This window comes from Arachis hypogaea, chromosome 8 (genome assembly GCF_003086295.3).
Source record: "Arachis hypogaea cultivar Tifrunner chromosome 8, arahy.Tifrunner.gnm2.J5K5, whole genome shotgun sequence".
Lineage (NCBI taxonomy): Eukaryota > Viridiplantae > Streptophyta > Magnoliopsida > Fabales > Fabaceae > Arachis > Arachis hypogaea.
In genome coordinates this window covers 4,141,276-4,213,364 of record NC_092043.1, presented here as the reverse complement: position 1 = coordinate 4,213,364, position 72,089 = coordinate 4,141,276, and the positions used below count along the sequence as shown (strand labels likewise).

General features: G+C 35.5%; 3 protein-coding genes and 1 long non-coding RNA gene across 6 annotated transcripts; 2 read left to right on the top strand and 2 right to left on the bottom strand.

Moving 5' to 3' along the window:
* Positions 1-39,069: 39,069 nt before the first annotated feature.
* LOC112705739 (monosaccharide-sensing protein 2) lies at positions 39,070-43,824 on the top strand. Of its 3 annotated transcripts, none has more exons than XM_025756667.3 (6): positions 39,070-39,937; positions 40,183-40,305; positions 40,416-40,976; positions 41,538-42,460; positions 42,900-43,087; positions 43,191-43,824. In XM_025756667.3, exons 2-6 carry the CDS (start codon positions 40,227-40,229, stop codon positions 43,633-43,635), a joined length of 2,196 nt encoding a protein of 731 aa, XP_025612452.1. In that variant the 5' UTR covers positions 39,070-39,937; positions 40,183-40,226; the 3' UTR covers positions 43,636-43,824. The 3 variants fall into 3 exon arrangements, with proteins under 3 accessions (XP_025612452.1, XP_025612451.1, XP_072056510.1); XM_025756666.3 differs by having other exon boundaries at positions 39,229-39,937; positions 40,186-40,305; XM_072200409.1 differs by having other exon boundaries at positions 39,660-39,757; positions 40,186-40,305.
* Positions 43,825-44,396: 572 nt separating this feature from the next.
* Positions 44,397-47,405, bottom strand: LOC112705738 (protein MULTIPLE CHLOROPLAST DIVISION SITE 1). The gene is made up of 5 exons (XM_025756665.3): positions 47,050-47,405; positions 46,735-46,950; positions 46,476-46,648; positions 45,692-46,079; positions 44,397-45,057 (listed from the first exon to the last, which is right to left on the bottom strand). The coding sequence occupies exons 1-5, from the start codon at positions 47,092-47,094 to the stop codon at positions 44,881-44,883; spliced, it is 999 nt and encodes a 332-aa protein (XP_025612450.1). The 5' UTR covers positions 47,095-47,405; the 3' UTR covers positions 44,397-44,880.
* Positions 47,406-47,580: 175 nt separating this feature from the next.
* Positions 47,581-55,417, top strand: LOC140174782 (uncharacterized). Its single transcript, XR_011864454.1, has 2 exons — positions 47,581-48,160; positions 55,043-55,417. It is a non-coding gene; the product is annotated as an uncharacterized lncRNA (long non-coding RNA).
* Positions 55,418-58,766: 3,349 nt separating this feature from the next.
* On the bottom strand, positions 58,767-59,942 carry LOC112705736 (RING-H2 finger protein ATL80). The gene has a single exon (XM_025756664.3). The coding sequence runs from the start codon at positions 59,641-59,643 to the stop codon at positions 59,068-59,070; it is 576 nt and encodes a 191-aa protein (XP_025612449.1). The 5' UTR covers positions 59,644-59,942; the 3' UTR covers positions 58,767-59,067.
* Between the last annotated feature and the right edge of the window lie 12,147 nt (positions 59,943-72,089).

The following is a 72,089-nucleotide window of genomic DNA, read 5'->3' as shown; positions in this document are numbered from 1 at the left end:
TTGGAATGAGGATAGAAGGGAATTGAATAGAAAGTAATAGTAATTGTATTGAAACTTGAGGTACAGCAGAGCTCCACACCCTTAATCTATGGTGTGTAGAAACTCCACTGTTGAAAACACATAAGTAAAAGGTTCAGGCATGGCCGAATGGCCAGCCCTCTCCATGATCAAAAGACCGAATAGTCAAAAGATTAAACTGTCAAAAGATGTCTAATACAATAGTAACTTATCCTATTTATACTAGACTAGCTACTAGGGTTTACATGAGTAAGTATTTGATGCATAAATTCACTTCCGGGACCCACTTGGTGTATGTTTGGGCTGAGCTTGATCTATCCATGAGCTGAGGCTTTTCTTGGAGTTGAACTCCAAGTTATAACGTGTTTTGGGCGTTCAACTCCGGATCATGACGTTTTTCTGGCGTTTAACTCCAGACAGCAGCATGTACTTGGCGTTCAACGCCAAGTTACGTGGTCAATTTTCGAATAAAGTATGGACTATTATATATTGCTGGAAAGCTCTAGATGTCTACTTTCTAACGCCGTTGAGAGCGCGCCAGTTGGAATTCTGTAGCTCTAGAAAATCCATTTCGAGTGCAGGGAGGTCAGATTCCAACAGCATTAGCAGTCCTTTTGTCAGCCTTTTTCAGAGTTTTGCTCAAGTCCCTCAATTTCAGCTAGAAATTACCTGAAATCACAGAAAAACATACAAACTCATAGTAAAGTCCAGAAATGTGAATTTAACATAAAAACTAATGAAAACATCCCTAAAAGTAGCTTGAACTTACTAAAAACTACCTAAAAACAATGCCAAAAAGCGTATAAATTATCCGCTCATCACAACACCAAACTTAAATTGTTGCTTGTCCCCAAGCAACTGAAAATCAATTAGGATAAAAAGAAGAGAATATACTATAAATTCCAGAATATCAATGAATATTAATTCTAATTAGATGAGCGGGACTTGTAGCTTTTTGCTTCTGAACAGTTTTGGCATCTCACTTTTTCCTTTGAAGTTTAGAATGATTGGCTTCTCTAGGAACTTAGAATTTCAGATAGTGTTATTGATTCTCCTAGTTAAGTATGTTGATTCTTGAACACAGCTACTTATGAGTCTTGGCCGTGGCCCTAAGCATTTTGTTTTCCAGTATTACCACCGGATACATAAATGTCACAGACACATGACTGGGTGAACCTTTTCAGATTGTGACTCAGCTTCGCTAGAGTCCCCAGTTAGAGGTGTCCAGAGCTCTTAAGCACACTCTTTTTGCTTTGGATCACGACTTTAACCACTCAGTCTCAAGCTTTTCACTTGGACCTTCATGACACAAGCACATGGTTAGGGACAGCTTGATTTAGCCGCTTAGGCCTGGATTTTATTTCCTTGGGCCCTCCTATCCATTGATGCTCAAAGCCTTGGATCCCTTTTTTTTTTTTTACCCTTGCCTTTTGGTTTTAAGGCCTTTTGGCTTTTTCTGCTTGCTTTTTCTTTTTCTTTCTATTTTTTTTTCGCCAGCTTTTTACTTTTCACTGCTTTTTCTTGCTTCAAGAGTCAATTTCATGATTTTTCATATCATCAATAACATTTCTCTTTGTTCATCATTCTTTCAAGAGCCAACAGTTTTAACATTCATAAACAACAAGATAAAAAATATGCACTGTTCAAGTATTCATTCAGAAAACAAAACGTATTGTCACCACATCAATATAATTAAACTAAATTCAAGGATAAATTCGAAATTCATGTACTTCTTGTTCTTTTGAATTAAAACATTTTTCATTTAAGAGAGGTGAAGGATTAATGGATTTTATTCATAGCTTTAGGACATGGTTACTACATACTAATGATCATGAAATAAAGACACAAAACATAGATAAACACAACATAAAAACCGAAAAGCAGAAAGAAATAAGAATAAGGAATGAATCCACCTTAGTGGCGTCTTCTTCTTGAAGGACCAATAATGTCCTTAAGCTCTTCTATGTCCCTTCCTTGCCTTTGTTGCTCCTCCCTCATTGCTCTTTGATCTTCTCTTATTTCATGGAGAATGATGGAGTGTTCATGATGTTCCACCCTTAATTGTTCAACATTGTGGCTCAAATCTTCTAAGGAAGTGTTGAGTTGTTCCCAATAGTTGTTGGGAGGAAAGTGCATCCCTTGAGGCATCTTAGGGATTTCTTGATGATGAGCTTCCTCATGCATCTCTTGAGAACCGTGAAGGGTCTCTCTTGCTTGCTCCATCCTCTTCTTGGTGATGGGCTTATCCTCTTGAATGGAGGTGTCTCCTTCTATGATAACTCCAGCTGAGTAACATAGATGGCAAATAAGGTGAGGAAAAGCTAGCCGTGCCATTGTGGAGGACTTGTCGGCTATTTTGTAGATTTCATTGGAGATGACCTCATGAACTTCTACTTCCTCTCCAATCATGATGCTATGAATCATGATGGCCCGATCCACAGTAACTTCAGATCGGTTGCTAGTAGGAATGATGGAGCGTTGAATGAACTCCAACCATCCTTTAGCCACAGGCTTAAGGTCCAGTCTTCTTAGTTGAACTGGCTTGCCTTTGGAGTCTATTCTCCATTGAGCTCCTTCCACACATATGTCCATTAGGACTTGGTCCAACCTTTGATTAAAGTTGACCCTTCTAGTGTAGGGGAGTTCATCTTCTTGCATCATGGGCAAGTGAAACGCCAACCTCACATTTTCCGGACTAAAATCTAAGTATTTCCCCCAAACCATTGTGAGATAATTCTTTGGATTCGGGTTCATACTTTGATCATGGTTCCTAGTGATCCATGCATTGGCATAGAACTCTTGAACCATTAAGATTCCGACTTGTTGCATGGGGTTGGTTAGGACTTCCCAACCTCTTCTTCGGATCTCATGTCGGATCTCCGGATACTCATTCTTCTTGAGCTTGAAAGGGACCTCAGGGATCACCTTCTTCTTTGCCACAACATCATAGAAGTGGTCTTGATGGCTTTTGGAGATGAATCTTTCCATCTCCCATGACTCGGAGGTGGAAGCTTTTGTCTTACCTTTTCCAGCCTTAGGTGCCATTGATGGTAGTGGAAAACAAAAAAGATTGTGCTTTGACCACACCAAACATAAAGGATTGCTCGCCCTCGAGCAATAGAAGAAAGAAGAGAAGAAGAAGAAGAAGAGAATATGGTAGAGAGGGAGAGATGTAGGTTCGGCCAAGGTGAAGAAGAGGGGGTTGTGTTGTGTGAAAATGAAGTAGAGTGGAAGGGTATATATAGGAAGAGGGGGTAGTGTGTATTCGGCCATTTAGGGTGGGAATGGGTGGGAAAATGGTTTTGAATTTTGGAAGGTAGGTGGGGTTTATGGGGAAGAGTGGATGGATTTGAGTGGTGAAGGGTGTGATTGGGAAGAGGAATTGAGGTGATTGGTGAAGAATGTTGGGAAGTGTGACATGGGGAATACAAATCACAAAAATAGGATTAGGAGGTAAGGTGGGAATATAGTAGGTGGGGATCCTGTGGGGACCACAGATCCTGAGGTGATCCTGTGGGGTCCACAGATCCTGAGGTGTCAAGGAATTCCATCCCTGCACCAAATAGGCATGTAAAATGCCTTTGCACACCATTCTGGTGTTTAAACGCCCATTGGTGCACGTTCTGGGCGTTCAACGCCCATGTAAAGCATGTTTCTGGCGTTGAACGCCAGTTTCATGCTTGTTACTAGCGTTCAGCACCAGCTTTTCTTCTCTAGGCACATTCCTGGTGTTCAGCGCCAGAACGTTGCTTGTTTCTGGCGTTCAGCGCCAGAATGATGCTCTGTTCTGGCGTTGAACGCCGGCCAGATACATCTTACTGGCGTTGAACGCCAGCCTGTGCGTCCTCCAGGGTTTGAATTTTTTCTTCTGCTGTTTTTGATTCTGTTTTTAATTTTTATGATTTTTTCGTGACTCCTCATGATCATGTACCTAATAAAACATAAAATAACAATAAAATAAAAATTAGATAAATAAAATTGGGTTGCCTCCCAACAAGCGCTTCTTTAATGTCAATAGCTTGACAGTGGCTCTCATGGAGCCACAAAGGTGATCAGGTCAATGTTGTATAGTCCCAACACCAAACTTAGAGTTTGGATATGGGATCTTAACACCAAACTTAGAGTTTGGTTGTGGCCTCACAACACCAAACTTAGAGTTTGACTGTGGGGGCTCTCCTTGACTCTGAACTGAGAGAGGCTCTTCATGCTTACTCTCTTTTGTCACAGAGGGATGGCATTGTGCCTTAAGCACAAAGTAGTCCCCATTCAATTGAAGGACTAATTCACCTCTATTGACATCTATCACAGCTCCTGCTGTGGCTAGGAAAGGTCTTCCAAGGATGATGCATTCATCCTCTTCCTTCCTAGTGTCTAAGATTATGAAATCAGCAGGGATGTAAAGGCCTTCAACCTTTACTAGCACGTCCTCCACTATTCCATAAGCTTGTCTCAATGACTTGTCTGCCAATTGTACTGAGAACAAGGCAGGCTGTACCTCAATGATCCCCAGCTTCTCCATTACAGAGAGTGGCATAAGATTTATCCCTGACTCTAGATCACATAGAGCCTTTTCAAAGGTCATAGTGCCTATGGTACAAGGTATTAAGAACTTGCCAGGATCTTGTTTCTTTTGAGGTAGAGTTTTCTGAATCCAGGTATCTAGTTCACTAATGAGCAAGGGATGTTCACTTTCCCAAGTCTCATTACCAAACAACTTGGCATTCAGCTTCATGATAGCTCCTAAATATTGAGCAACTTGCTCTCTAGTCACATCTTCATCCTCTTCAGAAGAAGAATAGTCTTTAGAGCTCATGAATGGCAGAAGGAGATTTAATGGAATCTCTATGGTCTCTGTATGAGCCTTAGATTCCTTTGGATCCTTAATAGGAAACTCCTTCTTGCTTGAAGGACATCCCAAGAGGTCTTCCTCACTAGGATTTTCGTCCTCCTCCTCCCTTGTGCATTCGGCCACATTGATCACATCAATGGCCTTGCACTCTCCTTTTGGATTCTCTTCTGTATTGCTTGGGAGAATACTGGGAGGAGTTTCAGTAACTTTCTTACTCAGCTGGCCCACTTGTGCCTCCAGATTTCTGATGGAGGATCTTGTTTCATTCATGAAACTAAAAGTGGCCTTCGACAGATCAGAGACTAGATTAGCTAAATTAGAAGTGTTTTGTTCAGAATTCTCTGTCTATTGCTGAGAAGATAATGGATATGGCTTGCTATTGCTCAGCCTATTGCGTCCACCATTGTTAAAGCCTTGTTGAGGCTTTTGTTGATCCTTCCATGAGAAATTTGGATGATTTCTCCATGATGAGTTATAGGTGTTTCCATAAGGTTCACCCATGTAATTAACCTCTGCCATGGCAGGGTTCTCAGGATCATAAGCTTCTTCAGAAGCTGCCTCTTTAGTACTGTTGGATGCATTTTGCCATCCATTCAGACTTTGAGAGATCATGTTGACTTGCTGGGTCAACACTTTGTTCTGAGCCAATATGGCATTCAGAGCATCAATTTCAAGAACTCCTTTCTTCTGAGGTGTCCCATTATTCACGGAATTCCTCTTAGAAGTGTACATGAATTGGTTGTTTGCAACCATGTCAATGAGTTCTTGAGCCTCTTCAGGCGTTTTCTTTAGGTGAATAGATCCACCTGCAGAATGGTCCAATGACATTTTCGAAAATTCAGATAGACCATAATAGAATATATCTAATATGGTCCATTCTGAAAACATGTCAGATGGACATCTTTTGGTCAGCTGCTTGTATCTTTCCCAAGCTTCATAGAGGGATTCACCATCTTTTTGTTTGAAGGTTTGAACATCCACTCTTAGCTTGCTCAGCTTTTGAGGAGGAAAGAATTTATCCAAGAAGGCAGTGACCAGCTTATCCCAGGAGTCCAGGCTATCCTTGGGTTGTGAATCCAACCATATTCTAGCTTTGTCTCTTACAGCAAAAGGAAAAAGCATGAGTCTGTAGACTTCAGGATCAACTCCATTCGTCTTTACAGTCTCACAGATCTGCAAGAACTCAGTTAGAAACTGATAAGGATCTTCAGATGGAAGTCCATAAAACTTGCAGTTTTGTTGCATTAAGGCAACTAGCTGAGGTTTCAGCTCAAAGTTATTGGCTCCAATGGCAGGAATGGAGATGCTTCTTCCATCAAACTTGGACGTTGGCTTTGTGAAGTCACCAAGCATTCTCCTTGCATTATTATTATTTTCGGCTGCCATCTCCTTCTCTTGTTCTAATATTTCTGAAAGGTTACCTTTAGATTGTTGTAACTTAGCTTCTCTTAATTTTCTCTTCAGAGTCCTTTCAGGTTCTGGATCAATTTCAACAAGAGTGCCTTTATCCTTGTTCCTGCTCATATGAAAGAGAAAAAAACAAGAAAAGAAAGAGGAATCCTCTATGTCACAGTATAGAGATTCCTTTATGTTAGTAGAAAAAGAAAGGGGAGAAGAAAGTAGAAGAAGGGATTCGGATATTAGGTGGAGAGGGGTGAAGAGAAGTGTTAGTAATTAAATAAATAAATAGAATAAGAAAAGAGAGGGAGAATTTCGAAAATAATTTTGAAAAAGGGGTTAGTAATTTTCGAAAATTAAAGATAAGATAAGATTAAAATTAAAATTTAAAACAAAAAGAATTTTTGAAAAAGAGATGAGATATTTTCGAAAATTAGAGAGGAAAAAATAGTTAGGTGGTTTTGAAAAAGATAAGAAACAAACAAAAAGTCAAAGAGTTAGTTGAAAAAGATATTAAAATCAAATTTGAAAAGATAAGAAGATAAGAGGTTAGATAAGATATTTTGAAATCAAATTTTGAAAAAGATAAAATTTTTGAAAAAGATAAGATAAAAGATAAAAAGATTTAATTCAAAAATTTGAAATTACTTACTTCACTAACAAGAAACTACAAGATATAAGATTCTAGAACTTAAAGATTGAACCTTTCTTAATAAGAAAGTAACAAACTTCAAATTTTTGAATCAATCACATTAATTGTTAGCTAATTTTCGAAAATTAGATGTAAAGATAAGAAAAAGATTTTGAAAATATTTTGAAAAAGATTTTTAAAATTTTCGAAAAATAGAAAAAAATGAAAAAGATATAATTTTGAAAAAGATTTTGAAAAGATAAGATTTTTAAAATTGGAATTTTGACTTGACTTGTAAGAAACCACTAATTTTAAAAATTTTTGACCAAGTCAACCCAAAATTTCGAAAATTTGGAGGGAAATAAGGAAAAGATATTTTTTATTTTTGAAATTTTTAAGATGAGAGAGAAAAACACAATCATGATCCAAAACATGAAAATTTTGGATCAAAACACTTAATGCATGCAAGAACACTATGAATGTCAAGATGAACACCAAAAACACTTTGAAGATCATGATGAACATCAAGAACATATTTTGAAAATTTTTGATGCAAAGAAAACATGCAAGACACCAAACTTAGAAATTTTTAATGCATGAACTCTAACAAACAAAAAATGCATATGAAAAACAATAAACAACACAAAACAAGAAATCATCAAGATCAAACAAGAAGACTTGTGAAGAACAACTTGAAGATCATGAAGAACACTATGAATGCATGAGATTTTCGAAAAATGCAAGAAAAATTTTTAAAACATGCAATTGACACCAAACTTAAAAGTTGACTCAATACTCAAACAAGAAACACAAAATATTTTTTATTTTTACGATTTTATGATTTTTTTGTATTTTTATTAAATTTTTTCGAAAATAAAGTTTGAAAAAAAACGAAAAAGAAAAGAAAAAATTTTGAAAAATATTTTTGAAAAGTTTTTGAAAAGAAAATTACCTAATCTGAGCAACAAGATGAACCGTCAGTTGTCCATACTCGAACAATCCCCGGCAACGGCGCCAAAAACTTGGTGGACGAAATTGTGATCAATAATAATTCCAGGCACTGTTAGAGAAGTTTTTTCTTTCCACAACTCCGTTCAACTTAACCAGCAAGTGTACTGGGTCATCCAAATAATACCTTACGTGAGTAAGGGTCGATCCCACAGAGATTGTTGGTATGAAGCAAGCTATGGTCACCTTGTAAATCTCAGTTAGGCAGATTAAATTGGTTTATGGTGAGTTCGAAAATTAATAGATAAATAGAAAATAAAAAGGGATAGAAATACTTATGTAAATCAATGGTAGGAATTTCAGATAAGTGTGTGAAGATGCTGTGCTCCTCTCGTATCTCTATTTTCTTATTACATTCACCCAATCCTTCCTACTCCCTTCCATGGCAAGCTGTATGTAGGGCATCACCGTTGTCAATGGCTACATCTCATCCTCTCAGTGAAAACGTTCCTATGCTCTGTCACAGCACGGCTAATCATCTGTCGGTTCTCAATCAGGTTGGAATAGAATCCCTTGATTCTTTTGCGCTTGTCATCATGCCCAGCCTTCAGGAGTTTGAAGCTCCTCACAGTCATTCAATCACAGAATCCTACTTGGAATACCATAGACAAGGTTTAGACTTTCCGGATCCTCATGAATGCCGCCATCTATCTAACTTATACCACAAAGATTCTATTGGGGAATCTAAGAGATATGCGCCCTGCCTAAAGTAGAACGGAAGTGGTTGTCAATCACGTGCGTTCATAGGTGAGAATGATGATGAGTGTCACGGATCATCACATTCATCAAAGTTAAGTATAACGTATATCTTGGAATGAGGATAGAAGAGAATTGAATAGAAAGTAATAGTAATTGTATTGAAACTTGAGGTACAGCAGAGCTCCACACCCTTAATCTATGGTGTGTAGAAACTCCACTGTTGAAAACACATAAGTAAAAGGTTCAGGCATGGCCGAATAGCCAGCCCTCTCCATGATCAAAAGACCGAATAGTCAAAAGATTAAACTGTCAAAAGATGTCTAATACAATAGTAACTTATCCTATTTATACTAGACTAGCTACTAGGGTTTACATGAGTAAGTATTTGATGCATAAATTCACTTTTGGGGCCCACTTGGTGTATGTTTGGGCTGAGCTTGATCTATCCACGAGCTGAGGCTTTTCTTGGAGTTGAACTCCAAGTTATAACGTGTTTTGGGCGTTCAACTCCGGATCATGACGTTTTTCTGGCGTTTAACTCCAGACAGCAGCATGTACTTGGCGTTCAACGCCAAGTTACGTCATCAATTTCCGAATAAAGTATGGACTATTATATATTGCTGGAAAGCTCTGGATGTCTACTTTTCAAATCCGTTGAGAGCGCGCCAATTGGAGTTCTGTAGCTCCAGAAAATCCATTTTGAGTGCAGGGAGGTCAGATTCCAACAGCATCAGTAGTCCTTTTGTCAGCCTTTTTCAGAGTTTTGCTCAAGTCCCTTAATTTCAGCCAGAAATTACCTGAAATCACAGAAAAACACACAAACTCATAGTAAAGTCCAGAAATGTGAATTTAACATAAAAACTAATGAAAACATCCCTAAAAGTAGCTTGAACTTACTAAAAACTACCTAAAAACAATGCCAAAAAGCGTATAAATTATCCGCTCATCATGCGCACGCACACTTTGCTGTGTGTGCTTTTCCTTGTTTTCTTCATGTTTTCTTCCTTGTACATGCTTTCTTCCAATTTTGCTTATCCATTCTTGCCTAAATGACTTTAAATCACTCAACAAACAAGTCATGACATTGAATGGCATGAAAGTGGAATTAAATTGCTCAATTTAAGCACAAAATTACATGTTTTCGCATATAGGATCAAATTAGGGACAAAACACAAAAGTATGCTATTTGGGGTTCTTAAGTGTAGGTTTATGTGCTAGAATTCATCCAAATTAAGTGAAAATATATCATCAAATATGGACTCATCACCGTTCGAAGAACGGAAGAAAAATGAGTTAAAACAGAAAAGTTATGCACGTCAGAAGTTGGGATTAAAAAGTTGGAATTCTGCAACTTTTCAAACTTATGCAAATTTTTGGAAAAACGTACACTCATGCGTACGCGTGACCCAGCATTTGCGTACGCGTTCAGCTGCTCGCAACGCGACCAACCCTTTTGGGTTGGGATTCTCGCGTACGCGAGCAGGGAGCTTGCGTACGTGAGTAATGACTTTTTCATGCCCACGCGTACGCGTGTCTTGGGATTTGCGTACGCGACCAGTCACTCGCGATGCGACCAACCCTTTCGGCTTAGGGCTCTCACGTATGCGAGCAAGGGGCTTGCACTTGCGAGCATGGATTTCCGTACGGCCACGCGTACGCGTGGCTCCTGTTTCAACAAAAATAGATTTTTGTGTTTTTAAGTCAAATTTCAAGCTTCTAAACCTCTATTTTCACTCTTTTAGCCCCAATTATAGTAGTAACTCTAGTAATAAGTCAAAGCTAAGAAATAGAGGTAACTTGGAGATGAAGTAAAGGTTAAAAGTGATGAGTTATATGAGGAGAATGTGTGTGTATGATGGCTATATGATGCCATGGCTTTGATGAATGATTATGTAATGAATACGAATGGTTATGAATATTATGCGGCTTATGAATTTAATATTATCCGAGATACGAATTTCCCTGGATACAGAACCGTGGCTTGCCACCACGTGTTTTAGGTTGAGATTCGATACTCTGTTGACCCTACGTCGTAAGGGTGATCGGACACGTATAAATTCCCGGGAATGGATATCCCCTATTGAGTAAGTTATATATGAAAGTTTGAATGTATGAATGAAATGAGAAAAGCTATGCATAGACTCATGGGGATGCACGACGAGGGACAATCCAAGGGTTTTGAACTTGTCGGGTTGGCTTGATAACCGACAGAGCCTCATCAGCCATAGGATAGGCATACATCATGCGCGACGAGGGACAATCTAAGGGTTTCAGACTTGTTTGCTATGCATACTTGGAAATGCCTAACTGAATATATATTATGCTAATTATTATATTTGCTACTTGTATTGCCTGCCTTCTACTTGTACTTGAGATTGTTTGTTTGACTGTCTCTGCTAAATCATTGGTGATGGAGGAGCAGAGGAAAGGTGGACAGGTTTGGTGTTAAAGTTAAGTTTAAGCTAAGTTTAGAATTTCCTAGACACCTACCTTTTTTATGGTTTCTATTTAATAACTTAAGCTTTATAAACTGAGTGTCGGCGTTCTAGGATTGCCTCTGGCATTCCTAGGACCTTATATCTTATATGCGTGGCACCTTTCCCATGCTGAAAACCTCCAGTTCTCACCCCACATTGTGTTGTTGTTTTCAGATGTAGGTCGAGAGACACCTCGTTAGGCGTCTGGACTTCTGAAGCGTCGTGGTTCCTGGGTTATTTTGTTATTTAGTTTATGTATATATATACTTAGCTTTCTCTCCAAGAAACTTGTTTATTTTGTCCATCTTATATGTTTAAGGAGAGTTAAGGTTTTATCTCTGTATTTTGGGTATTTTGGGATACGTATATATGTATGTAAATATTCTCCGGCCAGCCTTGGCTTCGCAGGCTGAGTTAGGTGCTAGTTATTATGTATCTTTGACTCTTTATTCTCTCTTTTTGTTTATTTACACCTATGCTCTTTAAGTTTCTTAGCACGCAAGTAATCTCGTTTTCTGAGTATTTCACTTTTTATTTTGCGATTTTGTTTTACCTGTTTTCCAAGGCTCCTCGTATATTACTCTCTTTAAGGTACTATTATGTATATATTTTGTTTTAGAGCCTGTAATACCACACCACCTCTATTTTTTGGCTTAAGCGTAAAGCTTTGTGTGGTAGGGTGTTACACCTCTGTTTTCCTTATATGGCTGTTGTTGATCCATAATGTTTTGGGTGGCAGGTGGTTAGGATATCATCCAACATTGAGCGAGAAGGGGCCTAAAGTCATGCATTGGAGGCTTAGGATAGAAATACTTAAAGATGGGATGTGAGTATTTTAGCTTTTAGGTTATTGTTGTTAAGTTATGTAACTTCTTAATGTTTCTTATGACCTTCATCAACCATTACTCTATAACAGTTCACGTGGACACCTTATAGCTCTCTAGAGGTTGTTCAGATAGTGCATCCTGAGATATTAGATCCCCGACATATGGCGTTATAGAGGGATGTTACGACGTATATCAAACCAGTAGTCAAACTCGACTTCAGTCTTGGCGTAAACAGCGTTCACTAAAGACCCCAAAAACCAACTCGCATAAGGCTTGTCTTCAATTCTATAACATTGCCTGCCATCGTCATTTGCATACCTAGTACCCATCGTGGTAACTTATTACATGACTCTTTCCAATCTCCATAAATTTGCACAATGACCTTCTACTTAGCCAACCAAATCCTCCGGTAAGTCAGTCTAAATCTGAAATATGTCTCTGTCGCATTTGGTAATATCTGATCGACATGGTCACATAAGCTCTTATCATAGGAAGTATGAAAGCATATATAACATGATAATCAAGCTTCTAGTGATCACTAAATATCAACATGGCCAAACATGTATGAGGTCCATTATACATTCTTACCTCCCAAATACCCTTCTGCTATCGAAGAGTGATCTGAATCAACCATGTGCAACCGTTTCCAAACTCCTTACACTTTCCATGATACTTGACATGATTAGATTCCAGCACTCTATACTCAACCCTACGACGGATGCTATAAGTCTTCACGTTTAAGATAGCTTCCTCTTTATCCTGAAACTACTAACCAACTTAGAACTCAGCTAGACCTTATGTATCTTATGTATCTTTGGCCCAAAATCCATATGTTACATCTAGTAACCTCTGTTGTGTCATGGATTCCAAGTCTAAAATCAAAAAGTGAGGAGGGTATTGTTGAGCTCCCGAATTCAATGCTCTACCACCCCCAACTGGAATACTCCTCCCAAGATAATCATTTCTATCCTCATCAATCATGATAGGCTCTACATTATCATCATCATCATCATCATCCTGTAGTACGTCTTCGACACCATCTAGTATTTCACCCTCCCCAAAAACTGGGATCATAATGTATAAGAACCGGAAGTTATTAACTGTTCAATTAAAGTAAAATATAAATTAATAGTCCGGAATAGGTTCAAAAATTTAGAAATGTTAATTAGAAAAATTAAAAGTAAAACTTGGATTCAGTACCGGCTTAAGTCTGCCCGATACTATGTAAAAATAATAAAAACTACAAAAAAGCTTAGAAAATATTTAGAATTTAAAAACCGGATGCTAATTCTAAAGGTTTTGCCCCAAATTTGGGCCATACGAACTAAAAACATTAAGCAGTTGGACGGCCCAAGTTAGGCCCAAGTCCAATATATAAATGCACCTTAATGAAGCCATTCAGGTTTATAACACACACATAAGAGGGAGAGTTGCTGAGATTGAAGAAGAAGATATCACTATGTGTTTGCTTGCTTTGCCTAACTGAACCGACAAGTGATATCATGGCCAATAGGAAAGACATTCATCATGTGTATCTTCTATGTGTTTGCTTGCTTTGCCTAATTGCATCTAGTGCCTAAATGTATAACATGCTTATTTGCTTCTTGAATTACTTGCTATAAATGTATATTGCGTGTGTTTTACTTGCATGCATCTACTTGTGTTTTTTGCTGGGATTGAGGAGGTTTGATAGGTGGTGGCGATGGGATCGCATAGAGGATAACTTGGCAAAGGTTGTGAGACAATGGTATTTCTGTTAGTTAGAAAATCCTTAAGACTAGATAACCCTTTTTATGGTTTTTATTTAAATGTTTCTAAGTTTGAATCTTATGCTTGTGGGAAGTTCTAAGATTGCCTTTAGCGTCCTGAAATCTTATATCTTATCTATTGGGCATTGTTACCATGTTGAGTACCCCCAGTTCTCTTACTTTTGTATATTGTACTTGTTACCGTAAATGTTTAACCTTGAGAGACGGGATGTATCCATTTTACTTTCAAAAACTCTGTTGTATCTATTTGGACTAGTTCTCCTTTTGTTATTGTGTGTGTGTGTGTGTGTGTGTGTGTGTGTGTGTGTGTGTGTGTGTGTGTGTGTGTGTGTGTGTGTGTGTGTGTGTGTGTGTATACCTTGTTTATCTTATATTTATGATCCTTTTTCATACCTTTATGCTTTTGGTTATCGTGTGAGAATGCTTTGTGTTTTTATATCTCTATTTTCTAAGTCTTTGAGCTTTAATTCCTTCATCGGGCTTTTAGTTTAATATATTCCTTGATTATATACTATTATATGAGCTTTAAACTATTGTAGAGCTTTGTCGCCCTTTGCTTTATGGCTCTAGAGGTAAGACTTAGGGTGATAGAGTGTTACATTTTGTGGTATTAGAGCAATTCGTCTTCGTGCGCTTGAGGGATGGATCGATTATGCTTCATTGCATATTTTGTGTCATTTTTCTTTCATGCTATTTAGGATATCTGTTTGATATGCATAACATGCTTGCTTGTGAGTGCCTTTTTGGGATAATTGAAACATTGAGCTTGAGGTATTAAGACTGATCACCTTGATATCGATTGTTTGGTGTGGACAGAATCCTGAACAGTGACTTGCAAATGAGGTCGACCAAGTACACAGATAGATAATGAGGATGACCAACCGGCCGATAACCATGCCGAATTCATGGCGGCGATAACTAACCTAGCTAACTCGATGCAAGCGAGTGCTGCTAGGACGACACAAGCCATGGAAAGGTTGGGGCAACCAGCCAGAAATGGAAACAGAAATAGAGAAGGGGTCGGAAACAACTTAAGAGGTGCTCTGATGACAATAGCTTCTTTCCTAAAGGTTAACCCATTGACTTTCATAAGAACGATAAATCCTACGGAAGTAGACAACTAGTTCCAAGCCATGTAGTGTACACTACAGACTCAGCATGTCTCAGATACTTAATTCGTGGAGTTTGCGGCCTATCAACTGATAGAAGAAGCTCAATACTGGTGACAAAGAGAGTTTCAACTGCTGCAACTTCAGAATACGGATATTCTTTGGGAGTTATTTCAGACAACCTTTTACAGGAAGTATTTTCTGGAATCAGGGTTCTATGTTTGTAACCGAATATACTAGTAAGTTTGTGGAACTTTGTAGGTTCTCAAGGATATGTCAGGGAACCCCTGAGTCCTATGAGGGTTGGAAGTGCATTAAGTACCAAGGAAGTCTTCGAGAGAACATTATGAGTACTGTGGCTCCGTTGGAGATTCAGAGATTTTCTGAATTAGTAAACAAGGCGAGGGTTGTTGAAGATTGTGCTAAGAAGGCGGCTTTGGCAAGGGATACTCGTGGAGGCAACAATAACCGAGGTTGTGGGAAGCATTTTCAGCCTAGAGCTTATAACTTCAAAAGGGGTGGACATGCCCCTCAGTATCCACAAGGTCAAGGAAACTTCAGGAGAACTAACTACCACCAGTTTCATCAGGCAAAAGGAAGAGGTAAACAAAGTAAAACTTCTCCAGATTTAACTTATGACTATTGCAGACATTTTCATCCTTATAATTCATGCAAGTTGGGTATAGGTGGATGCTTTATTTATGGATTACCTGGGCACCTGGCAAGGGATTGTACTTGTGAGAGAAACCAGAATGCGGGTCAGAACCAATAACAAGGCCGAGTATTTGCTGTGAATGCCAATGATGCTACTAAGTTGGATCCTCTTATGAGAGGTAAATATTTAATTGGTGACAAAATATTGATAGCATTGTATGACATGGGTGCTTCACATTCATTGTTGCATTTGATAAGGCTACCGAGCTGGGGTTGAAAATCTCATATACTTAACTTTCGATTCGCATATGCATACCCTATCTCAAATAGTTGTGACTAGGTTAGGTTGTAGGCAAGTCCCCTTCTGGATAGAGGATAAACCCTTTGTGCATGACTTAATATGTTTGCCGATGGTTGAGTTTGAGATGATTTTGGGATTTGATTGGTTGTCAAAGAACCAAGTGCTGTTGGATTACATTGAACGATCGATTCCCTTTATGTTGGAAGGAGAAAGAGAAGCAATTGTAGCTGAGGGTTATTATCTGAACTCTGTAATGGTGAAATGTAGTGAGAAAGAGTGTCAGAGTTATATACTCTTGCCTGCGAATGCGTCAGGTGATGAGCAAAAGTTAGACCAAATTCCGGTAGTTAGGGAGTTTCCCGAAGTGTTTCCTGAAGATATTCCCGAATTTTTACCTCAAAGGGAGATTGAATTTGCGCTAGACTTAGTGCAGGGAGCTGGTCTAATTTTAATTGCACCGTACAGAATGACTTCGATAGAGCTGGCTGAACTTAAACTCAGTTGGAAGAGCTTCTAAACAAGAAGTTCATTCGACCGAGTGTGTCTCCATGGGGAGCACCAGTTTTATTGGTGAAAAAAAAGATAGAGGGATGTAACTTTGTGTGGATTACCGACAGTTAAACAAAATGACGATGAAGAACAAGTACTCGCTGCCAAGGATCGATGATTTAATGGATTAATTGCAAGGAGCTGTGGTGTTCTTGAAGATCGATTTGAGGTCAGGTTACCATCAGATAGGGGTGAAGGAGGAAGATATTCCAAAAATTGCGTTCATAACACATTATGGCCACTATGAATACGTAGTGATATTCTTTAGGTTGACCAATGCACTTGTTATATTCATGGATTACATGAACAGAGTGTTTCATCCCTTTTTAGATAAGTTTATGGTGGTATTCATAGATGAAATCCTGGTTTACTCAAAGACGGTGAAAGAACATGATGAGCATCTAAAGATTGTATTGCAGATTTTGAAGGAGCAGAAGTTGTTTGCGAAGTTATCGAAATGTGAATTTCGGAAAGAGGGGGTAAAGTTTTTTGGACACATGGGGAGTAAGAAAGGAATAGTTATGGATCCTTCAAAGATAGAGGCAGTGATGGAATGGGAAAGACCGACGTCAGTGAAAGAAATTAGAAGCTTCTTGGGATTAGCCGGGTATTTCCGAAGATTCATCCATGGAATTTTACAAATTGCGTTGCCAATGGCAAAGAGAACTCGGAAGGATACGCCATTTGTGTGGACGTCAAAATGTGAAGAGAGCTTTCGTACATTGAAAAAAAAGTTAACTTCAGCACCAATCTTGATTTTACCCGAACCACACGAACCGTTTGAAGTTTGCTGTGACGCCTCGCTAAAAGGCTTGGGTTGTGTGTTAATGCAACACCGGAATGTGGTAGCTTATGCTTCGTATCAACTAAGACCACATGAGGTGAATTATCCAACTCATGACTTGGAATTGGCGGCGGTTGTGTTTGTGCTAAAGATCTGGAGGCATTATTTGTATGGAGTAAAGTTTTGAGTCTTTTCTAATCACAAGAGTTTCAAGTACATCTTTGATCAGAAGGAGCTCAATATATGCCAAAGGAGGTGGATGGAGTTACTGAAAGATTACGATTTTGAACTAAGTTATCACCCCGAAAAGGCTAATCTTGTAGTAGATGCCTTGAATAGAAAGTCATTGACGGTTGCATGGATGAGGATTAAGGAGGAGGAGTTGGAGAATAAGTTTGTTGAGCTTAAGTTAGACATTGGAGAAATTGATGGAAGGGCTTGTTTGAACCAATTCCACATCTCAAGTACGTTCAACACCGAAATATAGAAGGGACAGTAAAATGAGCAGGAGCTTCGGAGAACGTTCCAACCAATTGGAAAAGAGAAGCAAGGAGAATTCACTAAGGACGGTGAAGGTATATGGAGATATAAGAGGAGATCTGTGTGCTAGATGTTGGGAGTTTGAGGCAAGAATTGTTGGCAGAAGCACATAACAACGGATTCTCTATTCATCTAGGATGTACGAAGATGTATTATGATTTGAAGAAAATGTTTTGGGAGCCTGGGATGAAGGGTGATGTAGCCTCACCTGTGTCCAAGTGTCTGATGTGTCAAAAGGTGAAGATAGAGCACCAGAAACCATCAGAATGCTACAACCTCTTGAGATTCCTCAATGGAAGTGAGAATGAGTGACTATGGACTTTGTAATGGGTTTGTCGATGACTAGGTCAGGATTTGATGCGGTTTGGGTGATCGTGGATCGCTTAACCAAATCCGCTCACTTTCTGCCTATCCGAGTGAACTCTTCACTGAAGGAATTGGCGAGACTATACATTAAGGAGATAGTAAGGTTGCATGGCATGCCAACGACGACAGTGTCAGACCGAGATTCCCATTTTACATTAAGGTTTTAGGGAGCTTTTCAAAGAACTTTCGGTACGAGACTATGTCTCAGCACGGCGTCTCATCCACAAACTGACGGATAGTCAAAAAGGACTATATTCAAACATTGGAGGATATGCTAAGGGCATGTGTGTTGCATCAATCGAGAAATTGGGACCGTTACATGCCATTGTGAAGTTTGGGTACAACAACAGCTTTCATGCGAGCATTAGAATGGCTCTGTATGAGACTTTATATGGACGGAAGTGCCAGTCTCTACTGTGTTAGTATGAGACCGGTGAATCAATTGTTTTCATCTAGATTTGGTAGCAGGAACCACTGCGAATATCAAGCAAATTCGAGTTAAAATTCTAACTATGCAAAACTGACAGAAGAGTTATGCAGACCAGAAGAGAAAGCCGTTAGAATTGGAAGAGGGTGAGCACGTATTTCTGAAGGTGACTTTAACAACTGGATTGGTAGAGCAATTAAGATGAAGAAGTTAAACCTGAGATACATTGGACCATTTAAAAATTGAGGTGTGTCAGGCCAGTGGCTTGTCAAGTAGCTTTACCGCTACACTTACCTAACCTGCATGATGTATTCCATGTATCACAACTCCGTAAGTACACATCGGATGCAAGTCATGTGTTAGAGCCCGAGTTGGTTGAGTTGAAAGAGAACTTAACTTTTCAAGTCCCGCTAGTGAGGATTGATGATACTAGTGTGAAGAAACTGTGTGGAAAAGAAGTTTTTTGGTGAAGGTAGCCTAGAAGAGAGCTGGAATGGAAGAGCATACTTAGGAATTGCAGTCAGAGATTTGGAAGGATTATCCCGAGTTATTCTTAGGTAATTCCTAAATTTTGGGGACAAAATTTTTAATTTGGTGGGGAGAATGTAAGAGCCGAAAGTTATTAACCATTTATTTAAAATAAAATAATAAATTAATAGCCCATAATAGGTTCAGAAATTTAGAAATGTTAGAAAATTGAAGGTAAAATTTGGATTCAATAAATTTTTTAGAGTGAAAAAACGTATTTTCTACGAAGAATTGTGTAAAAATGCATACTGCTAATTTAACCGACAATACCGACTTAAGTCTACCCAATTCTGTGTAAGAATAATAAAAAATTGCAGAAAAACCTAGAAAACATTTAGAATTTAAAAATTGGGCGCTAATTCTAAAGGTTTTAGCCCAAAGTTGGGCCAAACGAACTAAAAATGTTAAGCGGTTGGCCTGGACCCAAGTTGGGTCCAAGCCCAACATATAAATGTACCTTAATGATGCCATTCAGCTTCATAACACACACACACACACAAGAGGGAGAGTTGCTCAGATTGAAGAAGAAGAGATTACTATTCATCTTCCCCTTCACGAGCTCATAACTTGGGCTAGGGAGCTTTGTTTTCCGTGCGGTTTGTGGTCACGTGAAACCCTCGGCGAGCTCTTAGATTTCATCTAAACAAAGTTGGTAATAACTCAAAATCTATGCCCCATTCCTCTGTCCTAACAATTTTGTGATTTTCAATTTTGTCATTAAGTAGATTTTTTTATTTTGGTTGTTTAGGGGTGATCTAGCATCGGATTATTGTTGGATTTTGCCGCTAATACTGTTGGATAAGGTAAGCCATGGAATCCTTGTGATTTGGTGTAATTGTGAGCCTTAGTTACTAATTAGGGTAAATTGAATGTGTATAGCTGAATTCTTGTGATTGGTGTGAAGTTGGTGGTATTAGAATTGAACTTTTGATGGTTGAGCTTCATTGAGCTTGTTGGAGGTCAATTTTGATGTTTTGAGTTATGCAGATATCGGCCAATATATAGTTTCGATTTTTTTTAGTTAATATGTAATGTTGCGTGAAACTTAGGCTAGTAGACTATAAGATAGGATTGAATTAAATAAATGGTTGATTAACTTGTGTATGTGGCATATGAATTGTGATAAAGATTGAATGAGTGTATGTGTTGGAATATGATTATGGTGATTTTAATATGATGATTGATGATTGATAATGATTGTAAGCATGGTACTTAAAATGAGATGATGTTGTTGAATTTGGATTGATGGATTGGTGAATTGAATAATATTTAGGTGTGAAAATGGTTTAGAAAGTGGTTGGGAAGTAATGGATCATATATATATATATATATATGAGTGTTGATATTGAATTGTAGGTTTTGCTATTGGTTAGAGTGTGTTTGAATTTGGTTTGGTTTGGAGTTTTGGAAAACTAGAGAACTTTGCAAGTTTTGATAAAACCTTGTTTTTAACCAACTTCAATGAGTCATAACTTGTGCTCCGGATCCTTAATTTTGATAAAACTCAATTTAAATGAAAGTTAGGTCCAAGAGGTTTAAGACGTTTGAAGAATGAATGAAAAATGTTTTAAAACGAAAAAGTTGTGCATGTTTGAAGTTTGGTACCAAAATCTGAATTCTGCAATAAACAACATTTTAAGGATTTTTGCGAGCATGCGTACGCAGACAGTGCACATGACGCGAGAAGTGGCCGCTGCCAAGTACTCTCGTGTATGTGATACTGGCGTGCGTACGCAAGAATGGCATTTTTACTGGCATGCCTACGGGACTTATAACATGCGACGCACGGAATTCTTTCTATTTTGGGACTCTCGTGTATGCTGGCAAGGTCTCGCATATGCAACCCTGCTTTTTATCAACCCATGCGTATGTATGACCCTATTTTGCTGAAAATTTATTTTTTCTGAAAGTTTTAATAGTTCCTCTAACTTTATAAACTTCTTTAATTACTATTTAAGACTTGTAACTAGTGATCAGGTCTTGAGGCTAGTGAGGATGGGTTAGGTAACTTAAATTATATATTTTCTGTTATGAGTTTAGAAGACGGAGACTTATGCTTGTGATGTAACATAGATGGATTAGTTCTGTGAATTGATGGAGCACTAGATTGATGATGAATTTGAGAAACTGAGAATTGATGATGGTTATGATGAGTTTGGAACTTGGAAAGGAATGATGAACTTGTTGGATAGTGAAAGTGATCACTGAGATTGATTATATGTGGTGCACGAAACTGCAATCACACTTTTGCAATCCCGCACAACTAACCAGCAAGTGCACTGGGTCGTCCAAGTAATACCTTACGTGAGTAAGGGTCGATCCCACGGAGATTGTCGGCTTGAAGCAAGCTATGGTTATCTTGTAAATCTTAGTCAGGATATCAAAGATTATCAGGATTGATTGTAAAAAGCAAAAGAAACAGGTACTTGAATTGCAGTGATGGGGAATAGGTTGAGGTTTTGGAGATGCTCTGTCTTCTGAATCTCTGCTTTCCTACTGTCTTCTTCTTCAAACACGCAAGGCTCCTTCCATGGCAAGCTGTATGCAAGGGTTTCACCGTTGTCAGTGGCTACCTCCCATCCTCTCAGTGGAAATGTTCAACGCACCCTGTCACGGCACGGCTATCCATCTGTCGGTTCTCAATCAGGCCGGAATAGAATCCAGTGATTCTTTTGCGTCTGTCACTAACGCCCCGCCTTCAGGAGTTTGAAGCTCGTCACAGTCATTCAATCATTGAATCCTACTCAGAATACCACAGACAAGGTTTAGACCTTCCGGATTCTCTTGAATGCCGCCATCAGTTCTAGCTTATACCACGAAGATTCTGATTAAAGAATCCAAGAGATATCTACTCAATCTAAGGTAGAACGGAGGTGGTTGTCAGGCACACGTTCATAGTTGAGAATGATGATGATTGTCACGGATCATCACATTCATCCGGTTTAAGAACAAGTAATATCTTGGAATGGAAGCAAGCATGATTGAATGAAAAACAGTAGTAATTGCATTAATCCATCAAGACACAGCAGAGCTCCTCACCCCCAACCATGGGGTTTAGAGACTCATGCTGTGGAATGTACACAAAGAAACGTGTAAAGTGTCATGAGGTACAGATACAATGTCAAAAGATCCTATTAATAGTAAACTAGTAACCTAAGGTATACAGAAATGAGTAAATGACGTAAAAATCCACTTCTGGGTCCACTTAGTGTGTGCTTGGGCTGGGCAATGAAGCATTTTCGTGTAGAGACCTTTTCTGGAGTTAAACGCCAGCTTTTATGCCAGTTTGGGCGTTTAACTCCAAGTTTTATGCTAGTTCCAGCGTTAAACGCTGGAAATTCTGAGGCTGATTTGCCACGCCGGTTTGGGCCATCAAATCTCGGGCAAAGTATGGACTATCATATATTGCTGGAAAGCCCAGGATGTCTACTTTCCAACGCCGTTGAGAGCGCGCCAATTGGGCTTCTGTAGCTCCAGAAAATCCACTTCGAGTGCAGGGAGGTCAGAATCCAACAGCATCTGCAGTCCTTTTCAGTCTCTGAATCAGATTTTTGCTCAGAACCCTCAATTTCAGCCAGAAAATACCTGAAATCACAGAAAAACACACAAACTCATAGTAAAGTCCAGAAAAGTGAATTTTAACTAAAAACGAATAAAAATATACTAAAAACTAACTAGATCATACTAAAAACATACTAAAAACAATGCCAAAAAGCGTATAAATTATCCGCTCATCAATATGCTATTAATATACTGAGATTGATGAGTCGTTATGCGTCTGGCAAGGACAATGGTTAATCTCGCTTGTTGAGACTGCAGCACCGGCGTAAGGACGGTAGTTAATCCCGCTTACGTTGAGATGTGAGGTCTGAAACAGAGTATCCCGCTCGCATCCTTTCGAGTCGCAAGAGTGGGCTGGGCACTATATCCCTAGATAGTGGGCCAGGCAGTATATCCTTAGGGTACCAATTATTTGTGACCGAAAGAAACATCCTAAGGGGATGTGTTGGGTTGGTAGTTGAACCAACAAGTGATATCACGGCCAATAGGACAGACATTCATCATATGCATCTTCTATATATTTGATTGCTTTGCCTAATTGCATCTAGTGCCTAAATGTATGACATACTTATTTACTTCTTGAATCACTTGACGTAAATGTATATTACCTAAGTTTTACTTGCTTGCATCTACTAGTGTTTTCTGATGGGATTGATGAGGTTTGGTAGGCAGTGGCGATGGAATCGCATGGAGGATAGGTTAGCGAAGGTTGTGGGACAGCGGTGTTTCTATTAGTTAAAAAATCCTTAAGACTAGATAACCCTTTTATGATTTATATTTAAATGTTTCTAAGTTTGAATCTTATGCTTGTGGGAAGTTCTAGGATTGCTTTTGGCATCCCGAAACCTTATATCTTATCTATTGGGCATTATTACCATGTTGAGAACATCCGGTTCTCATACCATATGTTGTTATTGTTTTTCAGATGCAAGACTCAACCCACCTCGATGAGTTTGCAGATGGTGATAGAGCGGAGGATGATTCTCTTTTATATTTTGTTTATTTTGATATAGTTATTCTCTTACTTATGTATAATGTACTTGTTGCTGTAGAGGCTTAACCTTGAGAGACAAGATGTATCCGTTTTACTTTCAAAATCTCTGTTGTATCTGTTTGGACTAGTCAGCCAAAACTCCACGGGCTATGACTGATTTTTCTTTTGTTATTGTACATACATATATATATATATATATATATATATATATATATATATATATATATATATATATATATATATATAAGGTCATTTTTCTTAACTTTATGCTTTTGGTTATCGTTTGAGAATGCTTCACGCTTTTGTATCTCTGTTTTTTGAGTCTTTGAACTTTAATTCCTTCATCAAGCTTCTAGTTTAATATATTCCTTGATTATATACTATTGTATGAGCTTTAGAACTTCCATGGTGCTTTGTCACCATTTGCTTTACGGCTAGAGGTAAGGCTTAGGGTGATAGGATGTTACATGACGAAAGTATCGGCCATCACAATAGCAAGCTGACTGAAAGTTCAATTATCACTTATTTGTCCATCACCATCGCGGTTTGGATCGGCTACGAAGGACAGAGATGCCACCAAAACTGCCTCACGTGCAATGACAAGCACAAATGAAGAGGCAGCAACAGACATTAAACTAGAAGGTCTTAGCATTGCTAAGGATTGAGGATTCTGGTTTGATCCTCCTGAACTACAGACCACATCTCCAAACTTAGTCAATGGTTCATAGGTCCTCATCTCGGAAAACTGACGCCGACAGTAAAACAAAACTTGCAAACTTTTGTCACTGTCTATCACAAAGGAGTCGTACTTCACACCATCTTGTACAACAGAAATCAGAATTTTATAAAATAACTTCTCCACTTGTTTCACACCATACAGTTCCAGTGTTTGGATTATAGTATTCTGAAATTCAACAAAACTCATAGAAGGTTTGATAAAGACACTCAAGGAATCTTTATTAGTAAATTTTATTCTCTCTCGCTTTTTTTAATTGTTCCTCTGTAGTGTACAAGAAAAAAAAACTATCTTCACTAGCCATTGCAAGTCCCACTCTAATGAACCCCTAACGTTCTGATTGTATTTATATAGCTTATATTTCTTAATAAATTGAACTAGATGAATTCTATTTATATATTTGTATCAGTATATCAGTAAATTGAATTACTAGAGTCGATTTACTTAGGTTCGTAAAATGCAGTAAATAAAAAAATTAGTGTCAATTTAGGTATTGAACATCCGTCCTTAGTAAATCGAATCAATATACTTCGATTTACACCTTCACTAGCTAAATCGAATCAATATATTTCGATTTATGTAAACATGTAGTAAATCAAATTAGGTAGCTTCGATTTACACTGATACATTGCCAAAACGACGAGTCATCCATGTAATGTGTTTGCATTTAGAACATTGGTGTAATATTAGCTTCATTTGTTTTGTTTATGTGTTTTACCCTAAAGAATATTAAAGTAAGGTTTATGCAAATAAAATATATAATATAAGATGCATTACAAAAATATACTGATAGATAATATATTTTAAAGTATAAAAAATATGTGTGTATTTTTTATTAGCGAAGTGGTATACATTAATTCTTTATATCATAAAATTCATCGATAATAAAATTTGTGTCAAATCTTTCGGCACTTTTCTTCTCAATGTTAATAAAAAATAACTAGCAAGAAGTTCATCTTTCGTTTTGTTTGAGTTTATTCTTCACAATATTCATAAGTGAAAAAGATCTCTTAATTATAACAATTGAAATAGGGAGAGTTAATACCAAACAAATCAAGCAATCAATCAAAAGATACATTAAAAACTTTTCTATTTTCGTTAACCCTTGACATGACTCAAAAATTGTGCACAAATTACATATGATTAGGAACATTAAGTTCATAATGTTGAGTTTGCATTTTAATATGAAATTTTTTTTGATCACTAAAATTATCTAAATAAAAGCATTCCATTAATTCACACACTTTTTGTCGACATTAAAAAATTTATAATTATTTCTAAGATCTAAAGTTGACCTTAAAACAAGTAATTCCACTGTATTATTGTTAAATTTTTTATAGACTCTTGTAATTGTGTGTCAATTATAGCAAAAAATAAATTAACATCGTATTATAGTCAATAATTTTGTAAGTTTGACCTATTAAAAAGTTTGATGTCTTCCAAGAATATGCAATATATTCATATAAAGAACTTCAACTTTATATTTCTTATCAAATAATGTAAACAAAATAATATAAAGTCTCCTTATCTAATTTTAAATAATGTAAACAAAATAATATAATTTTAAATAATGTAAACAAAATAATATAAAGGCTCTTAATCTAAATCTCATTCTTTGGATTAATTAAAATCTTAGTAAAAACTAGAGCTAAAACATTTAAATAAAACTAAATATTAAATATATTTTTCAAACAAAAAATAAATTATATAGTATATGATAATTTTATACACTTAGTAACTCAATATTTTTTAATTTTTATTCGAAAAAGTTACGTTCATTCCTGTTTTTTATCAACACTACTTATAGCTATCCTCTCTACAATTACGTGTAAAAAAGTATACAATTTTAGAATGAATTTCAAAGAATAACAATGATTTTATTTATAAGAACCAAAATCCCTCCCTTCAATAATGGTTCTCCCGGTGTGGGCTTTTATGGTACACTTATCACAAATATCCCCTTTCATATATGTTGATGTCTTTTGACAGAATATGTAAATAACAAATGGACAATCAAATTAATTACTTATATATTAAAAATAAATTAAATAAAAAATATATATATAAATATAATAATTAATTTAATAATTAATTTTTAGTGTATAAATAAAATATTTTATTTTTAAATATTGAGACAATATTCTTTTGGGTACATTTTTATGTTATCATTTATTAATAAATATTTTTTTATTTTTGTATTTTAAAATTTTAAAATTATCTCTAAAATTGGTGCCGTGCACCAAAATCGTTCTTAAAATTTTAATTGCACCAACTGTTATTGAAATTAATAAAAATACATCACGTTATTCCTTGACTCATTTTTCGTTAACAGCGTGATGACATGATTTGATGATATAGACTGTTAGTGGCATGAATCACTCCATAATTTTGGTACGTGTAATAGTACGATAATATATTGACCAGTGACATGTGACATACTGACATAGACGGTTGTACCATATGTCACAATGTTATTTGGCCATGTGTCAAAACAATATTTGTCTACGTATGTGTCATCTGCTATGTCATCATTGTAAATGCACCAAATTAGTTCCTCACTTTGCATTAAGTCACTCATTTTAGTTTTTAAAATTGAATGTCGTGGACCAAAGTAGTCCTTTCATTAGTTTTTTCTTTTTTTTTATAAATTCAAAAATCTTAATATCTTTAAATGCATTAATTTTAATTCTACTTTTTCACATGTTTAAATACAAGTATTTTTATAAAATATTTTTCTCTTGTAAGTACTCCTAACCGTCGTATTGGAACTGACGTAAAGACATTTCAAGCACCCTCACTACCATCTTCGATCTCTTTCGCCTAGGCTAGATGAAAAAGGTGAAAAATAGTTGTAAAGATACTACTTAAAGTGTCTCATGTTTTTGGATGAAAGAAATGTGTTCAATCAATCATATATTTTTTTATAATAACATATTCATATATTGCAAAATTTAACAATGTTAAATTATTATAGAAAAAATATATAATTAAAACTAAAATCTTAAAAGAATTTATAAAAATATTTGTATTAAATTATATGTAAAAGAATAAAATTAAAATTAATGCATAAAAAGATATTAAGATTTTTGAATTTTTTAAAAAATAAGAAAAAACTGGTAAAAGAATTAGTTTTGTGCACTATATTTATTAAGATTAAAATGAGTTATTTAATACAAAATGAAAGACTAATTTAGTAAATTTATAATGACATAATGAATAACACGTGAACGAATCTTGTTGCAACAAGTGACACAATTTGATATGTGATCAAATAATATTGTGACACATATCACAATCGCCTACATCAACATACCATGTTACACTATTAAAAGAAAATGAACGAAAAACTAAAATGATACATTTTTATCAATTTACATAATTAGTGTAATTATGACGCCAATTCCAGGAGATTTTAGGATTTAACTCCACTAACTCGATGCAGCCCAACATCTTGTACTATTTTACGCACGTGAACTAGGCAACAATCTTTGCAATGCAAAATAGCACCTATTTCTCTCTTAACATCAGATTCAGATTCAGATCCCGGGAAAAAGAAAGGAACAACCGGGGTCCCATGTGCCATGACAACGAAATAGGATTTGCGGATTATATTCAGCTCAAATTAGAGAATCCAAAACGTGATGTAGCAAATTAGGAAGCTCGCTAGCTCTGCACAGTGAATACTGAATAGTAGTTACCAAAACAATAAACGATTATTTCATCGTTTCAACTTTCATATATACACATATAAAAATAAAAAAATAATGTATGTACTATGTACTATTTTTTTATGTACATTTTCTTTTACACATTTTATGATATGAAAGATAATTTTTTATTTTTTTAATTTTTATCGATAATTATAATGCTAAAATAAAATTATAAAAAATATACAAAAATTATATACAGTATTTCTCTAAAACTAAGCTGCATATAAAGGCAGAATTAGATCCTATCTAACGTGTGTGTATTTCAAACATGTTCCACACATGAATATACAGAATTGTTTTCAGTTTTCCAATTTACTTGCTGGCATTTACGTGGGATTTCATGTAAGCTAGTCATGGTTTGCAACTTTGCATCTGGCTAAAGTAATCCACACCGAAATTTTTATAAAAGTAAATAACAAACGCAAATAGTAGATCCCAATTTAATGTTTTAATGGGCTTGTGTTGAGGTTTTTCCCTTTCAGCCCAAGTAAAGTTCCTAATTATTACTTAATAAGGTCAACTTTACAACCAAGTTGCTCACTAGTCCGCTTAAGCAAGTGCCGGGTTGAAGGATACCGTGGAAAACAAAAAAAAAAAGGTTAACTTTACTATGGAGGTTTAGGAAGTATTAGAGATATGACCATTAGTGTTACATTGTCCTATCAGGTTATGCTTTTGGGATGAGTGGGTTCATGACATGGTATTAAAGTTCTAGATCCGAAAGGTCAAGGGTTTGATTCTTTATGAACTCCAAAATTAACTTAAGGTTTTAGGATGAGTGATTTTATAACATGAGATGTTTATTATCCCTAGTATTCGGATCGTCCATTAGCTCCCTAGCACTACCCTCAGATGCTAACCTCTGTTATTTTTTTGTATTTTATATCTCTCACTTTCTTAATACCCTGCTCTTTCCTTCCCTTCCACAAAACAAAAGGAGCAATTTCTTGCTTTCTCTTAGAAACTCACAAACACACAATAAAATAATCCAATAATTAAAAACACTTTATTAAATTCGAAAGAATATATTCTCAATTGAATGAAAAATATAATTTTTATTTAATAGTAAAAAGTCACACTTGACTCCTAATCAAATGATCTACTACTTGAGAAAATTTGTTTTCAATTCATATAAGATAAATATTTTTTAGTAAAGTATATATATACAGAGTATGTTTTTAAAGAGTTTTACAACACCCATATTCCTTTTTAAAATACAATAAATTCAATTTATTCGTGGTGGGAAAGTACAATATTAACTAATAAGGATAAATTATCCTCAAAAACTAATTTTGTTTATTTATAGATAGATCTATGTATTCTGATTTTTTATAAGTACAAAATGGTAGTTTTTTTTGGGTGAAATTGCAGCTCTTGAAAGTGATAAAGTAAATAGGAGGTTTGTTTATGTTATGTGGAAAAAAAAGGGAAAGAAGAGTAAGAGGGAGAAGGGGGGAGAGGGGGGTTGTGAGCAAGATGAAGTAATAGCGGTAATGTTGCGGCAGAAAACACATGGCACATGTTGAAAGGACCTACCATGGTTGTCCATAAAAATAAGCTTTAGAAGGCAGAAGCACCCATATACCTTATTTGGCAACTATATATAGGATAGAAAATGAAATCATTGGAGGATCCGAAATCGAAGATACTCTATTTCCCATCTTCCAGCTTGCGTTCTATGAAGGGTAGATTTCACTTTCAGTCCTCTCCCTCTACAATATTCTACCGCCACTTTTCCTCATTATCCCGGACCCACATACATAAATATTTCATATTCATCATTCTTTTTCTTTTTCTTTTTTTCTTTTGTAAAATGAATTACCTGAAATCATGTAACACCTTAGCCTGCAATATGAGACATCACGAACGTCATTGTGCATCATACACCAATAGGATGAAAGAGATATATATTCAATATCATCAATAATTTTGGCCAAATCAAAAACATGTAAAGACTAAAGAGTGCACAACTGGATATTTTTGCGAACAGTAAATACCATAATAGTTTTGTCAAAAAGGATCTTGTATTTGTGGCCAGTTTAAGAAGAAAAAGAAAATCAATTAAATAAATTTAATCATGTTAATTATACATCAAAATTAGTTACTAATATAAATATATGTTAAAATATAAAATATATATTAAAAATGAGTTAAACAATATACAACAACAACAACAACAAAGCCTTGTCCCACTAAGTGGGGTCGGCTACATGAATCAAACGACGCCATTGTGCTCTGTCATGTATCATGTCTACAGTGAGACCGTTTACATGTAGATCTCGTCTGACCACCTCATGGATGGTCTTCTTAGGTCTTCCTCTGCCTTTCGCCCTTTGTCCATCTTCCATCTCATCCACCCTCCTGACTGGATGTTCTATCGGTCTTCTTCTCACATGTCCAAACCACCTGAGACGCGATTCAACCATCTTTTCCACAATGGGTGCTACTCCAACTCTCTCCCTTATATCTTCATTCCTTATTTTATCCAATCGCGTATGACCACTCATCCATCTCAACATCTTCATCTCTGCCACACTCAGCTTATGTTCGTGCTCCCCTTTAGCCGCCCAACACTCCGTACCATACAGCATCGCCGGTCTTATAGCGGTGCGATAGAATTTACCTTTAAGTTTTAAAGGCACTTTTTTGTCGCATATAAAACCAGATGCACTCCGCCATTTTGACCAACCTGCTTGGATCCTATGATTTACATCATGTTCAATCTCTCCATTATCCTGTATGATGCACCCGAGATACTTAAAACTTTTAACTTTTCGTAGGGTGTTCTCTCCAATTTTCACCTCTATATTGGAGTTTTCCCTTCTCAGACTGAACTTACATTCCATATATTCCGTCTTGCTACGGCTTATGCGCAGACCATACACTTCTAGAGCTTCTCTCCATAACTCCAACTTCTTATTTAGGTCTTCCCTTGACTCTCCCATAAGGACGATATCATCGGCAAAAAGCATGCACCATGGCACAGGCTCTTGGATGTGCTCTGTGAGTACTTCCAAGACTAATGTGAAAAGGTATGGACTTAAGGATAATCCCTGGTGTAATCCTATACCAATAGGAAATTCCTCTGTCACACCACCTTGAGTCTTCACACTAGTTGTGGCCCCATCATACATGTCTTTAATTGCCCGAATATATGCGATCCTTACTCTCCTCTTTTCTAAAACCTTCCATAAGACCTCCCTTGGTACCCTATCATACGCTTTTTCCAAATCAATAAACACCATGTGTAGATCCCTTTTATTACTACGATACCTCTCCATCATCCTTCTTAATAGGTATATCGCTTCAGTGGTAGATCTGCCTGGCATAAATCCAAATTGGTTCTCTGTTACTTGTGTCTCTTTTCTCAACCTCCGTTCTATCACCCTTTCCCATAACTTCATAGTATGACTCATAAGCTTAATCCCTCTATAATTTCCGCAACTTTGTATATCCCCCTTATTCTTGTAGATAGGTACCAAGGTGCTCTTTCTCCACTTATCAGGCATCTTCTTTGACCTTAAAATCTCATTAAAAAGCTTGGTTAACCAGTTGATGCCTTTTCCTTCAAGACCCTTCCAAACCTCAATCGGGATATTATCAGGTCCTATTGCCCTGCCATTTTTCATCTGCTTTAGAGCCTCTTTTACCTCGAAGTCTCGAATCCTTCGATAGTAGTCAAAGTTTTGATCTTCTTCGCTTGTGCATAATCGACCAAGTCTCGGAAGAGTCTTCTGTCCCTCATTAAATAACTCGTAGAAGTAGCTCTTCCACCTTTCATTAATTTTCTCCTCTTGAGCCAACACCTCACCATCCTTATCCTTTATGCACTTAACCTGATCTAAATCTCTCGTTCTTCTTTCCCGGCTCTTTGTAATTCTATATATACCTTTTTCTCCTTCTTTCGTGCCTAAAGACTGGTAGAGACCCTCATATGCTCTTGTTCTTGCTTCACTTACAGCCACTTTTGTCTCTTTCTTAGCCGCCTTATATTTTTCCCAGTTATCTGCATTGCGGCATAAAGACCACTCTTTAAAGCATTCTCTTTTTATCTTTATCTTTTCTTGTATACTCGCATTCCACCACCAGGACTCCTTGTCTCTTGGTCCTATTCCTTTAGATTCACCAAAACTTTCTTTTGCTGTTCTTCTAATAACTTCTGCCATCTCCCTCCACATTTCTTCCGCGCTTCCATTCCCATCCCACTTTGCCTCTTCTCCTACCCGTCTTAGGAAGCTTCTTTGTTCCTCACCTTTCATCCGCCACCACCTCGTTCTTGGGTTCTTCGTATGATGTCTTTTCCTCAACTTTTGCTCAACGCGAAAATCCATGACAAGCACCCTATGTTGTGTTGTCAAACTCTCTCCCGGGATAATTTTACAGTTAATGCAAAATTTCCGGTCGACTCTCCTCAACAAGAAGAAGTCGATTTGAGAGCTTGTCATGCCACTCTTATAGGTTATAAGATGTTCGTCTCTCTTTTTAAAACATGTATTTGCGATGAGAAGATCAAAAGTTGAGGAAAAGTCCAAAATAGTTTTACCCTCGGCATTGATCACCCCGAAACCATGGCCTCCGTGAATACTCCCATATCCAGTCACTTCTCTCCCAACATGGCCATTTAAATCTCCTCCTAAGAAAATCTTATCTCCCAAAGATATGCCTTGAACCAAACTCTCTAGATCCTCCCAAAACCTTATCTTGTGTTGTTCGTCCGAACCCACTTGCGGTGCATAGGCGCTAATCACATGGAAAGCACCTCCCTCCACCACAAGTTTGATAGAGATGATCCGATCTCCCACCCTCTTGACATCAACTACGTCCTTCTTCCACTGCTTATCCACAATTATTCCAACTCCATTCCTATTCTTCACCTTTCCTGTATACCAAAGTTTGAAACCAGAAGAATCCAACTCCCTAGCCTTTGCACCAACCCATTTCGTTTCTTGTAGGCACATAATGTTAATCTTCCTCCTTGTCATGGTGTCCACCACCTCCATGGACTTTCCTGTTAGAGTGCCTATGTTCCATGTCCCAAATCTCAACCTTTTGTCGCTTCGACCTTTACCTTTTCCTTTGTGAACTAGCTTATTTACCCTCGTCCGTTCACGAAAACGCGAGAACCCTTGCTCATTTAACACTACATCCGGGCACCGATGCAGCGGCTCTTGCTTTGACACCGTACTCGAGCCATACGGCGCGTTACTTCCGGGTAACGACCTAGCTTTAGCGCAATAATGTCTTTGATTCATGTCATGGGGGGTTCGGCTATATTTTTACGTTGGTTGCCGAAGATCTAACACAACCCTCCTCCTTTATCCGGGCTTGGGACCGGCTATGTACCGCAAGTGTAACATAGGCGGAGTTGATTTGATGAAAGTATGCCATGACACAAAATTTTAAACCTTGGGTTAATGGTTAAATGGTAATATTAGAAAGATAAAAAAAATACAAACTTACCAAATTGAGTATTTATTAATTACGAATAAGGTAAATTTGGGCTATTTTTTTTTCTAAATATTATTGATAGTTAAAATAATTTTTAAAAGATTACGAGTTGATCAATTTAGTACTTGAAAAGTTAGACATTTTAAATTTATTCTGAAAATAAGTTAAATTAATTTTTCTGTTAATTAGATGATGACATATTAATAAATGTTATGTGACATGCTAACAAAAATTACCATATCATGTATTACAAAATACTTGATTGACGTATTATTTTAATTAGTAGCACATAATATATCACGTATCGTTTGATATGTCATAAATTTATTTAGAGTTACATTAGTCTCTAAAAATTTACGCATAAGTTAATTTGATGCTTAAAATTTTAAAAAGTGAATTAAGTTAGTACTAAAAGCAACTCTAGTGTTAGTTTTTATTTTAATTTCAGTTTAAATCTCACAAAATGCTATTTCAACATTTGTAAGACCATATATCATAAATAGTAATTTAAAATTCAATATAAAATTTATCATTCTAATTTTTAGTCTTAATTCAATTTAAATTTTGTATTATTTTTAATTATTTCAGCAAACTAATTATATAATTAATAAAATTTTATTGATTTTTTCAAGAAAAACGTTGAGTATCATCATATTTATAGACAAAAAATAAAATAAAAATTCGACGATATAAATCTTGTTAGTAACGAATTACTGTCAAATTTTTTCGTCCGACGGTAAATCTGATCCTAAATTATGCTCCTATTTTTTTGTTTTTCCTTCAATTATTACTGGCGAATTTACCGTCAGAAACATAAATCCGTCAATAATAATTTAACCTGACGAATTTGACGCCTTTATCACCGGTACATCTACTACTACTTTACGACATTAAATCCGATTATAATCAATATTTTTCTTGTAGTGTCCATCAAAATAATACCGTTTTTCTAAAGTGATATTAATTTTATTTTATTTATTAATTTTAATGCAAATTTTAATTCTAAATAAGTTCACTTCTTATAAATATCAAAAATTTTAAAACTATTCTATTAGAGTTGTTCTTTAAACAAATCTTTTTCTTATTTTATTATAAATCTTAAATTTTTAATCACATTAATTTTAATCTTAATTATTTATTACAATCTATTCAAATAATAATTCTCACATAGAATAATAAATGGTATTAATATATCATGTTAGTATGTGACGTGATATTTAATGTGACGATTATCATCTAAGACGAAAGAATTAATTTAATTTACAATTGTATTTTTAGAATTAATTTGTGTTGATGTGTCGAAGATTAAAATGACACTCATGATGTTTCAAATACTATTATATATATATATATATATATATATATATTTGCATGACAATTAAATTATTTATTTTAACATATATTTCATATTTTAGCTATTATCTTTATATAAATATATTTTTTATGCAAGTAATCGCTTTTTGTCTTCTTGTATAAATATTAATTCATTAGTAGGTATAAGATAAGAAAGAGAATGCAGGAATCATACGGGTGAAAATCATTTTAAGTTACATCTAAACATTCCAAATATAAGCGGGGAAAAAATAGTTTAGCTATACATTTAAATATTTTTGTTAATTAAATTAGTCTAAAATAATTTTGCTCACAAAAATAATTTTCATCACAAAAATAATTTTTATCACACTATTATGTACATACGTACATTTCAATAATGTAAAACATTTTTTTTTATTTTTGTCATCTCTTTTTTTTTTTCCTCCTTTTAAATTTGTACATGTATGTTTTTTTTCTCTTTTGTTATCATTATCACCAAAAACACCAATATTTTGCTAATATCTTTATTAGTTTTGATTTTTGTTTTGGTATCATCATTAAATAATTTCAATTCATTTTTTAGTTGTGAATTAATTAAGGTTCACTTGATACTGCTGATAAGTATTGACTAAATTTTTTATTCCTTAAGTAATTTCGGTTTATTTTTTAGTTTAACTGAGGTTCATTTGAATCCAGAAATAAATTGTATGTGTTTTTGTTGATGATAGAGTCTTTTTGACTGTTTATTCAAAATTAAACTAATTTCGGTTCATTTGTGTGTTAATTGAGGTTCACCTATGCTGCTGATAAGTATTGACCAAATTTTTTTTCTTAAGTAATTTCGGTTCATTTCTTAGTTCATTTGAGGTTCATTTGGATTCATAAATGAATTCAACGTGTTTATGTTAATTGAGGTTCACTTGATGCTGTTGATAAGTATTGACTAATTTTTTTAGCAAAGAAAAATGAAATTATTCATTATCACTTTATTCAATTGCATTAGATTCCACACTATTTCATTCAATTAGTTCAAATTTGAACAAGCAGTCAAACAGGGGCAGAGCTACATAGAGAGAAAGGGGAGGCAACGACCCCCTAATTTTAATTTTTTACATGTAAATTATATGTGAATTTCAATTTAGTCCCTCTTAAAATTTTATTTTAGTCTTATTTTCTTGTGTAAATATTTTTGGCCTCTCTCTAATATTTCATCTAACTCGCCCCTGTAGTAAAAATAATTCAATTATCAACAAAAACACATCAAATTCATTTTGGATCCAAATGAACCTCAATTAAACTGAGAAATAAACCGAAATTACTTAAGGAATAAAAATTTTGGTCAATATTTATCAGCAGTATCAAGTGAACCTCAATTAGCACACAACTGAACCGAAATTAATTTAGATTTGAACAAACAATAAAAAAATCAATCGTCAACAAAAACATATCAAATTCATTTTCAGATTCCAACGGACCTCAATTAAACTAAGAAATGAACCGAAATTATTTAAGGAATAAAAAATTTGGTCAATATTTATCAACAGCATCAAGTGAACCTCAATTAACACACATATAAATCAAAATAAATTAAGAAATGAATTAAAATTATTTAATGATGGCATCAGAAAAAACCACAACTAATAAAGATATTTATAAAATATTGGTATTATTTGTGATGATGATAACAAAAAAGGAAAAGAAAAAGAATACACAACATTGGAGAAGAAGAAGAACTTGCGTACACGAATTTAGAAGAAGAAGAAGGAGAAGGAGTAGGAGAAAAAGAAAGAAAAAAGAAAAATCAGTGTGTGCGAATTTGGAAGAAGAAGAAGAAGAAGAAGAAGAAGAAGAAGAAGAAGAAGAAGAAGAAGAAGGAAACAAAGAAGGACAAGGAGAAGGAGGTACGCAATTTGAAAAGTTATTATAACAAATTGATTAGACTTAGTTAAATATTTTGTTTAAATGTAGAATTTTATTAAAAAAATGATTATCTTACATTGTTGATTTTTTTATATATAAATAAAATAAATCAAATATTTATCAATATATGAATTTTTAGAAAAAATTATATTTTTACCTTATATCACAGAACAAATTTATGATATAAATTAGGAAGGTATAGTGGACAACAAAAAAAAATATTTGCAATAAAATTTAACTCAATTTAAAAGATAAAACTAATATAATTTATTATAATTTAGATCATATCAATTTTATTTTTATTTTCTCAACTTAAATCTAATTTTATTCAAGTAAATATTTTTTGTCTTCTTGTATAAAATTTAAATATTTTTCTATTCCCTCGTATATTTTTCTAAATTTTTATGCAAATTTTATTGGAATTGCATTTTTTAGAATAATTTTTATCTAATTTTTTAGGCTTAATATCCCGTTGTCTATAAAAAAAAATTAAATTTATATTTTAATCCAATAATTCAACTCAAACTATTAGGATTTGAATTAATTTGGTTTATATCTATCAAAATTTTTAATTTAAAAAAATTTATCATTAAAAAATTTTTAATCATTAATTTTTAAAAAAAATCTAATTTTTATATCTCATCCAAATTTTAATATAAATCTCCTTTATTTCAAACATTAATTCGAAAATGGTCATGGAACAAACTAACTTTGGATGATATATGATTTAAATTAAAATGTTTTAGAAAAAATTTAACAATTTAAAATTTTTGAATTATAAAATTTCTATGATTTAAATTAAGAAATTTTTTAAATTTAAAATTTGAATGAGATATAAACAAATTCAATCTAAATCATAACAGTTTGAGTTGGATTCTTAGAATAAAAAATAAATTCAAATCAATATTATACAAATTGCAATTACTTAAAGAAAATTGGATTAATTTAACTCAATACGATTTCAATCATAACAATTTAAAATTTAAATTGAAAATTTTTAGAAAAAGTTACTAATTTAAAATTTTTGAAGAGTAAAATATTATTTTGGTCTCCAAATTTTTGGCCTATTATGCAGATTTTTCGAAAATCTGAAAAAGTTTGATATCTAGTGATTTGGAAGTGAAATTTACTTTTCATATGGGTATCAATTTTCGAAAGTGCATCAAAGATCCTTTTACTTGAGTAAAATGACAAAAAAAAAATCTGAAATATAAAAAAAAATGACTGAAAAAGAAGAAAATGACCTTTAATTTAAAGAAAGCAATAAACTGCCTTCAATAAGATTGAAGGATTTTGAATTCAAATATAGAATACAAAATCTTTAAAGAAAATGGAAAGAAAAACTTTGCTGAAAAGATAAATTAGCGAAAAAAAAAGATTACAAAAAATGTAAAAGAAAAAAAACGTGGAAAGAATCTTAGAAAAAAGATTTTTGGTAGACTAAAAAATTCACTGAGACGTAAGTATGCAAAAGTATTTTCTGAAACTGAATTTCAACTTTGGTTCCTTCCATTCTTTGACTGTTTATAAGGCTTTTTAACCAATCAAATTCTAACATATTTTTCATGTGCATGTATTATTGAGTAACGGTTCTCGCGCTTTGAATGTCGATTGAACCTGTCTCTCTTATCGATAATTCTTCTCTAATGAACTTCATTATCTCCGAAGATATGAAATGAACTCCTGCCTCGATATTTCAATTTTGTTTTATTTTGACTAATACAGACAAATCTTAATTTAGTTCATAATGTTTTAAACGTCCTATTTTAGTCTAAAAAATAAAACATTTATTTTGTATATGATATATAAAAATTCCTACTTATTCAGGTAATTTTTCTACAATAACGTGAATAGTTACATATGAGATATTTGAAGATTTTAATATGTTGAAAAGAAAAATATAAGTAGACAATGAAAATACTAAATAATATGAACAATAGATATATTGGATATTCATTTCATTAGGTGTACAGACGGTTATTTTAATATTAAGATGTAGATAAATAATTTAAAAATGTAGTATGTTTTTATTTGATTGGTAGTTATTTATGTTGTTGACGATAGTCATTATTTACCTAACCCTCCATTTTTAAAATGTCGACCAGATCCCGTCTTCTATGCCCGGTTCTTCCTACTTGATTGGAAAGAACATGCCAAGAACTAATTGCAACAAAATAAAAAAAATAAAGAAAAAAAGAGCCGAGTTTGTCCGTTGGAATATGCCATACCAATGATGAATGGTGGAAAGAGTTTTTGTTTTTTTATTTAAGAGAGAGAGTGTGTGTGCTTGGAATTGCTTGGTTGAATGGTGATTTTGGAGTGTGGAAACTGGAAAGGTAGTTTTAGAAAGGTATATGAAATGAGAATCAGTGGCGCTAGTAAAACTCTCGTGCCATTGCCAATTTTGCCATATGTACATACAATTATTTCGCGAAATGAAATATGAATTTCAGGAATCACAATTAATTCATGTGAGGTAGAAAGTGGAAACAAAACAAAAAAAGAAAATAAAAAGATGTAGCATAACATGATTATGATAATTGCTGTTTTCCTTTCTAACTGTAAAATAATGATGCAAGAGAAAGTTGAGGTGATGATGGATCTCATGTTTATGTTTGTTTTTTGGTATTTCATTTTCAATTCTAGTTTTTCTAGTGATATGATCTGGCTCTTGCTGGAACTCTCTTTGTCCCCATGCACACAGATTCCATCAACCCACCCATCCCCATTTCACTCCCTTTTTTTTTTAACTCTCATTTTAATATTCTTAATTCTACCATCGTTCACTTTTTTTTTTTTGGTACGGTATCAATTCTGGTAGATCAAATATTATTTTACTGTGAGATTTATTTAAGAGTTTGTTATTTATTAATAAATTATTAGATAAAATTTGAATTTAAAACTTATTTAAACGGATTATTGCAGCCAAAATTGGCATATGATCCTTCATTTTACAATAATGAAAATATGTTGCTATATAATTAAACAAGAACATTATGTATAAAACTATAAAATAAGATAAAAATATTAAAATATAGAAAGCAACAATAGAGTGAGTACAAGAAGTGGTGACTACCCTTGACGTGATTCCGTTTCTCTCTCTTTTCTCTTCTCTCTCTCTCTCTCTCTCAGTCAGGCAGGTGAGAGAACTGTGAACTCAACACCATACAAAGCTAGAGTCTTTAACACTGTCTCTTCCGATTCAAACAAATAAAACCTCTTTTTTCTTCCTCTTTTTTCCCTTTCCATCTTTCTATCTATCTCTCTCTATCTGTTGGTGTAGTGGGACACTGCGTTTGATTAGAGATCTGTTTATTCAGGTAATTTAATTGGTTAGTGTCAAGTTGAAGGAGATGATTGGTTTTATGTTACTTTCACCAAAATTGGATTCAATTCAATTGAATAATTGATAGCTAGATAGATACTCAATCAACCTCATCCCTCTCGTAGTCTCAACTACCTGTACCTCTATTCATTGCTCTTCTCTAAGTTTTTTTTTGCCCAATTTTTGTTTATTGTTTTTCCTTTTTTCTATCCCATGATTTTTGTTCCTTCCTTACTTAAGCAGGTTCTTCCCTTTGAAGTTCGCAATTTGAATTCCAGAGAAAGATGAAAGGTGCAGTACTGGTGGCTATTGCCGCTTCCATAGGCAATTTTCTTCAAGGATGGGATAATGCTACTATTGCTGGTAACACACTCAGATTCACTTCATTAGCATGCCCCTTTTGCCTGATCTGACATAATCAATCTTCAATTTCGGCTGATACTATGTTATTGTTCCCTTTTATTATGTTTTAGGTGCCGTTGTTTACATTAAGAAAGACCTTGCTTTGCAAACAACTGTGGAAGGGCTTGTGGTGGCCATGTCCCTCATCGGAGCGACGGTGATCACGACGTGCTCCGGTCCCATCTCGGATTGGCTTGGGCGCAGGCCCATGTTGATAATCTCATCATTGCTCTATTTTTTGGGTAGTTTGGTGATGCTATGGTCCCCTAATGTGTATGTGTTGTGCCTGGCAAGGTTACTTGATGGATTTGGGATTGGTCTTGCTGTTACTCTTGTTCCTGTTTATATATCTGAGACTGCCCCATCTGAGATTAGGGGATCCTTGAATACACTTCCCCAATTCAGTGGTTCTGGGGGCATGTTTCTGTCCTATTGTCTGGTTTTCTGGTTCTCATTCAGTGCCTCTCCTAACTGGAGAGTAATGCTTGGGATTCTTTCCATTCCTTCTCTTTTTTATTTCCTGTTGACAATCTTTTTCTTGCCGGAGTCTCCCCGGTGGCTCGTCAGCAAAGGGAAGATGCTTGAGGCTAAAAAGGTTCTCCAAAGATTGCGCGGCAGGGAAGATGTGGCCGGTAACCCTGTCTTAAACCCATTTTGAATTATGATTCTGCAGAGATCTTGATGGATTTGAATTGTGATAGCCTTGCAACAATTGTAGCAATGATTGTATTGCAAAAAATCAAAGGAAAATACAGCTGATGAGGCAGCAATTGATGCCTCAATACACCTAGCAATAACAATTTTAAACCATCTTGTTAAGTTTATGTAGGAATTGGACAAATGTTAACTGTTATAGGAGATAATGGATGAAATTTACTATGGACTTAATCCATTGAAATCTCAAGCTGTATGTTGAAATGATTGGGGGATAGTTGTATCATATATATGCTTGCTTACTTGACTATGACATGCAAAGTGTGATTATTGTGATTATTGTTATCCTGAAACACTCTGGGTTAGTAATACATGGATGTTCCAGTTTTTTCATTACAATACAACCTTCTTAATTGTCATAAATTGCTCTCATTGTATCTTGTAACTGCTTTATTGCGTGTAATTCATTTCATTGCATATTCTCTTACCTTTTTCATCTGTTACGATCAATCATTTTGTGAATTTGTTAATTTATACAGGTGAGATGGCATTGCTGGTTGAAGGTCTTGGGGTTGGAGGTGATACAACTATAGAAGAGTATATAATAGGCCCTGCAGATGAGGATGGAGAAGGTCAAATACAAACAGCAGAGAAAGACAAAGTCCGATTATACGGATCCCAAGCTGGCCTCTCGTGGTTAGCAAAACCTGTTACTGGACAGAGTTCTCTAGGTCTTGTGTCACGCCATGGAAGCATTGTCAACCAAAGCATGCCTCTCATGGACCCTGTTGTGACCCTATTTGGCAGCGTTCATGAGAAGCTCCCTGAACAAGGAAGCATGCGCAGCACCCTATTTCCACATTTTGGAAGCATGTTCAGCACAGCTGATCCTCATGCCAAAAATGAACAGTGGGACGAGGAGAGCCTACAAAGAGAAGGCGAGGAGTACGCATCAGAAGCGGGTGGAGACTCCGATGACAATCTGCAAAGTCCCTTGATCTCGCGTCAAACAACAAGCATCGAAAAGGAAATGCCACCTCCTCCTTCTCATGGCAGTATACTGAGCAGCATGAGACGTCACAGTAGTCTCATGCAAGGTGAACCAGTTGGTAGCACTGGTATTGGCGGTGGCTGGCAACTAGCATGGAAATGGAATGAGAAAGGTGAGGATGGGAAAAAGGAAGGAGGGTTTAAAAGGATTTACTTGCACCAGGAGGCTGGTCCAGTCCCAAGTAAAGGATCTGTTGTGTCGATTCCTGGCGAAGGTGACTTTGTCCAGGCTGCTGCATTGGTAAGCCAGCCTGCTCTTTACTCCAAGGAGCTTATTGGTGGGCAGCCAGTTGGCCCTGCAATGGTTCACCCATCTGAGACCGCTTCAAAGGGGCCAATTTGGAAAGCTCTTCTCGAACCAGGCGTTAAGCATGCATTGGTTGTTGGAATTGGAATACAACTACTTCAGCAGGTAATACATGGTTACCTTTTATAGTTATCTTCTGCCTTTGCACGGTTAATTAGATAATGCTTTCTTTACATGGTATTTCATTCTAGGCTCTAGCACTTGAATGTACAATCGCTTGTGGACTGCTTGGTTTTGGCTTAATAATTTACAAAAAGAAAACATAAAACATAATTTTTCGAAAGATGTTGACATTCAAGATTTCGGGATGTGCTGTGATAAAATAGTAGTGGAAACTTTAAGATCAGCATTCTTACCTAATCAGACTGTTTGAGGAGTGGTTTAGAAATATGCCTTCTTGTATTAGTAACAGAAATATATACTGTTGTTGTTTGACCTTATTCTTCCTGTCTGGATTTCTAGTTTGCTATTCCAGCTTTCAGCATTAACGTGGTGGTCTGTCTGTTATCAATAACTAACACCAACTTCTATATTGGATGTGCAGTTTTCTGGTATAAATGGTGTTCTATATTACACTCCTCAAATCCTTTCAGAGGCCGGCGTTGAAGTTCTCCTTGCCGATTTGGGCATCGGCTCAGAGTCTGCATCTTTCCTTATCAGTGCTTTAACAACCTTGTTGATGCTTCCATGTATAGCCATAGCGATGAGGCTCATGGATGTTTCTGGCAGAAGGTATATTTTCTCTAAATTAATGTCAATGTCTTTGAAAAAGCTGTTTAGTATCTTGTTTTGTTCAACTTGATTTGTTCTCATTACACAAACCCTAATATTGCAGGCAGCTGCTGCTCACTACAATTCCAGTGCTGATAGTGTCACTCATCATTTTGGTCATTGGGAGCGTCGTAAATTTTGGCAGTGTTGTCCATGCAGCAATTTCAACTGTATGCGTTGTTGTTTACTTCTGTTGCTTTGTGATGGCTTATGGACCGGTTCCAAACATCCTTTGCTCAGAGATCTTTCCGACAAGGGTGCGTGGGCTCTGCATTGCCATCTGCGCTTTGGTGTTCTGGATCGGAGATATCATAGTGACATACACGCTGCCCGTGATGCTCAGTACTATAGGACTCAGTGGAATCTTTGGCATTTATGCGGTTGTGTGTTTGATCTCGTGGATATTTGTGTTTTTGAAGGTCCCTGAAACAAAGGGAATGCCCCTTGAAGTCATCACGGAATTCTTTGCTGTTGGTTCTAAGCAGGCTGTTGCTGCCAAGAATGAGTGACGGGATTCGTTGTATACATCTGCTATGTTTGTGGCTAAAGCCAAAATCTCTCATGTTTATAGATTTTGCTTGTCATTAAGTTTTTAATTGGAGGAGAATATGTTCTGGTTATCAAGCATATGGATGTATTTTTTCTTCTCTCGTATACTAAAATTTTGCATTTTATAGTGATAAAGCTTTTGATTTCAAGTCTGTGTTTATAATAAATTTATTCGAGAGGTGCACTGTGTCCAAGTGCGTAATGCTGATCCCGAGTATTAAATGTAGGAGACTCATTAGTTTCCTTTTGTTTTTTTTTTTTTTTTGGTCATTAAGACTCCTTAGTTAAATTGCTATGGCTTGCTCTGTTGGCATCTTTTTCAATATTATTCCTTCATGGGTTTTGATCGGACTGTTCTAAAGGAAGTAAGGAACTTTATAAAAGAATCTGCCAATAAAATCTTTTTTTTTTACAAAAATAAAACTTGGTAGTTTTGAATGTATTAAATTGAATACATTAAAATCTTTAATTTTCTCGAGTATTAACGAAATGTGTTATATAAATTATAAAGTACCTTTGATCTTTTGGATAAAAATCATTTAAAGTGAAAAAATGAATACAATTTCCAATTCCTACCTTTTTCTTTTTGGTTTTAAATCAAAGTAGCTTTATTTTATTTTTATTATGTTTAAATGTTCTTTGATTGAACATCACCCATTTTACAACATATGCGGTCTGCTTCCACTAACGCTAATTCCGTGTCAACAATGGAGTAAGTGCATTTATTCCCAACTTTCCAGGAATTCTCATGCTTAATCGAGTTAATTCGTTATTCTTAAATATGTTACAAACAGCGACAATTTTAATGCAAAGCCAAGTCACTCGGCACGAGAATTCGCATTAAAAACACTCGATGTTACACATGTTCTCATTCTTTCTAGTTTTTCCTCTCGAGTGTGTACGCATCAAGATATACGACGACAACACTGTAAAAATGGTCTTTCCCCCTTAGTCTCTCACAATTATCTGACGTAAAAGGTGAAACAGAGCAACAGCACAGCTCGACAATGTGCAGCAATTAAATTAATATTTACAGTGCTCATCTTTACAAATTCACAGTCCCAAAGTACCTCGATGAATATTGAATAGTGCAAAAATTTTGGCCACTTCCCATATATGTTGTCATGGAGATTCATAGCCCGCCAGAGAGAAAATTTAACTCGTAAAACAATGTAAGCAGAAGCTGTGTCCATCATTTAAAGATTCTAATCTTCTTGGGAAGATGATTTACCTTCCAAATTATTTAAGCCAATATCTGATTTGGAGGGCTTGGAATCAGGCACTTGATTGTTTACAGAGCTCTTCTCTGCAAGGGAGTTGAATGGCCTCTCAAATTCTCTAGCAGTGGCGGGATCTATTACTGCTTTCTTTAGTTTTTGCTCCTGCAAAATTCATGGACATAGATTTTATGTAGTGCACATGAGTTCGAAAATATAGAGTCAACCAAAAGCCAACTTCAGTGTCATATTCAAAACACCAAAAATTAACATGTTCATTCATGCTGCTAAATAAACTAAACTTGGTTTGACCATTTGGCTCGCGTATTCTTGTACATGGTGTATTTGCCCAGAACTAATTGTGATTAGATCAAACTAAATATCCAAAGATTAAAGAGTATCTATTTTTGCTCAGCTTCATATTTGGGTATATGACAGGATAAGAACATTGAAGAGTTGGCTACGCTAGCTGAAGATTTATGAGATTATATTAATATATTCAAGAGTAAATGGACAAAAGTACACATGAAAGAATTTGGAGTGGACAAAAATACATACCAAAGTTCATAAACATCAAAGTATATCCGAAAGATTGATTTTGATGGACAAAAGTACACCCCAGACCTTCCAAACCCATTAATGGCATGATACTTTTGTCCATCGAAAACAATATTTCGAGTATACTTTCATACGTACTTTTGTCCTCGCCAAACTCTTTGATGGGTACTTTTGTTCATTTACTCTATATTCAATAAGGTGATTAAAGTTCCAAAATGCTACCGAGTACCATAAGGCTTACATTTTGTAGAGCTTCAAGCTTTCTTTGCAGCGCCTCATGCTCAGCCTGAATACGGAAAGGAACTCCATGCTTTTGATACACATTGTTTTGGGCTAGCTCCTCGTCAAGATCAGTGGCTGTGGTTGCAAAGGGATGATTTGCAGGAATCCACCTGATTGTATCAGGATCAGCATCTGGAGGAACAGTGTCTCCTTCCCTAAGGAACATGGTTGGTCGCTTCCACTGGTATGCGCGTGATCTCCTTCTCTGGTGGATGGCTTGTTGCTCTTCGGTGAGTGTAACAGGTGCTAAACGATAAACCTTGCCACACATTTCAACAGTCGAGTTGCTTTTACCAACCTTGACCATTGGATTATTGAACGGGTCTTCATACTTAAGAGGCCTAGAACTGAAAATACGCATGTAAAAAATGTCAATAATATAGGCAAAAGAAATTATCGGCATAGTCAGACAAACCGTGTGCTATATAATGTTAGATGTATTAATGTTGCTTTACCTAATAGCTTAAGCTTTTGTAAGAGTTGATTATAAACATTGTAATAAAGAATAGACTATGGCTGGAAGAATAGGAATTGAAATCTTGCCATTACGACACATTATCAAATCCCTAGGGTTGATCAATTTTGAGGATTCACCTAAAAAGCTTATGATTCTTGACACGAGGACAATATATTCAGTCTCACTACAACCTATTAACTAATCTAATTTCATAATCCAGAGTAAGAAGCTAGATAATTAATCAATTATTAAAAATTGAAAAAAGTGATAAGGATAGACATCATACATGCCTCTTCTATCGGATCTGAGTTGGCCACGCCTGACAAGATCAGCTACGGAGCCAGGGCGGTGGTTTCTTTGGGAGAATACTCTCTCTGCAAATGCTCTCACTCCCACAAACAAAACAAGAGCCACAACGCACATCCAAATCGGATACTTCATTCCACCGTCTCCATTAACCTGGTGGTCCAAATTTGCATTTTTTTTTTCAATCTTTCAAAATATTAATAATAAATTGAAGTTATGAACGGGGAAGGAAAGCTTACCAGAAAGGAAAGAGGAGGAGGCGGAGGATTGAGGATGGAAGTAAATAGGTGATTGTGGAATTTTGCAACGGAATTAACGGAGTCTTGTCTGAGCTGGTTGGTGCGAGTGGTGATTAGGGAGCACCATTTGGAGATTCCGTTCCTAATTATACGAACACCATTGCCACCGCCACTGCCATGACTGTTGTTGCTGCTGCTACAGATGACGATGGAGGGCTACATACAATGTGTGAACAATTCATTACAACTCAATAAAACGAAATAGCAGGGAAATGAAGTGAGGTGAAGTGAAGTAGGGTTTAGAAGAGAACTTACCGGAACAGAAAGAGTCCGAAACTGCAGTGTCCAAATTGAAGGCATGATATGTGATGTGATGTGCTCTAACCTCTCTGAGCTCAGTGAATAAATCAATGGCGGCCAATTTCTGCTTCAATATCAAAGTTCCATTCCATTACATTACTACCTCTTCGTGAAGCTCCAGCCACTAGGTAAAGTATAAACTCGTAAAGCAACTGCCTCGCTGATTATGATTATTATTGTTACTTTCTTTCTTCCTCTTAAAAATAGATGCATGTCTAAAGCAGTGATAAAATCCGCCTAAATAATGAGGCAGGAAAGGATCCGTGGCGCAATGGTTCGCGTCCGACTCCAGATCAGAAGGTTGCGTGTTCGATTCACGTCGGGTTCATCTTTTGCACAAATACTCAAATCTCTATCATACAACTTGGGCCTGCATTGATCTAAATCTAATTCTAACCGGCCCATTAAACACAACATAATGGTACGGGCATATTTTTGGTTGGATGCGTCTTAAAGTTAATTATTTTTTTACTAATTATCCAGATTATCCTAAAGCAGTGTTATGACTGTTATCAGAACTGCACCGACTCATCCGATCGGACTGGATAAAGAAGAGAACCAACAAGACCTAGTTTAAATTGGTTGGATTTGACTAAAACCGGTGAACCGACAAATTTGATTTAACTCGGACCGATTTAAAATCTTTTTTTTTTTCACGAGAAACAACATCGTTTCGATTAAAAAAAACTAATTTGAGCTAAAAGAAACCCTAGCACCTCGAAGCCTCCATCCCCTTTCCCTGTTTCCTAAATCCATTCCCTTTCGGCCATAAGAGAGACCACTTGAGAGTTGAGAGTCTGAGACTGTGTGTGAGAGAGAGTGAGAGAGGCCCGTTCAGCCAATACCACCTCACCGTGCTCGCAGTCTCGCAACCGCACCACCCACCACAGCCAGCACCACCTCCATCGAAGTCGAACATTCGAAGTTTCAAACGTCGTTGGCTCTTATGTGTCCGTCGCCACCTGCTACTGCTACTGCTCGTCGCCTTCGTTGTGTATCCAGTCGTCGTCGTCGCATTAATTTCTTCTCCAGTCTCCCTCTTTTCTACCGGCGGTGCATTAGCGAGGTATGTATTTTTTTTTTAAGTTATTAAGTTTTAAATTTTCAATAATTTAGTACTTTAGTTAGAATTAATTGATTAATGATGTTGATAATCTATGTTGATTTCTATTTGATTTCTATTAGATTGTTGATTGTTCAATTTTTTGTAATATACTGTTGTTAATTTGTTATATATGTTGATTATGTATGTTGATTTTTGTTGGAAAAACAATTTTAATTCGTATTTGGAAATTGAGTTGGGGATAGAGCGGGATGAGTTTTGATCCCTTTTTCGGTGCCTGCGACAGAGCCACGATTTATGTTTGATTTCTGTTTAGTTTGTTGATTGTAACACCTCGTTACTCTAAGTCTTACCTTTAGCCGTAAAGTAAGGGATAACAAAGTGTCACGACAGTTCTAAAACTTATAATATATAATATATGTCCAAGAATTTATATAACTAGAAGCCCGATGAAGGAATAAAGCTCAAACATAAAACAGAATTACGAAACACGAAACGTTCACACACGATAACTAAACGCATAGGCACGGACAAAACAAGACATAATATATATAAAACCATGTAGATAGCTCCAGCATACACAAGGTAATATTTAAATTATATATATATATATACCAAAAAGATGACTAGTCATAACCTGCGGAGTTTAGGCTGGCTAGTCAAACTGAAATACAAAATAGTTTTATAAGTTTAAAACAGCTTATACAACTTATTTCTCAAATCAAGCCTCTAAGGCGATAAAGTCTAAAATAAAAAGGTGAGAGAGAGTACTACAACAAATAATCAAGATACAAAGAGATATCAAAAGATCCTCCGCTCTGTCACCATCCCACAACTCATCGAAGTGGGTTACGACCTGCATCTGAAAAATAACAGAATATGATATGAGAACCGGAGGTTCTTAGTATGGTAACAGTGCCCAATAATGTAAGATATAAGATTTCGGGATGCCAGATGCAACCTTAGAACTTCACATCGATGCAGAATATTCAAGCTTAAAACAAAATAAATAACTTAAAAACAGTAAATAGGGTATTCTAACTTAAGGGATTTCTAATTAACATAGCACCGCTATCCCACACAGCCTAACCTCCATGCGATCCCATCGCCACCACCTACCGAACCTCCTCAATCCTAGCAAAAAATACAAGTAATGCAGACAAGTAAAGCACCGTAAAGTATATCTACAACAAGTAGAACAATTAGCAAGTAAACATGTGGTTCATTTAGGCATAACGAAAATTAAGCAAAGCAAATAAACATGTAGAAGTTGCATATGATGAATGCCTTTCCTATTGGCCCGTGATATCACTTGTCGGTCTATAAATGCCAACTCGACACATCCTCCCAGATGTAGCCTTTCTGCCACGCCAGGGATATAGGCCCTACACACTTATGCAGCAGAGAAGGTTATGCGAGCGGAATACTACCCTAACCTTCACATCTCAACATTAGCGGGATTAACCACCGACCTTACGCCGGCGCCGCGACCTCGACAAGCGGGATTAACCAACTGTCCTTCCCAGGCGCATAACGTCTCAACAATATCAGTATACATCAATAGCTTTTAGTGATCACTCTTAGTATTCAATAATTTTCTCAGTCATCTCCGAGTCTCCGACTCGTCATAACCATCATTTCATCCTTGATTTCACAAGTTTATCATCAACTTTTAAGTTCTCATAATCATCATCAATATAGTACTCCAACGGCTCACTTACAACTTCAGAAACCTAAGTCTCTATCTTCTAAACTCATACAGAATTTCACCAATTTAAGTCACTGACTCTTCTCTATTGTCTTTAGACATAAATGCTAGATATTAGCCTTAAACAGTAATGAAAAGAAGTTTAAAAAGCTAGAGAATCCTTGAAAACGAAGAAAAACTATTTTTCTATAAAATAAGGTATGTGCATACGCACACCCTTGCCGTACGTACGCACACGTTGAAAAAGAACGTGTCCGCGTACGTGGCATCCTACTCGCGTACGTGAGTGTTTTAATTCGAATGGAATGCTCGCGCCGTGTGTACTGGGTTGCGTACGCATGCTGTATAGAGTTTAGTCATAATTGGTGGTATGGTGTGGCTTATGAGTAAGGTTGACAACAATGTTGAGGAGTTTAGTCATAATTGTGTACATTATGGGTGGATTGTAACCATAAGAGAGCGAAGAAGGTTGTTGCCATGAAAGTTGAATATAAGCATGTGGCTCCTCCCCAACTTGGATTCCATTCCCATAATGTGATCCCTCATTGAAGCTTCCATTTCTTACAACATAATTGTAACCAAACTCATAGGCAAAAGGATAAGAATTCATAGTAAAAAGGAAAAACAAAAACAAAAACTATTAAGAAACAAAGAAACAAGAACCTAACTAGTGACTCAAACAAGCTAACAAACAAAGAGCAAACTATTCACAATATTAACATATGTACAATAACCAATAACAAGCACACATTTCAATTCTCCGGTAACGGCGCCAAAATCTTGAAAGAAGGTTACCGTCGGTTTAGAATTTTCACACAAAAATAATCTCGTCGAAGTATAGATCTAAACCAACAAACAACCTCAATCAAAGTTTAATTTTGGTTGTCACATGTTCAACCCATAAAAATAACCGAGAGTATTACTCCCGGGTCGTTCTCCCTAGAAATTGTAATCGAATACATAATTATTGGTTATGAGTTTCACGAGGTGGATTGATGATAAGACTTGAAATTAAATGGCAAGAAATTTAAATGACAAGAAAATAAATCAAACAACTAAAGATAACAAATACTAAAGAGGCATTCATGATAAAGATTGAGAATCAAGCTTTTCCATCCTAGTCATTAATCATAACACAATAATTATCAAGAGCTAAGCCTATTACGTTATCTACAACATTGGGAGAAAGTCAAATATGTCTAGTTAATCCCAATCCATAAGTAATGTCAATGAAAACAAGATTAAACTAATAACTCTAGATCACCAATCTAAATTGGGTATCAATGACTCAAGATTGCCTAATTTCTCTTTCCAAGTCAAGAATACTCAAACATCTACTCTAAAACTAACCCAAGTATTTTATCAAACACTTGGTGTGCATAAAAATGAAAAGCATATTAAATTGCAAAAATAATAAAATCTACTACTACTAAATGCAAGAAAATAACAACAATAACTCAACAAGCATCAAAGAAACATAAAAAACATCAAAATTGTATTAAAGAAAATCCAAATTAACAAGAGTTCATAAATATAAAAGTGACATAAATGAAAAATTAACAAGGCAAACTAAGAAACTTGAGGCAAAAGAATAAGGAAAGGTAAAAGAAATTAAATGAAAACAAGAATTAAACCCTAAATATAAGAGACATTGACCTAAATCTACCCTAATTTTAGAGAGAGGATGGAGCTTCTCCCTCTAAAAAATTACCCTAAAACATGTTTCTAACCTAACCTAATTGCTCTCTCCTTCATCCTTCTTGAATTTGGCCTCTAATAGCTTCAGAAATGAGTTGGATCTAGGCCAGAATGAGTTCAGAAATTGCCCCCAGCGTGTTTCTTTAATGAGATCACGTGACAATTGTCACGCATACGCGTCGCTTGACAAATCTCTGGTCACGCGTATGCGTGGGTCACGCGTACACAGAACTAGGCAGATTTTCAAAACTTCATTTCTTCACAAATTCTCCACTTTTACATGATTTTTCTTCATTCATTCAATCCAATCTTTGCCTTCTAAGCCTGAAATCACTAAACAAATACATCAAGGCATCAAGTGGAATTAAAGTGATTTAAATATATCAATTTAAAGGTCTAAAAAGTATGTTTTCACTCTTCAGCATAAATTAGGAGACATTCACAAAACCATACTATTTCATTGAATAAATGTGGGATAAGTTGATAAAATTTTCTAAATTCAGCACAAGATAAACCCTAAAATTGGGGTTTATCACTCTCTCCACCCAAAATTAGGGTGATTCCTCCATCTCTGATTGAATATATTCGAATAGGGATCATTATTGGGATTTCTGGAGGAATTTCCCATATAATTAACTTGCTTAGGAATGGGTTGAGCATAACCATAGGTTTCCTCTTGGTTGAAGCCTCCACTCATGTCATAAGATGTATCTTGATTTTTAATAGCTTAAACTTGCATCTCACTCAAGTGTTGAGTAACTATACTGATCTGTTGTGACATAATCTTGTTCTGAGCTAGAATGGTATCCATGGTGTCCACCTCCATAACTCCTTTCTTCACAGGATTCGCTGGATTCCTCTTAGAAGAGTATAGATATTGGTTGTTAGCAACCATCTTAATAAGCTCATTAGCCTCTTCAAGTATCTTCTTCATATGTAAAGAACCTCTTGTGGAATTGTCCAGAGATATTTTTTTCATCTCAGAGAGGCCATCATAGAAAATCTGCAGCTTGATCTAGTCTGAAAACATATCTGGGAGACACTTTCTAATTATCTGCTTGTATCTTTTTCCGGTTTTATAGAAAAACTCACCATCTCTATGCCTGAAAGTTTGGACATCCACCCTCACCTTAGTCACCTTCTGAGGTGAGAAGAATTTAGTCAGAAATTCATTAACCAATGAAACGGCAACAACAACAAAAACCTATACACATGATATTAAATAAAAGCATTAGTACATAAGTAGACTTTGCAAATCTGCAATTCAAATTCCTCATATAACAAAGATCCTTGTTCTCATGTTTAAAATCTAAGGTCTCAGCATTAAAATTTTGAACATTAAGAAAAACAAAGATAGTCAACAGTAGCAGTGGCATCCACTTGTAAGAAAGTCGAAATCAACATTTTCAGTCATTTAACAATACTACTAAACCTTAAACTAAACATTCTAAGCTCCACCCTCATCTTTTCTTCTCTTAACTAATAAGTCAGAACTTCAGTCAATATTCGCATACCTCATGCAACCTAACTATATTTGGGTGTCTGACAACCTAATGTACCTTCGCCGATGGTTCTACCAACCTCATACTTGCCGATCTTATTTCTCACCTTTTTCAATGTTTCGCAACGATCATTCGCATCTCCTCCATTATCAACTAAATTTTCCTTTCAACAGTAAACAAAAGAAATAAGAGCTCGAAGAGTACAGACACACACACCTCATGCAACCTAACTATATTTGGGTGTCACACACACACACACACACACGTGCACACACACACGCACATGCGCGCACGCACACACTGCACGCGCACACACACACACCTCATGCAACCTAACTATATTTGGGTGTCTCACACACACACATACACACCTCATACAACCTAACTATATTTGGGTGTCTGACACGCGCGTGCACACACACACGCACACGCATGTGCACACACACCTCATACAATCGAACTATATTTGGGTGTCTTACACGCGCACACACGCACCTAACTATATTTGGGTGTTTGACACACACACACGCATGCATGCATGCATGCGCGTGCGCAGAGAGAGAGAGAGAGAGAGAGAGAGAGAGAGAGAGAGAGAGAGAGAGAGAGAGAGAGAGAGAGAGAGAGAGAGAGAGAGTAACCTTCGCGACGGCGACGCCACGGGGTCAACGCTTTCTTCATGCGACGGCGACGAGAAGAGGAATGATAAGAAGAGTTCGATGATAAGAAGAGTGCAACGGCACCCGTAGTCTATCCTTGCCGGCGGTGACAGCACCCTCTACCAGAGGAGAAGAGTTCAGCGCTGAGGGATGGTGATGGTGGCTAGGTTTAGGGTTAGGTTTCTCAAAGAGTAAGAGAAGAGGGAGTGAGCATGATTTTTGTTCTAATTGTTATGAAAATAATACCAGTCATAGTACAATGACCACTAAAAATTTTTCATTAAAAGTAATTTTTTTATCTTTTAATAAAAATAATACCAGTCATAGTACTATGGTCACTAAATTTTTTTTATTAAAAGTAGTTTTACTTATATTTTTAATGGCAATAAAAATAATTGCCATTATAATATATAATATTAATGACAAATATATAATAGACACAAAAACATAACTTAAATAAAAAATAGCAGTCATTGTATTATTACTGCTAAAAATTTGTCGCTAAAACTAATTATTCTTGTAGTATGTCCTCATAAAAGTTTCTATCCTTGATCATGCTCTCTAGAAAGAAGGGATAAGTACTTTTTTCGTCCCCAACGTCTGGGGTCAAAATCAATTTTGTCTCCGACCTTTTTATTAAAATCATCCTCAACTTTACAAAACGTTATAAAATCATCCTTTTGTCCATAAACAATATTTTTTGGACAATTTTGCCCTTTTACAAAAATAAAAACAAAGAAAAAATGTTACCCTTTTCACACCACCCTCACCACTAACTCCATTATCTCTCTCTCTCTCTCTCTCTCTCTCTCTCTCTCTCTCTCTCTCTCCTTATTTCTGCAACCGCCTTGTTCTCAACCCAACCACTCCCACGCCATCAACAACTCCACCGCCGCTTTGTTCTCAAGATGACTCAACCACTCCCACGCCACCAACAACTCCACCGTCACCAAGATCCAAGATCCTCAAGATCCATTCTGAAGCCATGGCAGCTGCTAGGTTAACCACTTGCGCCACGGTGGCTTCCATGTCCTCGGTTTCCGATCGCGCCCCGCCCATGCTGATTTTTCTTTTCGCTTCCCGTTCTTCTCTTCTTCACTTTCAATTTGCCTTCGCCGTCCGACCCTGCTTCCGATTCTAAGACGGAGCCGCCTCCCCCCGATGTATCTAACAAGTCTGGCTTCGACCCGAAATCGTTATAAAGAGGAGCCAAAGCCCTCCGTAAAATCAATAGTTAAAATTGTTTTAAAATTGTTTTTGGTGCTGACTTTGTGGGGGTTTTGTTTCTCTGTTCCTTAACTGAAATCAATCTTGGAAACAGTTAAAGCTGAGATGGTACCGTTCAAAATCGGTTATCAAGTATCCTCGATGCAGCATCAGGAGGCAATTAGCATATGTTGATGCAGAGGTAATTTCCCCCCACCACCATATAGAGTTGGTGATCTGAGAATTTCCACTTTTGGCTCATTGTGTCTCTGAGAAAGTTTGGGTTGTGTGTGATGTGATGTGTTTCTATCGACTGCTTGTAGCTGATACATAATTAGTAGTATATCAAGATAGTTGTGTAGTTAGAATGTTCACAAGCGTTTTTCCCAATAGTTCGGCTAAGGTTGTACAGCTTATGTAAACGTGAATAGCATATTCATTGTGCTATATTTTGTAATTGGATACCCAATTGTTTCGGCTTCAGGTGAAATGATTTTGTTAATTTCTATCTATTCTTTATTTAAAGTCTTAATCTTCAAATTTGAGCTTTTAATTGATATTGGTGCGGGAGTGTTGATTTTGTTCAACCGATTGGGTTATATTGTTCAACCATTCAGATGTTGATTTTAATGGATGAAGAGTTAGTAGGATTGGTGTTAGAGTTAAAGGTAGTAAGTGGTATAGTGGTGGAAGTGGTGGTGGTGGTGGTGAAGAGAGAGAGGTGGTGATGGAGAGGGAGAAGAAGATGGAGAAGGAGGTGGGAGCAGTGGTGGTGGGGTGGCGGAAAGGGAGAGAAGAGAAAGACCGAAAGAGAGTGAGAGATACGCCAGGGATGGAGAGGGTTTCTTTTGTTTTTTAATACTAGTTTTAATATTTTTTATTTTTGTAAAAGGGCAAAATTGTCCAAAAAATATTGTTTATGGACAAAAGGATGATTTTATAACGTTTTGTAACGTTGAGGATGATTTTAATTAAAAAAATGTTGGGGACGAAATTGATTTTGACTCAGACATTGAGGATGAAAAAAGTACTTATCCCTAAATAGGATGTCCGGACTGAAGTGGATTATTATTATTATTTTTATCAAGAATCACATTGTTATTCGAGGGAAGACCGGTTTCACACTTTACTCTATCAATGTGCTACAACCACCCCCCCCCCCCCCCGGCCCCAATACTCAGTAGTGCCAAGCTGCCAGCTTTGAACCAAGCTCACTTGAGTTAAAGTGCAAGCTTCTAACCAACAAGCTACTTGGGAAGCTAGCTGCTACAACCACCCCAAGTCCAGGACAAAATCCAACCTAAAGAAACTAGGCTATATTGGGTGGGAGAACTCTCTATCACGTGAAGTTTACTTATTTAGCATGACGTAGAAGACATGATACAAAGGCAGGGTTCTCTAAGGTGGCATAACATGAGAGTGGGAATGTGGGATGCTTCCCCCCTCCCCCTCCCCTCTTTCTCTTCCATAACATTAGCATAAAGACGCCACTCTTATTGTTATTATTTATTTGGCAAAAAGAATGGAGCACTTACTTTATGCTTATGAAGGTGAGATTCTTGTTTTGTTATGACACCCGTATTTCAGATGTTTTATAGGATTAAGTTAATATACTAAAGTTGTCGATTAAAAAATTTTTTTATACAAAATATATAAATTTAAGTTTCTAATAATTTTGTTACATATTTATTAAAATAATAAAAATTTTACTAATAATAATTTTAGTCTGTGAAGCATGGGTACTCTACTGAATTTTGTGTCCGCGTATCAGACACATGTAGGACGCGATATTCGTTCGACACGTGTATCTAATATGTCCAACCCTGTTTTAATAAAAAAATAAAAAATTATTTTTCAGACACACTTAAATACAATCACGTGCCAGCGTATATAGCTTTATTCTTAACGTTATTGCTGAAATAAATTTAGAAATAATATAAATAAATAAAAAAATATTTTAAATATTTTATATAATTAAAATAAAATATTAAAAATAATTAAAAAATTAATTTATATTTTAATATCAATAAAATATCAAAATATCATTATAATTTATCTAAAAAATACTTTATATTTTATATGTAAGCGTATCTCCATGTCTTATAAGATTTTAAAATTCGACGTGTCTCGTATCATGTTATGTACCGTGTCTGTGTCGATATCCGTGCATCATAGATCTTAACATACATCCCGAAACAGAATCTTATTTTATATCCAATGAATTTGAAGAAAACGGAAACAAAACATGGCTTTGATTAGAAATTAACAAGGTAATGATAATAAAATAAAAGCAGCAAAATGTATGGTTATTAATAATGGAAATGGAACACCATCTCTATAGTTAGGTAAGGACAAGAAATAAAACCTTGCAATGGAAATTGGAATCACTTTTAGCCAAAAGTCAAGGAGCATATTTAATGATATCTAGCATCTTAGAATATTAAGCTCCATTTCCTGTCCCAATTATTTAATTATTGACTACAAGTGGGAATTCAACTTCTCTTTAACATCACTGGATTTTGGTTAGGACAAATTTGCTTCATTTAGTTATTAAATTATACACCCATCTATTGCCATATATGGCTCTACCTTTTTTGTAGTCATACATTATAATATTTGTGATTTTTATGAAAACAGGTTCGAAATAGGTTATATGCACTAATATAATTCATAATACAGTTGTACCTTTATAAATTCAATAACAAGAGAAATAACATCACTACAAAAGGCTTCATTGTTGCCTTCATGGTTGGTCTAGACGAATTTGTGCAGTAATCAAATCATAAGAAATCCTACACGTGATAAAGAAATAAAGGAAAATATTTTTTAGATCTTGTTGCAAATCATACTGGAAGGACTTTATGTCCTAGATCATGTTCAGGGATGGGAAAAAGACAAAAGCAATGTATTGTAGTGGGATTGATCCTGAGTGTAACTTTCACATCTTTAATCTCACGATCGCCATGTAGTGGCCCGAAAATAATTAAATTAAAGTATGATGGCGATTTTATTTTATTATTATTATAAATTTTGTTTTTATAAATTTAGACGTGTCAAGAGCGGGTAAACTTTATAGGTTTCATCATGGTGGAGAAACCGGACAATGTCTTGTACACTGGTTCGAAACATCACAACGTGACTAAATAAGAATTTTCAATTGTTCACTTGTAGAGTCAACTTAAAAGTGTATTTGGTGTAGTGGTGGTGGATTTAGCACTGAAATACCACTTGAGAATGTTCTTGTTTGGAATTGACTTTGTGGGCATTCATTTCAGAGAGGTCTTCTACAACAACCAGGACATCACATTGCGAATTGAGCTGTGTTTGTGCCTTTGTTGACTACTTGACTCCTTCAAAGTGTCGTATATGGCAAGGCAATGAATGCATCACAAGAATCCCAAACGCATCAATAAGACACTCCCTTTATCAACAAGGTTTTATTATTAGTGGTTTCATGATACTTGTGTGCATGTGTTACCAACACCAAGGGAGAAAAAGGGTCTCTCCATGTATAAACCAACATAATTGTGTAAATCCAATAATGACAGTGCATTTTGCAGGAGGCTATTTGACATTGCATTACATTATTAAAGTGTCAACATCATGTTAGTGGGAGTGACTTTGTCTAGGGTAGGATCCTGGAAAGCACAAAAATAAAGCTTTGGAGAGGGTCCCAAAATTCTTTTCTCCACTCCTTTTCCCTCCTGGCAACTGCAGAGCTCGGAAGATTCCCGATCCAGATGCATTCAATTCAGAAATATGATCATGCCGTCCATTTGTTTACCACACTTTTCCTATTTTGATAATAGTATTGCCGACATATATATATATCCCTTGTCTAAGTAACAAACAATTATACGATTTCGTTTCTCCCTTTCAATCAAATCATAAATTACAGTAACCAAATTCAAGCGGGTTGATCTACCCTATGCAAATAAGCAGTGCTACTTTCTTACATGCGAAAGCACAAAATACAAATGCAATAATAATTCAGCTGATGATGCTATTTACAATCCTAAGTAATTAATCCTACAGTGCTATTAGCCTATTACACACGGAATTGAATTACTAAATTTTATAGATAGAATACACATAAATATGAACATGATTAGGAAAAAGAAATTGGAGAAAAGGATGAAGCTAAGGTAAAAACCTATTGGCATGATCGCCGCTTACCTTGAATGTGGAATCCGATTCCGGTGGCTGAGAGGCGGTTGCAGTGGTGCTCGAGCTCGCGGGTGCTGGAAAACCACCGCACTTGTTGCATCTCGGAACCACCAGAATCTGACGGCACGATGGACACGATGAATGCGACCTCAGCCACGCGTCGATACACGACACGTGGAAGCCGTGGCCACACTGAGGCAGCACTCGGATCTCATCTCCGGCTGCGAACTCCGCCAGGCAGATCGCGCAGTCGGAGAACTTGCCAGCCGACTCGACTGTGGCGGTGACCTTGGGGAGAGAGCTGAGTACCTTCTTCTTGACACCTTTGTTGGCAGCTGCGGGAAGCGAGGGAGTAGCGGCGGCGGAGGAGGATGAGAGGCGGAGGCGGCGGAGACAAGCGCAGCGAGCTACAGCGACCAGTCCGAGAACGCAGATGAGGGCGCAGATGAGGGCGGCGAGGATGACGACGAAGTCGGAGTCGACGACGGAGGGGGCGTTGTCGGTGGTTGACGAGTTGCGCTCGCCTAAAATTCTCAAGGGACGAGTCATGTGCTTGGTGTTTTGGTTTCTGTCTCAATTCTCAAAGAGAGAGAGTGAGAGATTGATTTGTAGAAGTTTGGGTTTGGGTTTTCGTTTGCGTGGGATTAGCACTATAACTCTTATAAGTAACAACTACTGGTCCCACTCTTCTTTTTCTCCTTTATTATCACTGCAGCTGGCATTTCATTTCTAACTTCTATCTTTCGCATGCTTTCTTTGACAAAATTAATCTCTTAACTAATTTAGGAAGAATGGACAAAAGTAAATATAAATTTTTATAGGTAAATAAATATAGGAAAATGTTAGGAAAATAATGATTATTTTGAACAACATGAATAATTATCAATTAAATATAAGTATATTACACTCTAATTTAAAGTTATTCATTAAATTTATTCTTTTAATCTTATTAATTCACATTATTCACACATTGTACAAGAATGTTATTAGTTACCTATACTTTTTCATAAATATACCATTTAATTTTTTGATGAGTTATCTGTAGGTTCAATTTTTTCGTTATAGAACCAAGCAGCGTGATGTGTTACGATATGAAACTTGAGCATGCTAGATGAAAGGGTGGGACAACTTTATATCACTGTCGGGGAGGTAGAAATTACATAGTCCGAGTTATTTGTTTTAGAAAAATATGCAAAGAACTCGAAGAGTTCGATTTTTCCAAAACTGGAATTTGAATTTCACAGTTTACAAATCGGACCATGGGTATTATATATATATATATATATATATATATAAAGAATAAAAGGAAGTCGAACCATGAGTATTGTGTTATATATGAATTTTTTGTTTAAAGAATAAAATAAAGTCGGACCATGGGTATTGAATGAATATATATGAATTTTATATAAAGAATTAAATGAAGTCGCATGGTCCGAGTTAGGTTTTTTAACATAATCAGGTCAAAATAAAAAAAAATCATTTACATTCCTAACTTTAATTTCTAACGATAATAATAACAATTAACTTCCTAACAATAATAATTATAATTATAAAAAACTAAAAAAATTGCTAAAAAAAACTACATAATCTAGTAAAAAAAATAATAATCATTTACATAATTATAATTATGTAAAAATAATAACAATTAATTTCTTAACTATGATAATTATAATTATAAAAAACTAAAAAAATTAAAAAAAAAGATAACATAATCAGGTAATAATAATAACAACTATTTACACTCCTAAATTCAATTTTAGCAACAATAAAAATAATAACCAACTTCCTAATAATAGCAATTTTAATTAAAAAATACTAAAAAAATTCTACGGCTACACCAATAACAAACATTCGACGTTCTCACAACAATAATAAAAAATATTAACTTCCTAATAATAGTAATTTTAATTATAAAATATTAAAAAAATTTAAAAATAACTTATATTTTGAATAACTGAGATAATGTATGATATGAAGTTTAGGACGACCTACATCTTTATATTTTTTTTTTTTGACATTTTGAAATTACTTTCACCATGCAAAGTAAGAACCAGAAGGAGTAAAGAAGAAGCAGTGGCTCTTCTTTGGAGGAATGGAATGAAAGTGAAAACGAATGCTAGTGTGGGTTATTATTGAAAAAGTTGTGCACCGTTGGGGGAGTCACCTGCGAGCAACACGTGGATGGGGATATGCAAATTGCACGGTCCGTGCTTCATGCACAATTCGGACTGTCCGAGAAGGGGCCCCTGAAAACTCATGGTCCGATTTCTCTCCTGCCTGACACCACACAAACATAAAGCTCTCTCCTCCTTCATAACCGGGTCCAACACATCATTGCCCTCCATATAGAAATTAAAAAGCGTTATCTGTATATATTAATATCAAGTTTTGTTATAATTTTTATTTTTTTTGTTGTTTGATTAACTTTTTTAGTAATAATAGCTGCCAAGTGACTCATATATAGTGTGATATAACTTTTTTGATGATCCAGTAAAAATTAAATAATAAATTATTAAATTTATTAATAATAAAAAAATTTTGCAAGTGATTTAGAATCTTTATTCTCTTCCATCTTTTCTCAAAATTTACTTGGAAGATAGTCCTAACAGCTATTTCTGAATTACATTCCTTGATCCACATCCACTTTTTAGAGAAGAAAGGAAAAGAATGAACATTTTAAATTACTTGTAAAATTTTTTTATTCAAATTTAACAAATTCAATAATTTATCATTTTGTTTTCAATGTGTCGTCATCAAAAAAGTCACGTCATACAATGCACAGAGTCACCTGACAGTCACTATCGCTAGAAAAGTTATTTAGATGACGAAAAGGTAAAAATGACAATGGTACTTAATATTGATGTGTAAAGATGACTCATTAAAAAAATAGAGTATATATATATATTCACTATGTGAAAATTCATGTGTACTTTGTCCATTCTTCCATTAATTTAACTAGCAAATAATATAGTTGGGCTACACATCCAAACCTTATTGCATCCAAGTCCAACTAAACAGATCCAACACCAAAAAAATTCACTCTCATAAAAGAGAGTGATTACACGCACCGAAAACCCCAACCCTTATCGCTTCTCTTCGCGCTCTAATATGAAAAACCATTCTTTCTTCAAACTCAAAACTGCAACAAAAGAATTTCAAATCTCTCTCAAAATCTCTAAAAAATCTTTCAAATTCTCTACGAAAATTACTGTAGAATCTGGTGGTACGTTTGAATTCATCAACAAAAAACACACAAAAATAAGAACAAAGATTTCGCAAGAATTTTGGTCGAATTGTGAATTAACTGAACTTCACTTGATTGCTTGTTTCTCTGCTTGTTTTCGAACATAGATTGTATGTTCAAATCATTTAAAAATTTTAGTTCATTTATTTTTTAATTAAGGTTCATCTTGATTTTAAATCAAAATTTTTTGTATGAATTGTTAGAAGTGAAGAAGAAAAGGAGACTCGTAAAAAAAGAAAACAAAAAGAAAAAAGAATGAAGAGAAAATATGATGGTGCTGTAAAAAAAATGTTTCTCCGGATGACCATGACTTGATGGACGTGTGATATGATTTATCGCAGACGTAAGATTAAGTTTCTTATACAAAGTTCTTTTTCTTTCTCTGCTAAATTTTCTTAAAACCTCATGTAATTTCTTTGGTTTTACAGAATAATATTTATTTTTTTCCTTAGACTGTCGACTGTAAATTTGGGCAGCGAAAGTGAACCTGTGTTTCAAACACAGACGAGCTTGAAACGGTTTGTAAACGCACTGAACAATACCAAATAAATCCTCTTAATATTTATTCACTTCTTTCGCTTTTAATTATAATATCTTGGTTGATGATTTTAATTTCGTTTCTTTTTTATTAGAAAAAACATCCCTAAATCTCCAGTTACATTTTTTTAGAAGAAAAAAAATGGCATGGAAAAAAAAGAAAAATAGAGTTTACAATCTCGAACTATGCAAGTTGAAATACTTACGTTGATATTCTAAATTTAGATAATAATTTTTGTTTAATTATTGACACAAAATTTTTGTTTAATTACCAGTAGCCCAACACCTGATCTTCAAGAATAAATTCTTGTGGTTCGAGAAGAAAGTCAATTTCAACCTCTGAATATGTGAGTTTTCCAATTTACTTTCCTATTCTAATCAATGTGTAAATTCACTTAATGCAGATTTTTAATTTACTTTTCAATTCTAATCATTCAACATTAACTCCTTTCTTGTTTACCTTCATTAGTGTTCCCATTGCAATATTTCTTCCAAGTTCTCTTGTGGAAGAGCTAAAACAACAAAAAAAATTTACCTCTATCACTTCGAAAAATCAAACAGAAGAAACTTCTATTAATGAGTAAGTTCTAATTAAAATACTTTTTATTAGTTTTTATACTATATAATAATAATTTTGGTTCATTTTGAAACACATTACTATGTAATCCAGCTACTAGCCCCAAACTTAACAACAAGTCCGGTAGAAACTTTGGAAAGAAAATCAGAGCCAGAAGCTCCTCTTAATGTGTAAGTTTTAGTTAAAATCTAATTTGTTAGTTTTGATGCTAGATAATAATAATAATTTTGGTTCATTATTAAACACATTCTTCTGTAATCCAGCTGTCTTCTGGAACCCCAACAACAAGCCTCCAAAGAAACTTCGATAAGGCAATCGGAGCAAGAAACTCCTTTTAATGTGTAAGTTTTACTTAAAATCTTTTCTATTAGTTTTGATGCTATATAATAATAATTTTTGTTTATTATTAAACACTTTCCTGTGAAATTCAGCTGCCCTCTAGAACCCCAAGAGCAAGCCCCTGAAGAAACTTTGGCAAGGCATTCAGAGCAAGAAGCTCTTCTTAATGTATAAGTTTTACTTAAAATCCTTTTTATTAGTTTTGATAATATATCATAATGCTTTTTCATTATTTCAAAAACTTTCCTCCGTCATCTTGCAGTTCTCCCCGTCCTCGACACTGGAAAGATGATGTACCTTCGTTTAGCCTTGGTATAAGTCCACCGAACTCTCAACCAACAGTAACACAACTTGAAAAGTTGGTAAAGGTGGTGATGGATGCTGGGGTGACAGTAGCATTACAATATGCTAAGGAAACTAGTGCCGAGCCAAGTTTAAGCACTCCTAAAGGGTACAAGACTCCAATGAAAGAAAAATAAATAACAGAGAAGCTGAGAGAGAAATATTATCAGTGGATGATGCAAATAAAGGTTAATAAAGAAGGGACAACCAATGAGTTTGAAACCGTATTCAAGTTGGACCACAAAGTGTAAGAACCGCAACTAATCAACTAGTTAATTAAGTGATTAATTGCCCAAATTAGATTCCAAAAATTTAGAGTGAGAATTTGAGGTTTTTAGATATCATTTTTGGACTCAGTGGGTCTTTCCGAGTCAGAAAATGTGTTTTCTACGAAAAATCGTGAAAAACTACGAACCGGCAGTTGAACCGGTTCAAGTCTGCCTGGTACCGCACGAGAAAAGTAAAAAACATCGAAAACCTTAGAAAAACATTAGAAGTTGACAATCGGGCGTTAATTTTAAAGGTTTGGCCCGAAGTTGGGCCAAACGGGCTAAAAACACTAATGGGTTGGACCGGACCCAAGTTAGGCCCAAGCCCAACATATAAAAGGATCATTAAGTGAACCAAACCAGCCACACACACATCAGAAAAGAAAAAAGGGAGAGGAGAAGAGAAAACACTATTCACTCTCCACTTCAACTTGCGATATCTCGAGCTACGGTGCTCCGATTTGCATGTCGTCAGCAGCTACGCGTTCCTTGTGAAGAGCTCTACAAAACCCATATAAGAAACTGGTAAGGAAAGCTTGAATCCCTCTCAGTTTCTCTCTTCAAAAATTCGGCTTTACTAGGGCTTTGGGTTAAATGAGTTTTGTGATTTTGGATGTTAAGGTTTGCTCTAATCCTTGCTTAGCCTTTGGTTTTGACATCCAAATCTATTGGAAAAGGTAAGAGCCATTAAACCCTTGTGAATTTATGTTTAATTGAAACCCTAGGTTGATTTGAGGTGATTTATATGTATATAGTTTGATTTTTGTGGCTTTGGGAGCTATTGGAACTTAATTGTGCTTATTGGAGTGGAATTGAAAGCTTGGATTGTGGTTGGAAGCTTGTTTATGCTAATTTAGAGATTCGATTCATATAGGGAATCGGACAAGGTATGGTTTCAGTTTCTTCTATGTAGTATATAACATTCATGAACACTTAGGCTAGTGACCCATAGGATAGGGTTGAATTTAAATGGTTGTTGAGTTGTTAAATGATGGGATGTGGTGATTTATGAGGAATTAATGATGGTTGTGTTTGATTATGATGGATGATGGTAATATGGTAATGATGATTAATTGGGTAACTTAAAAAGGAATAATGATGATGTAAGTGATGTTGAATTTGATGAGTTAGCATTATGGTTGTAAGAGTGCAATATATTGGTGTTGATGTTGAAGATGATGAAATGTGAAGGAAAATGTGGTGATGTTGGTGTATTATGGCATAACAGGTTAATTTTGATGAAAGATGAGGTTTTTAAATGGTTTAGTATGATTTGGAATGTGTATGGTAAGAAATTGTGTAAATGGTGAAGTTTGGTAAAATTGGGTTTTTGGTGAACTTTATTTGATCATAACTTTTGCCTTGGTTCTCGAAATTGATTGAACTTTGTTTAGAAATAAAGATCTTTGAAAACCCTTTAAATTGATATAAAATTTGCAAAATTTGAAATTTTTTAGAGGAAGTTATGATCATTCAAAGTTGGTGTTAAAAATCTGAAATTCTGCAAAGTTGCAGAATTTTAGGATTTCTGATATGTGCGGACGCACACTCTTGTGCGGGCACACACCCTGAGAAAATTTTGACCTATGCGCACGCACAGCCAGGGAAGTGCATTCTGTTTGCCGCGCTAGCACAGCTTGTGCGCGCACATATCTAAGGAAAAATTTCAACCTGTGCGAATGCACAGGTCTGTGTGAACGCACACGTTGGAAAGGCCATTTTGTTAGGAGCACTGGCACAGGTTGTGCGAGTGAACAGATTCTATAAGTTTTGCCACCTGTGTGTACGCACACCCCTGTGCGTACGCACACATTTTAAAATTCCTGGGCGTGCGCACGCACAGACCCCTGTGCGGCCGCACACGTCCGGTTTCTCAAAGTTTACTTGTTTTCAACCATTTTACCTTCCCAATAAGGTTGTAAGCTTCTATAACACCATTTTAAGACTTTTGGGCTTGGTTTTGATTATTAGAAAATAGAGGCCTAAGTTTCTGGCGTACTGAGGATGGTTTGACGTTATGTGATGAATGGTTGATGTATGAGATGAGGATTGAGGAACTATTGAGTTCGGAACTGAGATGTGAAATTACAGTGGTTGAGATGAGTCGAGGACTCCGATTGAGATGATGGATCCATGTATACTGAAAATGTTTTTTGAAAAACCACTAAATTACTGATTTGTACTGAGATTATGAGACGTTATGCGCCCAGCAGGGATGGTGGTTAATCCCGCCTATCGAGGTAGCGGTGGCAGCGTAAGGACCGTGGTTAATCCCGCTTGCGCTTAGATGTGAGGTCGGTGGCAATAGTATCCTGCTCGCATCCCTTCGTATCAATAGAGCATACAGGTGCAAAACCCTGTATAGTGATCCGAGCACTATATCTCGGGGGTTCCAATACCATGATTCTGAAGGGAAACATCTCCATGGAGATGTGTCGGATTGGCAGTTGAACCGACAATGTGATGTCACAGCCAGTAGGGCAGGCATTCATCATATGCATCTTCTATCTGTTTGTATGCTTTGTTTACTTGTAATGGCTTGCCTAATTGAATAACATGCTTACTTGCTATATGAGTTAATTGCCTTATATACTTCTACTTGTGCTTTACTTGCATTGTATATTACCTGTGTTTTCTACTGGGATTGAGGAGGTTTGGAAGGCGGTGGCGATGGGATCGCATGGAGGATCGGTTGGTGAAGGCTGTGAGACAGCGGTGTTTGGTTAGAGTAGAAATCCCCTAAGATAGATTACCTGGTTTATTTAAGTCAATGTTGGTACATTATGCTATATGTTTTAGAATGCTTTAAGCTTGAATCTTGTGATGGATATGGAGCTTAGGATTGCCTTTAGCGTTCTGGGGTCTTATATCCTACATCACTGGGCACTGTTACCATACTGAGAACCTCCGGTTCTTATACCATATTTCTGTTGTATTTTTCAGATGCAGGTCGCAACCCACCTCAGTGAGTTGCTGGATGGTCACAAAAGCGGAGGATCTTGGATTAATTTGGAGTCTTTTGTTTATTTTGTTTATACATCTTTCACTTTTGTATTTTGTTTTGCCTAGAGGCATGTATATGAGAGAACAAAAATTGTATAAGTTGTTTTCACTGTATGGTTCTGTATACCTGTATGTGACTAGCCGACTTGAACTCCGCGAGGCGTGACTAGTTTCCTATGATATTATATACTTATCTTGTATTATATCTTATCTGTTTCTTGTGCCTTAAGCTAGTAGCTTTGTTAGTACGCTTTGCTCTTTAAAATCCTGTTTTTGAGCTATATCCTTCATCGGGCTTCTAGATTATTCTATTCTTTTTATCTATATATATGTATAAGCTTATAACTATCGTAATCTCCGATTAACCTTTGCTTTACGATGCGAGGTAAAGCTTAGGCTAATTAGGGTTTACACAAAGCTCATTTAGAGGGGGTAGATCTCACTTTTTGTCTCTAAAATCCAAACAAGACGTAGAAAATATAGTAAAATCTTCGGCTATTACATTAACATTAATAATTTTTCTAAGAAGTTTTGTCTCCACATGTCTAATAAATTTTCATCCAATAGGTGATCTTCGCAATATGTATGCTTCACAACAAGATAAAATGTCACAGATTTGATGACGAAATATACTATGTGCCGAGATATTGTCGTAAGCCAAACTTTTCATTCCTTATGTAATCTTGGTTCATTTCTTAGTTTAATTGAGGTTCATTTGAATCCAGAAATGAATTCGATGTGTTTTTGTTGATAAGTGAGTCTTTATGACTGCTTGTTCAAATATAAAGTAGTTTCGGTTTATTTCTTAATTTAATTGAGGTTCATTTGAATCCAAAAATAAATTCAATGTGTTCTTGTTGATGATTGAGCCTTTATGACTGCTTGTTCAAATCTGAAGCAATTTTGGTTTATTTCTTAGTTTAATTGAGGTTCATTTGAATTTAGAAATGAATTCGATGTGTTTTTATTGCTGATTGAGTCTTTATGACTACTTGTTCAAATCTAAACTAATTTCGATTCATTTGTGATTTAACTGAGGTTCACTTGATGCTGCTGATAAGTATTGACCAAATTGTTATTCCTTAAGTAATTTGGTTCATTTATTAGTTTATTTCAATTCATTTTGCAAAATTTAATGATGGAAAAGTATAACACCCTCAGTTTTTAAAAAATTGAATAATGATTTATTCATGATTTATTATTTTATTTAAAGAAAATTATTTTTCAAAAAGTAATTAAATTAAATTTTATGATACTTTGAGTTTAAATCTATTAGAATTTTTAAATAATTTTTAATATAATAAGATATTTTGCAAAAAAATAAAAGAATTATTATTATTATTATTATTAATTTATTAATTAATTAATAAGTTTGATAAGGGAATAAAGAAAAGAGAATCATTTACTTGGCCGAAGCCAATGTGAAAGCAACAGAAAGAAAGCCAAAACGTGGCTTATATATATAAAACTTACTTAGGCTTCGTCCATTTATTTAACTGAATGGAATTTGAGAAAGAAAGAGAGAAACCGAGTGAGAGAGAGACCGTGGGTGAGGAAGAGAGAGACCGTGGAACCTTCGAACTTTCGGCTTCGATTTTTTGTGATCCGTAACTCCAATAAAAAATTTAATCCGATAAAAATGTTCGTATCTTCTGCCTCTATATGCTGGTGTTACTTTTGTTTGGTGGAAGCTGATGGTGACGTAGCTCCCCTTTTCCTTGAATTCGCCTAATTGGAGTTCCAGGAGGCATAGACAATTTCTGACGTTTTTCTCTTCAGCAGTTCAGTCAGAAATCTTCTCCGGAGCTTCTATTATTTTGATTTCGTATGGAAATAGGTTTTGGTAATTTTATAATAATTAAATATGAATTTGATAAGGGAACGTTGGTTTGACTTATTATTGTTTGAGTTTGAATGAGTTTATGTTGAATTATTGTTGAATTATTGGTGTTTGCTTGAGATTTTGATTTGGTTATGTATGAACAGTCACTTGGGATATTTTTGATTATTTTGGGAGTAAAAGTAGATTTTTAAAAGCTTTAAAAATTATATTAGCTTATTTTGAATTATTAAAGAAATGATTATGTTTTGAGTTTTATCGAGAAAAGTATTATGTTTGAATTTGATTTACCAAGAAAATGAATTTAATGAAAGAGAAATAGATTTGAATTTTTTTAAAGAGAAATTTTGATATCTGGAAAGATCTGGGCAGTATGAAAGGGTTGTGGCTTAGTCCCACTTGCTTCAAGTCAAGATTTAAAAAAGATTGTGATTTGGAATTTGAGCTATAACCTGGCAAGGATCATGGTAGTGTACCGTTTGTCCAGTATCGCAATGGACGTGGGAATCGTGGTTGTTTACCTCCCACGGGTTGTGAATGTTTTTGTGGGGGAACGTGGATATTTACCACCCACGTGTGTGTTGTTTTTCTAATTGAAGATCTTGCGAGATTCGTGGTGGTGTACAGCTCGCAATGGTAGGTTCGTGGTGGTGTACCGCTCGCCAGATGGGATTTGTGGTGGTGTACTACTCACCGATTTTCAAGAGAACGATATCTGGGTTAGCTACCGGATGTGTCAGGTTCTGGCAAAGTAACCGACATGTGAGCTCATGGCTAGTAGGACAGGCATACATCATATTGTATTTGTTTGCTTTGTCTGGGTATGCTTAAGTATTTTGGTTTGCCTATCTGATGATTTTTGTCTAATTGTTATTTGTTGTACTTGCTGTAATTGCTCTCTGATTGTGTTGTCTTGCATTATTTGTGCTTGTGATTGATTCTGTTTTGTAACTGAGTTTTGATGTTGATTTAATTTGGGCCAGAGGCCGAGTTGATTTGAGTTGGGCCGGAGGCCGTGATTGGTAGGATCAGTGGTAAGTTTTGATTAAAATGGTTTTTTAGTAAGCGGTGGAATGTACGGAGTGTTATTTTGTGCAAAATTTTAAATAAGGAAAATATGAGTTTTAGATTTGAATAATGAACATAACTATACTCCCCGACCCTACTAAAAACTCCCCAATTCTTACTCCCTATTTCCACCCCCTTTCAGCTACAGGTGCAAAGGTTTAGTGCGAAGCTACAGGAGCATAGAAGATTGAGTTTACGAGTTAATTTCTTGGATTTTATTTTTTCCTCGTTGTTTACTGTTTTGTTTTCTAGAGGGGTAGGACTTGCATTTGACGATCTTTGAATAAGTATACGTATATAAAGCTATGTGAATATATATACTTTTGTCATTAAGTGATTTAAAATAAAGTCTCCATTCGTTTTCTTAATTAAAATTTCAATTCGTATTCACGAAGGCTCAATATTAAATAAAGATAGTATATAATAAAAAGGTTTAGAGGTAAGTAGCGCTCAGACTTTTAGTATGATCATGAGGTGCTAAAAGTTAAGGTGTTACAGGAAGTACAACCATGAATACATTGATCCAAACACTAAGGCGGCCTACAGAATCAGTGAATTTAAGGACTACCTGCCTATTCTTGACAAAAAAAAAAATTGGCATCACATCTATTTGTAAGTTGTGATTTCTAAGACTTCTTTAATAATTTTGTCGTTTGCTATCATTTAGACTAAAATATTCTATCTTTTTCCAAACTTCAGCTATTTGCACCAGTTTGCCATGGAGGCCATTGGTGGTTATGGATTGCTGATGTGATGAAGCATGTCTTCCATGTGCTTGAGCCCATTAAGAAAATAGATATACCTGAGGAAAGAATAGCTTTGAACAAATTTGTTGTAAGTTATTTACATAATGCATATTTTTGTTGTAAGTTATCTCTTATTTCTAGCCATTATCAATTACTCCTTGTGCTTGATTGAGCATTGTTTGTGGGCTTGGTTTCATTCAATTATTACTAAATTGAAGTGCACTTTTTGTATCCTTTTCAGAGCTTAATAGTATCCTAGATGAGGGTCTATAGTACTATTATTAATATGTTTTACTGTGTTTTTCTATGTCTCTCCTATTAATCAAATTTTACTTTCTTATTTCTTTCTTAGTTTATGATTGTGGAATATATATCGTGAAATGGATGGAAGTAATTGACCCTGAAAAAATAAAAAATAGAAAATACAAATGTAAAAACTGAAAATAGGTAAGTAATTTTTAAATTGATAAATTTTGGTTCATTTCTTATTTTATTTGGGTTTAAATTAAGCAATTTCTTTCAATTGAATTATAGGAAGAAGTAGATGCTTTCAAGCAGAAATATGGTCCAATCATTCTCTTGGACAAGGTAATTAAATTGATAGACAAAGTCATTGAGGCATCTGAAGCTATAAGAATCTCAAAGCCATCTACTGCCCTCTCAAGTTCTTTTTGTAAATTCTCATATGGGGATATAGAAAATAAACAGGTTCAATCTATAATTAACACTAATTTGTAAGGAATTGTAAAGAGTCAAACACTTCTTTCACTCGTTGTAAATGGTAATGTATATATTTGAAAATTTTTTCTTAAATTCTTTTTGATTTATTTGTTGAAAATGTCTGGACTATATTGAGATCACATTAATTTGAATGAATCTAGATTCACACTGAATACACTAAATAGGTTGAATATATGTATCAAACCTCAAGAGCGGAAAAAATACAAGTGAAACGAAATTTATGCACAAAATGAACCAAAAAATGAACCTCATTATATGACTATTCAATTGCAGAAATACCTAAATTGTT

Excerpts from the sequence above, each read along its gene's own strand:
- LOC112705739 (XM_025756667.3), top strand. The coding sequence starts at position 40,227 with ATGAAAGGTGCAGTACTGGTGGCTATTGCCGCTTCCATAGGCAATTTT. Across the intron at positions 40,306-40,415 it reads GGATAATGCTACTATTGCTG|GTGCCGTTGTTTACATTAAG; the intron begins GTAACACACTCA and ends ATTATGTTTTAG. Across the intron at positions 42,461-42,899 it reads GAATACAACTACTTCAGCAG|TTTTCTGGTATAAATGGTGT; the intron begins GTAATACATGGT and ends TTGGATGTGCAG.
- LOC112705738 (XM_025756665.3), bottom strand. The coding sequence starts at position 47,094 with ATGCCTTCAATTTGGACACTGCAGTTTCGGACTCTTTCTGTTCCG. Across the intron at positions 46,649-46,734 it reads CTCCTCCTCTTTCCTTTCTG|GTTAATGGAGACGGTGGAAT; the intron begins GTAAGCTTTCCT and ends TTGGACCACCAG. Across the intron at positions 45,058-45,691 it reads AGCTTGAAGCTCTACAAAAT|GAGCAAAAACTAAAGAAAGC; the intron begins GTAAGCCTTATG and ends TGAATTTTGCAG.
- LOC112705736 (XM_025756664.3), bottom strand. The coding sequence starts at position 59,643 with ATGACTCGTCCCTTGAGAATTTTAGGCGAGCGCAACTCGTCAACCACC.